We start from the raw sequence: 71,173 nt of genomic DNA, 5'->3' as shown, positions 1-71,173 counted from the left end.
AACTCGATCCCCCTGTCATCGTGCCTGAATTGAGAGAGTGCTTAGTTTATAGAGAAGAACGACGCGTTCGCGGACTTGCCCGTATTCCATCCGCCCATCTGTTTCTGTACGGACTGGTGACAGATCTGGTATTGTATCTTTCTTGACAATAGGAAGGGTGCTCGTCATTCTTTAGCTGTCGTTCTTTTCCTTTATCATTGTGAGCGAGGACGATAAGCAAAGTCTAATAGGGAAAAGATGGGCTTACCGGCCAGATATCAGCCTTCATGTCACCTGGCTGATGTCTTCTATGAAGCTCGAAAAAAACAGCCCAATGACTACTGTGTATCCTTTACCAGCACTACCGAGAAGGCGCGGCCTTGTCCTCTCGTATCCATCCTCTACCGTCGACTGTCCTTCCATGGAGGTGAGGAAATTTGGGCCTGCGAGTCACGACCAGACGACGGCTCGCTAAGCAATAGGGAATGGTTTCTATAGCTAGATGTTTATCGTTAGAGATGGCCTTGTGGTAATGATGAGCTACACACTTGATGACTACCAGTATACTGCGTGTCCGAGCGCTCAAGTGAAAGTTCCGGACTGACCTTGAACGCCGCAAGAACAATAGCGAAGTGCTTATCCAAAGTTGTCTATCGATGTAGTGATTTCATGAAGTAACAGTCGAGATAATCATGGGGGGATAGCCGGCGGTTTGATGAGGACGAACGAGAATCGGGAAATAGGAGGATGATAATGTTGCAGGGAACGAGGCTAGGAAAAGGCAGAGAGAAGGAAGGAGAACAGAGAGAGAGAGAGAAGCTCAGACACAGACACGAACACGCAGATGATAGTTAGATTGTGCAGTACAGCGGAGCTACATGATCATGTTTGTATCTATTGACTACGGATGACTTCGGCATATCGCAACAGATAAATCATCACAAATAGAACGTGCCGAAGCTCCGTATTTGTAACGACGTGTCGCGCGGAGTGTCCGGGGTGCAGCTGACGTGATTGACAGTCCGATCTGGGGCTTCCTTCGTTCCTTCCTTTCCTACTTGCACTACGCCCTCGCTTCACCTGTCCCTCTCGCATATACATGCCCATGGATATCTTTGGCTCTTGTGGATATCGACTGTCCAACGATTCAGACGAAAGACGTCGCATTGGTACCGGTGTCGATACCCGCTGGGAGGGCTGAGGGATTGACTATAGGCGAGTCTGGGAAACCTAAATCTCGCCTTGAATACACCATCATCGCTTACTATTCGTATGAGGAAGGTTGCTGAGACTTCCTTGACTCCGGATTGCGCCTCGACCATCCCTTCGATCTCGCGCACCGCCGACCCATCTATCCCTGCTAAAGTTGCTCTCTGGATACGCGCAAACGTGGAGACGATCTTGTCTATGGGTGAAGCTTGAAGCTTCAGGTGCTTTCTTGTTCAGTGCGTTAACTTAGCCAAACGCTGACTTGGCTTAGGCAAACAGGCTGGTGGCGGTTAATCCCTTGGCGAAAGTATAGGACAGAATTTCCGGGAGGTATTTACATTGTTATTTGGAAGTCGTTTCCTTCTCATAATTTGTCCCTGCAGAGATTCTTTCTCGGAGTCAATTGGCTGGGACAGACGTCGCTGATTTTCGACGATAACCTTCCGCATACATCTACTTTCAATGATCTTACGCAACTACCCATGGACGTCATCCTCACCTACTTTGGCTTCATGTGCAGCATCTTACGACCCCTACCTACGAAATACGCTTTGCGTACTCGTTGTACGTTGATCTCTTTGCGTTAGTGAGACCATTCCTGACTCACTACAGCTTAGATTGTATATACGCGTATTATGTTCAATGAATACACTTTTTTTTTTCAAGTCTTGGACGAGACCTCGAGCTGCGAATCATGATACGTGACACCAAAGCCTGTAACGTGACGGGGCGCAGTCTGTATTTGCTTTGTTTATTCCCCTACTGCACGGTGTCCTTGTGATGTGACTGCTCTCTGATTCCTCTGCGACCATATGAGAAAGACGTCGTTGCCGTTAACTTTCCCTTCCGACAGGGCTTCATGTCATCGTCTCTCGTTTTGAACTCTATCTCAGTACGGTCGAGGCGTGCAGATCTCACTATACTAACTTCGGCACCTTGCGCTTCAAGTATGTCGGACGTTCATCAACGATTTTCGATTCCTTTCCAAGCAGCGGAATGGCTCTAAAGCATGTTCAAACCAAGACTTCCTTCTTTTCTCCGGTTTCTGTACTGCGGCTAAGTATGTACACTCTTTCCTCCTCTTCTTTTCGGCTTACTTACACATCAATTCGGTATTTCTGAAGGCTCATCTTGATAAATACAAACATTGACCATCTTCATTCAACATGTGCGGTATACCCTCGACTTCTGATATTGATGTAGGAACTCTCGGCGTCAACGCTTTATCCTGAACGAATAATTGTGCTCTGAACGCCTTTATGCCGATGTTATTCCATGGAAGCTGATATTAGGAAACATGACGAACCGTCAAGAGGCCAAGCTCCCTAGACACTCAGATAGCCTTTACTAACAGTGGTACGTTCCTCATTGAACGCTGTCTCGACATTACTACGATCCCGTCTCAGGATTTTCAGTGAACACATCAAGAGTGATAAGGAGAAATCACAGGAATTCGGACGCGGAGGCCGGTGGGGAACTTCGCAGGAACGGTTAGTTGAGAGACGAAAAAGAAGACAGACATTTACGCACATATTTCATTTCGGAACAGAGGCCGCCTAGTTGTATGGCTTCTTTCTGTAGTTACAGATAAGGAATACGGAACAAGTTTGGGCAGAAAAGACGAAGCACCTAGCTCGTTTCGAAGCACTTGAAAGACCCTTGGAGCTCTTGGATGGCGATCTGCAATGCGTACGTCAACAATCAACTCATTGAAGACCGGTGTAAACGTACTATCCGATACACCTGATCGAGGACTGATCCTCCGCAACGGTTTCGTCCAGAATGGTCTGCGAGGACGATGCTGCTGGCAGTGGGGTGTGAGACGGCATATGACGAGGGTGTAGTTGAGCGCAAGGCGTGTGCTGGATACAAAAGACTAAATTATATGCTGAGTCTGCAGTACCCATCGCTGGAGAGATGAATTCGTTTATCTGGGTCCTTGACCTATCGAATGAATTAACGTTTGAAGACACCGTCGATATCCTAAATTTAATTGGTACTTCAATACCTTGATGGAGGACGAAGACACGTGGCGAGACTTTCTTCGGCTGGGTAATTAGAGTCAGATACCTGGTTGTAGCTGTCACCACCGTTCGGAGGTAGAGTAGTCTACTGGTTGAAAGCGCCATCGAGGATGAAATTAAATGCGCGAATGAGTGAAGTGACACTCTATGAATAAAATGACACACCCAGTATTCCACCTAGTGGGGTTCCATATACTCTTCGGGATTATCGCCTGCACATGGTTCGAAAAATGATGGTCTCCAGGATCGGTATATGTCCTCCAGGTGGGGATGATATTCCGATACATCGCCTTAACTGAGAGAGATAGGGAATATGGGGGAAATCGCGTCAGTATAAAGAATGAAGAAGAAGGCGAGGAGGCTTCTGGGAACACCGTTATTCTTCAATAAAGTAAGTAAAGCAGAAGATTTACGACATAAAATGCCCCCTCAAAGACAAGACTATAGTCAATAATGCACTCAACAACCGAAATGTTTGATATTGGAACTCAAAACATGATCATCACTTCCTACTACCCAAGCCCTGGCCTGAGCCCGAGCCAAGCCTGAGCCCGGCAGGGCTTGGGCTCAGGGCTCGGGCTTATGATTTCGAAAGCCAGGCCCACCTTAAGCCAAGCCCAAGCCCTAAAAGCCAGGCCAAGCCGGGCCCTGTACATCACTACTCATAGTTGTATTTGTGTCGGAACAGCAACGGGGTGAACTTTCCGAGAAGTTTTGAGGACGGTAAGATTGCGTCGTTCTAGAATGTCCACTAGACTTCTCTAGTTGTGATGGCCTTAGTTTGGAGCTCCTGTGGTGTTGTTCGCGCACTCCTAGTGGCTTAGCTGTTTCACGGCGATCACAGTCCATCAACGCTGATCGAGAAGCATATCCATTGTGACAAGTCATGTTCACGAAGACACTGATCTTGCGCGAGGCTAGTCTGTAGTTTCGACATCATGTACTGTGAGTGTGTCGAAGCTTCTGGAGGATTATACGGTCGGTGAGAGGATTGCTCTGTTGGTGAATTTTCACAACCGTGTTTCATCATTTTCGTAGTTCTCAATGCAGACATTTCTTGAAGTATATTACTATTCTACTTCCACCCGATCATCCAAGAAAAGCCCGTAGTACAAGATAAGGTAGTTATGGCTAGGCCGTGAATCAAGGAATACTTTGAGCGCAAGGACGCAAGAGCTTATCACGATCTCCAGGGATGTTACGATCAGTTAATCATAGCAGAATGTTTAAGTACAACCAGTTCAGAACCTACAAAATAAATATATGAGACAAATGGCAAAAAGAATAGTAAGAATCAAGTTAAGGATTTCAGTTGTATGGAAAGCGGCGACAGAATTCGAAGACAATGGCAGGAAATTAGGAAAAGAGGAATAACAGTGGGACTTGAAAACAAAGCAGAGAAAGCGATAGCAAATGATGGTCACAAATTGGGAGAAATTCACAGCGCAAGGACGCGCGAAGCAAGAATCGCAGTTGGTTATGGGTCCTGAGGACAAGAGACTAGTGAGCGGTAGGAAAATAGAGAGTGGAAGGAGAATTACGGTGACTGGCTTGGATCCAGGTCGCTTACTTGAATGGGCACCCTGGAGCATGTTCACCCCTCCATCCGCAGTGGCAGCATTGTGGAGCGTTGGGTCTGGGTTTGGCATGCATGAACATTGGCCAGTCGGACGATGGCGGCTGCGACGTTTTGTTCGCAACCTGACAACCGCATGGATGGTAATCCTTGCGGGAGGGTGTCGAGGAGAATGACGACGAAATGCACATTATGAATTGTGAAATAAGAGGATGAGAGAGTGGTACTGATTTAGATGCAAGGCAGGGATTGACTGAGGATCGGTTAGGAGAAAAATGTTTGCTTTATATCAGGTCCTAGTAGCGTATCTATATTTGGTACCGGTACTCAAAGAAATGGATTATATCACATCTAACGGAAGATATCGGGCATTGCTGAACCGAGATCTCTGACGGACCGATGACGCTACGAAAAGATGTAAGCAGAGGGAAATATTCAATTCTAGCTGGCAAAGTGCTTGAGCCGTTCCAAAAAAAGACATCGAGTTCGCGCGTCAAGGACGCACAAGCTTGACATAATCGTCCTATGGGCAGAAAGGCGCATGTCTTCGATCTGGGCGGCAAAGAGGATACTCCCAGAGGGTTGACTCAAACAAGACCAAGAGTTTCGGTAGGATTTACGGAATGTGAAGAAAAAAGAAACCGAATTAGAGGAGAAACGCCAAGAATATCTGTAGGCGGTTGGCTGTTATCTATATCACAATGTATCATATGTGCATTCGTGAAAGTCCTGGATGTTGGATATTATGAACGGCTAGTCCACCGTCCACAATGGACCCAGATGTCTTGCGAAGTCAAGACTAGAAAAAAGAAAGAAAAGCCAAAGTGACTTGATATTACAAATTGAAAGTCCGTTATTGGTCCAAGGGATCATTGCACGCGATTCTCCCTCTCAGAAAGATATCAGAAAGAGCACCACCGCCATGCTCTCATCGCTTTTGTGATGGTCCAATCTTGATCAACTCCAGTTTCTCCTGGGTTACATATAAGATCTTTGATGTTACGATTAAACTGAATTAGGCGCGAAAAACACTGGTATTCATTGTGAGCACGGGTCCAACATTACTCTCCTTAATGTTTATTTGCGATGACGGATTTCGGGTCTCTACGTCCGAAAAGACTTGGAAGTATAGAGGTAGTCATCCATCCCGACTTCGCCTCCGATAGGGGAATAAATGTCGCTGAGTCAAGGTTTCATTTGGGTCAACATTCCCGTTATGATTCAATAACGGTTCCAGCCCTTACTCTTTCTTCTGGAATCTTCCGACATTCAAACCATCACGACTCAATACCGGCCCGGGTCTACTTGCCCGTCTTCAGTCTCTTTCAGGACTTTCGAGTTTTTGGTATGATTCGTCAACGGTAATGAACCTCCGAAAATTAGTATAAGACATATGCTTGTGATAAGCATCTCGGGGTAGCAGCACGAACTTCAATTCAGTAGCTGCCAACCAATTGATGGCATAGAACACGAGCACAATGCTGAGCTCAACGACATTCAATTGAAGGCTGCGCATAGACATAATGTAAGGCGAGTGGGTGGAACACAGCTGTCATTTTATACGTCCCTAGCAACGACAAGGATTCTTCGTGTTGTTTGCCTTTGATTGACCCAGAAAGAATGTTTTTGTCCATTCAGGATCGCGGCCTTCCCCAAAAGAACTCATACTTAAACCGCGGAGCCCTACGGGCTGATGATGGATACAGAAAACAGCCGAGTGAGACTAAGTGACCGGCATTCGTACCTGAATTTCATGGCGGAGAATCATTCCCGGAAATGCTGACTGTCAGACCCGCATTAGATCCCTGAAGATCATTTAAATGCGTTGCCCTTAAACCCACTTCGTCTAACTCCGCGAGCCACGCACCGAGGGAATTGCGCAGGGAATTGAGTTGCTCACGGTATCAAATAGCCCCGGCTTGAGAATATTGAAGTAATAACTTATTTGTCCGCATTTAACTACTATGTTTTCCGCTTCTGCCGCTCACATGTGTCTGGATCCCATTCACACTTCTAGGTTTTAGAATACATCTTTGTATTCCTCAAACCCTAACCCAGTGTGATGAGATAGGGGATTTTCTCTTCGAGCCACTACCGCTGTTGCATTACCGGTTGACCGTTTCTGTTATAGACCCTATCAAACGCGCCCAATGAGTTCAGGGAGCCTCGTACGTGACCCGCTCAATCCTATGATTCAATCGCTGCATAATTCACATTATTACGGAAGCCATGGGGACTTATGCTTTCCGGTCGGATTTACTGCCCAAAGCAAGATTATCAAACTGTTCCGACGATTATGAATGTATAGATTCCACCGGTAAATATCGGAAGCCACCAAGACCATAGTATAGCAATTGCATTCCAAAATGTAATGAACGTTTGAAAGAATTCACAGCTTCGGTGGGTAACCCGTCCAACATGTTTATACCGTGTACTCCTGACGCACGCTGATTCACTGTGAGGTTTGAAAACAACGATGTTATTACAACACATAAGGACATGCACAAAAGAAGCCACTTGCGCGATGCAAACGGGTGTGCGCAGCTCAGTGAGCCCGGTCAACCGGGGGCAAGAAGAATTCTGCGTGGTAGCCTGCGTGACTGCGTGATTGACAAATCACAGGGACAATCAAAAGTTGATCAAAAGTCCATCAAACGCGACTCAACGCGTTCCCTTCTCTTCTGTCGCAGCCTTCATGGAACCGTCTTGATTGAGAGTATTTGTAAGGTTTAAAAATGACTACTTAAGTGTGCCACTATCCAAACACTTCGAAGGATATCTGTATCATAAAAGTATCATTTGAAAGGGATTGCCACAATTGAAGAGCGTCGAAAGCATTGCCGCAGAAGAAAACAATTTCCTGAGTATCCCAAAAACACGAAAAGGCCGCAAAGGGTGCTTTCTAAGCCATAAGTAATAAGGTACATGATGTGGAGTTGCCGCTTACTTTGTCAAGACTTGAGACACCATAATCTATGGTTGGTAATAGGTATCAATGGCACGGAGGAAAGAGGCCAATTAAATAAGTGGCCATTATACCTTACCGACGTATGAATAAAGACAGGTTCTACGAGGAAAATGTTGTACGTGCCGGTGATGCCTGCGTGGTGGCTGCGTGGCTGCGTGGCTAGTCAGCGTGGCCATGCGTGGTTAGCCTGCATGGTATGGTTGTGTGGCTGCGTGGCTGCGTGGTACGCCAGCGTGGTTACTTGCGTGGTCCAAGGTATATCTGCACATAAGGAAGGGTTGCTCTTGTAGGAATTAGATGACCAATTAGATGGTATTGAAGCAATCAAGGTGCAATTCATGTGAAGTCGACGTTGAATTGATGTTTACAGTGTCACGACATCTTTGGATTAATAATTTCAAGCTGGAAAAATGAGAGAGTACTTAATTTTCGATATTTAACCTTCTCATAATTATAGATACACTCATGGAAGATACAATGGCACCTAGGAATCCGAGATTTGAAGGTATAAAAACTCTAATTGGCAAAAACTGAGATTTGAAACATTTTCGAACAAAAGTCTATTTGTTGCAGAAATTTTACCAATGAATAAGAAATAGATACAAAGATACGTTTAGCAAAGCATTCTTATCATCGCGCAGTAATTATGTTCAGTCAAGGCAAGTTCAACTAATGACTTGCGTGGCGTGCGTGGCCACGCGCCACGCACGCGTGGTACCACACAGGTGACCACGCTGAATTTCTAGTGCCCGTCAACCGGCACTGTCAGAACAATGTCAATGTGATGACGATTATTCCTAGCAATGATTGAGAGACGTAAGAGGATACTCGAAACCGGCCTTTGTGATGAGAGACTAGGACGTCCAGGCCAGTGACGAGAGTCAGGAATGTGTGAAGTACGGCAAACGAGCTTATTTCCGAAGCCTGCGTTGAATATGTATCGACATAACATTTTTAAGTCTACCAAACGGGCGTTTTGATACACTTGGATGCATAGATTTAAGTATACACTCATTGGTTAGTGAGAGACAGTAGACAGAGCGACGAACCTGTAGTGTGCATCGCAGCTCTTCCAATGTGTCGCTGCCTGACTCCGAGACAATGATACCTGCGGCAGTGCGACCCTGTATCCCCGCCGAGAAACATTTTGACATTCTGATCCGCTCCTCGCACGAACGGTACGCACGTTCGTGAGGACCAGGCCAAAGTGCCGAGTCAAAGTATACCACAATGAGGGAGTTTGAACACGTCAATGAAGTTCCAACCAACATTTGGCACTAGTTTCATTCTAAGTTTTACTGGTGGGATAAGATTGTGTGGCAACAATCGTATTGAGAAACGCGGTCGACGGGGTGGTCAAGAAAAGGAAGTGTTATGTAGCTACGCTGAAGGATGGAATCTTTACTACTTTCCCTAGGGAGAAACATTTGTCCGACAGAGATGGTCTCGGCACCTTCACCTGTCGAATCGGCTATCAAGAAGAATCAGCGTGCACAGTGCTCGTTTACAGACGCAGTAACGATCAACCAACCCCTTGTACTCACTGTGGGGTCAGAGGAGATGGTCGCCAGCATCGAAGTGGCATTGGATCTTTAGGATCTACCGGCGACACCATCAACTTCTTCTAATAAACCATCAAAAGGGAAGGTTCTGACGGGTCCTTTTCGACACAGAAAGGTGATCATCATCACCATGACGTTCCCATGACAGTAAAAAAATCCGGTCTTCCCACCGTTTCTCTTCGTGTTGCTACCATGAGCGCTACCAGGTCCATTTTACGCTATCGATATCGTCTGCGCCGTAGCAAATTGATTACTCATGAGACATATCTGCCATTGCCCCCACACCTGAGAATTCTACTGTGAGTGATGGCAGCTCGCCTTCATATACAGTCTGGTCACGAGACTAAGCGAGAGGTAGTTTGACCTATTTCTTCTCCGATACGGTTCTGCCACCGGAATGGATATTTAGTTCAGGTAAGCGAAGCCATTCAGTTTCTGAGACGTTGGAGTTGAGCTCTTCTGTTACTCGAAAGAAAACTTACCATTTATGATTTGAAAATCCTTGCTTCACGAGGATGCAAAAGTTTAGTTACTATTGTATTCGTTATTACTTTATGTAAGGCCCATGATCGTCATTTTGAGAGTAAGAACAAAAAATTCTAACAGAGTGCAAACTGCTGTACGGAATCGAAGCTGCTCATTGAAGAAGGTCCGTGTCTCAGGTCTATGAGGGGCAGGGATGTGTGAAGTACGGTCAAACAGCTTATTTCCGAAGCATGCATTAAATATGTATCGACATAACGGCCCCACATTTTTGAGCCTACCAAACTGGACGTTTTAGAGCCACTTGGATGCATAGATTTATATATACACTCATTGGTTACTGAGAGACAATAGACAGAACGACGAATATGCCCGATCCTCCATTGATCTATGGCATCGTCCCTGTTCCCCGTGAAATAACTGCCTTTAGGTCGGAGGTTGAAGGTTCTTCTGGTCCACGGCGGGCCGAACACAGACGGCCGACCTAGCGATACCCCACTACAAGCGAGTCTAGGAAGACGAAACACACAGTCTCCCGCCCCGGTGTTCGACATGAGGACTTGGGTAGATTAAGAAAAGTGATGTATGACAGTATAAGACCGTTTTTCTTACCATCGGACTCTATCGGCGACCCGCTACGGTTCACTGTAGGCTGGGTTAGGACCGGGGACTTGGGCACAACCAGGCACGGTTATGGAACGGGTAAGAGGGAGGATTCGTTCCTTCGAAGGCGAGGATCTGCACGGTGTCGGGTTACCAGATCCTCCTTGTGTCGTCAATGGCACTGCCGAACCACTTGTTCTCTCCAACCCTCGGTCTTTATCACGCCATGAAAACCGTCCAAAGTTGATGCAGCCTCCGGGATCTAATCGACGTCAGCAGACAAAAAGCAGGCATATATGCAACAACTCACCGTGACCAGAGTCCCACCAAAGCTCTCCAGCCGTCTCCGAATCTTCGTCGCTCAGATCCCAGATCTATAACAGTCAGATACCTTGGTTAATACGAAGAATTACGATTTCTGGATGGGTAAGTTCAGGATTGAATTCGACCTGCTGTTTGTACAGATCGATTTGAACGAGAATGATGATATTAACAGAATACTTGGGTTGACATAAAGCACCATGACCCCGCGCTGGTTAGAGGCCTCACCTCACGGGAATAAACCAGGAACACCCCATATTTTGTGCAGGCAGGTGCTGTAGTGGCACCGCCTGCTTGGTGTGAATCGGTATTCCGTTTTTTTGCGGTAGTTCAGAGGGGTCAGAGGTTCGAATCCATACACGAACGAGTACCCAAATTTATCTGACGTCCTTCGGTCAAATCTAGAATACTCGTTCTATAATAGATCCCTACAGATTTTACAATCTCAGGGATGAAATTGAAATCTCTTCTTCATATTAGGAAGAAGTTCATGAGAACGAGCTGCTTTGATCCACAGCGGTACTATTCCTACTTGCATTTCAAGACACTTCGAGTTCCGAAGAAAAGACACAGACGCTAATAGGATTCTACTACCCTCAGTACACTGTCTCTTCTTTCCCTAACAAGGATCGAATGTACGGAAAAATGCGGAATCGAGCCACAGCATTGTCATTTTGCATGTGAATTTTCGGTATACACATACAGCTCGATACACGGTGGGGAATCGAACCGCGATGATCTTCGCCAAGAGGTGGGACTGAGCATCCGTTAATCTATGGTAGCTTAACAGACAATTGAATAAATGCACTGCATTTCCTACCGGAAGGGCCTAGAATAGGAAAACCCTCATTTACGAGACAAATAAACACTGCATCACGAATATCACTTAACCAACAGTAGATCATCGCTATGTTGGTAGAAAGACAAGGAATATCTGTCAAGATCATGGGTATAACGGCCGAACATGCGCTTTTTTGGCTGCTTACTATAAGTGAAGTCTCGGGCGGACGTGACAATGAAGCGATGGATACAAGGTATTCCCGAGTTGGGACGTGATAGGTCAGGACGGAGGGAGGGCCCGTTGACGACGCTCGGCGTCTAATTGAATATAAGTAAGAAGAAAAGTCGAGAGATACGCGATTTCTTACCAGTACAACATCTAGCCATAGATCTCTGCTACGAATACTTCTCAATCCCAAACCCAGGAGCGCAGAAGAATACAAATACACACCATGGATGAAGTTGTTGAAAGCCGGACTTAACGAGGACTATCAGTAAAACAAATTCAACGAGACGAAGGTACAACTAACGTGAATCGGAGTCCTGAGGATGATGCGCCAGGCATTGTAACGTTGAGATAAAGATCCGCCACATTTTGAAATCGGCGATGTTACCCTGGCTACCGAATTGGACCGGGTTTCTGGATCGATGTTAGGTGGACATGCGATAGCATTTCTACATCTGCTGAGAGCGGATTAATTACACCAGAACACAACGAAAAGAGCATTATCTTACCTCGGCGGGCGAGAAGAGGGCTAAAGTAGCACACAGAAAGGCAGACTGACATGGTAGGCATGCCGGAAAGGAAAAAAGAAGATGGAACAGACTAGACCAGGATAACATGACGACACTCTAGGAAAGAGCATGCGCGAGTCTGGATCTGAGGCCCCGATGAAGCGGAAAACAGAAAGACGGGAGGGAGACTGAGTTATTATGTCTGATGGGATGACGGGATGGAGCAAGTCCTGTACGCGTTGACGCGTTGGCGAAGAGCCATTGAGCAGTCACAGAGGAAGATAAATGCAACGACGCCGCTAGAAGCTCGACACCTAATGAACATCAGCAGCAAGCAAAGCTAGATAGGCAGCGGCTCACCAGCACCAACTGATCGTACTCAATCATGGCTTTCGTCGTCCTCCATACATATTTGGATCGAACCTGAACTGACCGTTCTGTGCTAACTCCCGTGAAGGAACACTACACGTCTACGTCATAGCCCCAGCGGGAAGGGATGATCCTGATTCCGAGTCTTGCGATAGCATGCCGGGGGATGATGAGGTAATAGGGCACCATCCGCGTCGGTCTTCGAGCGGTACTTTCGCACTAAAATCGGGTTAATAACGAGTAAAATCCACGGATAGGTACAATCTCACGAGCACAGGTGCACAACACTTGCGGACCAAAAGTCAACATCTGAGCTCTTCATGACGTCAAGGAAGAATAGCTGGTCGAGCGAGAGGGTGATTGGCTTAGAGCCCAGCTTGACTGTGTTGGTTTAGAGTGAGGGAGAAGAGAAGCCGCGTCCGGCAATCAATTCTCCGTACCGGCCCTTAAGGTCTCCGGCTCCGGAACCGCTATTGATCCCTGCGAGTCCAACCAAAACGTATGCTGATGACATGGAATACATACAAACAGGACCATCTCCCAGACTTGAACCGGGGTCTTTGGCAGCCTACCACTGAGCGACGATGGTGACAGTATTGTCACATTTCAACTTCTATGCAGCACAAATAATGAAATCTCCTGAAAGAGATAGCTATAAATAGCAGGTCCCGTTCAGCATGGCTTCAACAATGCATGGAGGTACGATTCCTTTAGGAAACTTCCCAAGGGATGAATAGCCTAAAAATAAAGTCAGCCTTTCCCTCACAGGAGGGGATATCGACAACTAAAAAGACATTTTGCGGAAGGCTTATTACCTGCCAATCGGGGGTCTCGAACTGTCCTACGTGTAGAATTAATTCTACAACTGAACGATGATGGAAGGTAAAAAGGCACTCTGCAGCAAGCCTATCCTACTCTATCGATTCCAGAGAGAAACTCAGCACCGTCTCGCTTAATATTGAACTGGTGAGAGAGACTTGCAAGCGCTTGCTATATCTCCCTTCGTATAGGGAACGTAAAGTTTAAGCACGCAGATCACTGCTCGCACAAGAACAACATTGACCAAGAAAAAGGATAAGATGTTATGTATTTGACCCCAAAAGAACATTTCAATCCTTGGGACTAAGTGCTACTACACGGAATCGAACCGTGATCTAGACAGGGTGGACCGGCCATTGATCTATAGCACCTGTTAAATTAGTCGAATGTTCACGTAGGTGGAACCCATGGTTGGGAACACGCCCTCAACACGAAAGAGAATCGGACTGTTTACAATCAGCTCATCGGGAGTTGACCATAGACCAGTATGCTTGAACGGGATGGTCTCGAGATGTCGTGGCTCTCTTTATCGGGCGAACCGATGCCTTAGATCTAGCCGTCCCGCTGATCTATGAGGGTGTATTAATTAGCTTATCGATATCTCTCAATCAAGCAATATCCTCTACAAAGAACTGAGAAAAAAACGGTTCTGTTAACAATGATGAGCTGACCCACGGAATCGAACCATGAGCAGCCTGCTTCATATGCCCTTGATCTATTTTGACGCGATAGCTCAGAATCCAGAGCAGAGGAGGAGAATGACGCATACGTTATCAATCCGAGTAGGGAGAGCTGCGTTTCCTTGTTTTCTGCCTGATAGAAAAGGTAGGACTGCGAGGATGCACGAAAAAACATTGATTCTTTCTCGGTAAGTAAGCCCAGTGGAATCGAACCGCTGCATTCCTTGACGGTTTCCGGATCGTCTATAATGCTTTGTAGCCAGAGTTCCGAATCTGTTATGGATATTGGGTATCCACTGATTCGGTGCATGAGTCAACACATGCCCGAACTCGGCCTTCTCGGTCCTAGTAGTGACTCGCTCGTACTTTCTCTTACTTTCTCTATTCTTCGTATTGATACTAGAATATTATAGAACATTGTAGAATAATAATGACTCGAACATTTCCTTAGTATATAAACTTGTAGATAACATTGTATTAGAAAAGCTTTGATCAATCTACTACTTCCAGTACCCTCACACTGCATGAACCCTCAGTTACGCCTAGCGCTTGCTGAACAACCCATTGGATACGCCTAGCGCTTTCCAATACCAACCCGAAGGTTACGCTTAGCGCTTGCCTTCACCCACGGCCCGTAATAGCTTCGCGCTTACAGGCCTTCTATATCGGTAATTGCTCCGCACTTACCGGCTACTTCCCTCAGTAATTGCTTCGCGCTTGCTGATCTCTTTATTTCGCAAACCGGACCACTCAGGTCTCCTCACGAACCCTCGCCGGAATCCATTATATTCCCTAACGACGTACATCACTTCTAATTAATCTTACCTGGCTCCGATCACTGCTCCTTGCCTCGTGCTAGCATATCCGGATTTCGGCAGATCCATAACAGAATCTTGTATTTCTAACCTTTGATAGGAAAGGAAACGCTGTAATAATTTGTGATAATCACGAGTAGATCCTCCTGTGATTGATCAGAGCTGACTACGGAATCAAACTGTGGACGTGTGCTGCTCCGCTGTGAGATGAACAAGAAGAGAGCGTACGTTTCGACTCGAATGGAGCCTTCATTCTCGCACTCTTCAAAACAGTGGTTCGGGGACGTAGACATCGGAATTCTCATCACCAGCAAATGGGCGTTCTATACATGTGCGTGCTGGACTTCAGGACAAAATTAACAGTGCGGACACGCCGGTTGGCATAGTAATGTCTGATTAAAATGCACCGAAAGGAAGAACAAAAGCTAGTACCATTAGGCGGAGTCGAACCGTCACATAGATGGGAAACTACGGCTAAGCCAGGGTGGTATTAGTGAAGATCGGTCGTGATTTTTGTCAGAACCGGAGAGAACATGTATTCGGGAGGAAGTATTGGCTATGGAAGTTTCTTGAGGTACCGTACAATCATAGGTGTCGATGAAGAAGGATCTAGTGTTATAAGTACAAGTACAAGCGATAACAAGGAATAGTCCCAGGACATAGCGTCAGGATCTACCAACGACGACATCTAACATCGGCAGCAAAGACGCCTTCCGTCGTGCCGTTCTCATCGTACTGAAACTTGGACTCGAGGATGGCATGGACATGACGACGAAGGTACCGCTTGTGTTGTTTATTAAGAACTGCAAATAAAATTTGTTTATGCGGAAAGAGGAGAAACTTTACGACGGACGACAGATCGTGTCATGATAGCTCCACTGAGAGCGCCGGGCTTCACCATTACTCAAGCTCATAATCCTGCTCGTCGTTCAAAATGTGGTGTTCTCGCTTATTGCCGTCGAAGCAAGACGTCCTGTAATGCCAGAACTTGAACGTTGAACCCCCGCAATCGTGCCTGAACTCTGAGTTCTTAGTTTGTAGAGAAGAGTAACATGTTCATGGACTTACCTGCATTCACTCCGTCCATATGTTTCTGCAAGGACCGGCGACAAATCTGGGATTATATCTTTCTTGAGATCCGAGCAGATATGAAGAGGTTCGTCATTCTTCGCTTGTGGTTTCTTTTCCTTGAAGACTGAGCGAGGGCGACAAGCGAAATTTTGCTTACCTGCCGGATCTCCGCCTCCATGTCAGCTAGCTGTCGTCTTCTATGAAACTCGAAAAAGCAGCCCATCGACTGCTACGCGTCCTTCGCAGGACTATCGAGAAGGCGCCTCCTTGTCTTCTCGGATTCATTCTCTACCATAGATTGTCCTTCCATGGAGGGTGACGAAAGTTGGACCTGCGAATCCCACGATGTCACGACCAGAAAACAGCGGGAAGTAGTTTCTATAGCTACATGTTTATGGATAGAGATGGCCTTATCATAATGGTGAGCTACGCATCTGACGACTACCAGTATCCTGCTCAGTCAGAGCGCTCAAGGCGAAGATCCGGACTGGCCTTGAACGGCTCAAGAACAATAGCAAAGCGCTCATCCGAAGTTGTCTATCGGTATGGAATAGCAGTCAAAATATGGGGGATAGCTGGCGGCTTGTTGATCATCGAGGGAATACAGCGGGGAACGGTCAGGAATTCGGAGGATGCCAAATCAACACAAACAGAACGTGCCAAAGCTCCGTAAGTCCTGACAGTGACGCGTCGCGGGCCCGTGCCCGGGGCACAGCCACCGTAATCGAGGGTCCGACCTGGGGTAACTTTCCTTTCTTCTTTTCCTTCCTTCACTACGCTTTCGCTTCACGGTTCCATCTCGCACATACCTATCTCTTGCTCCTGTGAATATCGTCTGTCCAACAACTCATACGAGACACGTAATCCTTCAAGTGCCTCGCAAATGGTACCGAGGTCGAGTCCGGCTGGGATGGCTTGACTACAGGCGAGTCAGGAAAACCTAAGCCTCCCCTGCCATTGTCTGATATGACGTTCGTACTGTAGTATAAGTATACCATCGTCGCCTACTACTCGTCTGATGAAGGTTGCTGAGACTTTTTTTTGACACGGAACCACGCCTCGACCATCATCTTCGATCTCGTGCACCGCAGACCCATCTAAGCTGCTGTCTGGATATGCGCAAACGTGGAGACGATCTTATCTACGGGTGAAGCTTCAGGTACTGTCTTGTTCAGTGCGTTAACTTAGCCAAATACTGACTTGGCTTTGGCAAACGGGCATGTAGAATTTTGCGAGTTACCCTTGCGAGCTTGTCTCTGCATTTGCGTGTGCGTTGATCTGCATGCGTTTCAATAAATTATAGTTGCGTTCCTCAAATTGTGTTTGCGTTTGCGAGTGTGACATGATCGAGTTCAACTTCAAGTTTTGGATGCTTAGCCTGATGTTCAAGAGATTTTTAGAACCGTCAGCTGTGCGTTGTGGACCGCATCTCGCAACTTGGCGTATCATCGACGGTAATGAACACGGCAAGAGGTACAGCCACAATCAGAAATTGATGGGCCACGTTTTTTAAAAATGTCTCCTCGGAAGGACGTCATGAAGCATTTGGGTGGCACAGAACATTCTGGTCATTTTTATTTTCTGTTTACGCACAAATCGCCTTTCGTATCTTGTTCGACTAGGGATACGTTTATAGAACATAAAGAGGTGAATTAACGGGGCGTATACCGAGAATAAAAGCCCTTCCCCATAAAACACGTCCCAAGTCCATTCCTCAGCCACCGTGGGTCCGTTGCCCCATCTATTAATTTCCTTTGATCTTCGGTGGTCTGAAAAATGCGGTGATTTGATTTCCACTTGTCTTTCGTGGAATGAAGTGACATGACCTTGAAAGATCTCTTCTGACTGGCTGTTCGCAGTATAACTGCTAGGTGCTTGTCGCAAGACAATCTCCCTTGCCCTCAGTCTCAATACCGGGCGGCGGTCGCAAATTTTATTCCTAAACAGGTATCTGGTGTATATTTATGAGAGACATCATTCAATGTTGGTCCTGAGGATGAACTGCTACATTCCCAGAAGCACGATGGTTCGAATCCACTGGTTGACAGTCCTGAATCAGTTTAAGTATTCTCGTATTTTATTTTTGGGAGTGGACTTTTGAACATTATCTAGGGTGTCGTTCCATCTTTGAAAATCGAGGTACGCGGAGGGTATTTCCTGCTGAAATGAATGCAGTACATTTCGTATTTCATGTTATTCTGGCAGTTCGTAATGTTGGTGTCCGGCAATGGTCGGTCCGGGCGCTTGAATTGACGATTTTGGGAATTTCAAATGCCGACAACCCTCTTCTTTTCGCCCAACACGCTCAGCATCAGTGATGTCGCCTCTCGCTCGTCAACCGCTCTGGCCCAAAACGCTTTCATCGGGGGAGGATAGCAACAATACTGAATCCACCATTCTACGAGCATCAGGGACTTAGGGGAATATGACTGAATGTCGTGCTAGTGAGTTTCTATCTGTCCATCTACTCTCTCTGTTGTTGATGCTAGCTATAAGCTGATTGTCAAGTACACTGAATGAACCCGTGCGATTTATCTGGAGACGACGGCCCTATAACCCTGCACTTCACCGTCGCGTGCCTTGGGCTTCCCGATCAGCAAGTATTCTCTCTCCCAGTCTTGATTTCCGACTATATGCGGCTAATATTCTGATAGTCACTAGTCACACCTCAACGTTCCACGTCTGGCGCAGTACCCTTAGGTCTCCAATCCTCGGTTCAATGCACCCTAATCGCGTAACAGTCCCTGGTTCTTACTAGATGCGTATGACAGGATGTCTTTTATGTCGAGCCCCGGCATATCCTATGTTTCCAGGCACAGAAGGGCCGAACGGCAGCCCTTATTGGATCCACTCGGGTTCGGAATTGGCCCTGGAGAGTTATGAATAGGTGTCGTGACGGTGAGTAATTGTCTATCTATCAGCTTTCTTCTTCCCGATTTCTATGTAGATGACAATCATCACACACACACACCAGCGTCCATGATCCCGTCGCTTCATCATTTCTGGGTAGGTGATCCGCGGCCTTTCCTCAGTCCTTCTCGTCTCACCGCATTGCGGCGGTGGTTGCCCTAAATGCGAGATGCTCGACCTTGTATCTATTCTTAAGGTGAACTTCCACTTTCCCTTAACCATTCAATGCGCCTGACGTCGCGTCAGAAAGCTTGCCCTCATTCCCGCCCTCGTCGAAGTATTGTCAAGCATCTTTCCCGAGTAAGGACGTCCAGAATATTGGTTACATGTCAGTTTCTCAGAGCTGACTACCCAGTGAGCGAACGTTTCTGGGATCCCATGTTATGCTGAGTAATTTCCATTCTTCTAGAGCCATACGGCAGGTATATTTCCGCCATTGAGGTGGTGAAACAATCGTGTTGGGCACTCTGATCCACCTATCGGTGTTCTTCCGCATACAGTCCATTCCAAAGACCTGTTATCGATTTACCATGCTAATTACTAACTCCCGGTCTTCATCAACATCCTTGGTTCCTCCTTGCTGTTCCGTACTTACAGAATAGGTTTTCTTTCTAGTTTGAATAAGAACTGTTCTCCTTCTCTCGATTGTACAACATAACTGCTCTCTGGTAATCAACTATCTCGACTTTTCGCGTGCATTTTATATCCCTTCAGCCACTGTAGATCAATGGAAGCCCAATTTGATGGAACGAACAGCTGTGCGTTGGGATGACCGTGGTTCTATTCCGCGTTGCGGCGATTAGTTGACTGTAAGAGATGATGACTCTCTTGTCGGTCAAGGAGAGGTTTTTTTCCATTGCAATGTCGTGAAGGTAGGGAGAGTATCTTCGACGCATAAATCCATACTTGGTGCCTGTGATTTCATGCGAACGATCATATGATGTTGACGCATCCGTACTCAGTAGCCAATCAAAACAAAATACCTGAGGACATTTTATAGAGAGCCTAACCAAGGTGCTCGCTATGTTAGAAATTGCCGTATCCGCAGTGTGCAGTGCATAATACATCGTACTAAATGCGCTTCGCAATTTCATTCTAGGTCTCTCTGCCATGGCACGCATACAGCCGTGTCCCTTGGCATTGATGTTGAGCTGTGCAAGATCTCATCAATGCTCAAACTTCCTGCGACATACTATAGGCCTCCTGCAAGAACCTTTTTTCGCCTGCCATCGTCGATCAGTAGTGGGATTCTACAAGCGGCGTGGTTCGAATCCCGGGGTTGGTAGATCGTCATTGCGTAAAGCACCTTACTTTTTTGTGCTAGGCAGAATTGTATTGTCACCCCTCCCGAAAGATGCTGATTGGACCTCTCCGTTTACCCTAACGGTTTCGCAAAGGTCTGGTTCGCCTAGAAGCACGGTCTTCTTCCATTGCTACCATCATTGGTTGTTGGACCTCCTACCAGTGGTATGGTTCGGGTCCGTCTATTGGTAATTATGGGCAATGTGTATGCCTTTTTTTAAGGTGCGAAACTCGTTTTTTCTGTATTGTTTGTGGGAGAGTGAAATAATAGTTCGGGGAATTCATAGCAAACAAATGGGAATTTGATATGTACATAAGACTTTTTTGCAACAATAAAAACTGCGTCTATCTGTTAATTTCTATAATTTCGTTTTGCTGGGAAGATATGTCAACCCCTTAGGTCAAGAGTAAAATCGAAGGGTACAGTGGTTCGAATCCACTCATTGGCCATGCGAGTGCTTTGTAACAGCATATTTTTCAATGCCGATTATGGTGAGTTTGAGGAACGAAGTCTGGGAAATGGGCTCGGTTTTTGGAAGAACGGAACCAGTCAGTATATCTTTTGGTTGAGCGACGAGGCTGGGGGCGGCCTTCGACCACGCAAGCAGAAGTCATTTAGAGGCACCGGTCCCGGCCCGTACATTGCCGATGTTAGTAATTTCAAATTTCAGCGTGCTTACTCTTCTTTTTCCAACCTCAACGGAACCTCCGCATGGTCACAGAAAGTCTGCATCTCTCCTTCCACGAGCTTTGAGAATCTCCGTAGATGACACAAATATGGACTGTGTTTGTGAAGCAGGTTCCTGTTTCGCGTGTCTTGGAAACCTGGATCTGGGCATCCGTCTCATTCGACATCTCCCTACGGATAAACACACACTCTTCCGTGCGAAGCACTTATTCTACCTCTTTTTCCTACACACCTAATAATGCATCAAGTCTGCTCTCGTTCCCTTGGAATTACCCTCCAGTTTCTTTCCAAAGCTTGCCAACTCGCCATCTTTCTGAACATATCAGTATCCGTTGGTTGTGCTCTTATCCTAATGATGTCCATACCGTGCTCTGGCGACTGTTGAAAGATACGGCATGCTATTGTAGTGCAACACATTCATCACTCAGTACGACCCCGGCGGAAACTGTGACCGTATCCATACGTCGAGGTACAGTTAAATCCCTCCCTTTAAATAGATCCCTCCTCACAACTGCGCGACGCATACTTGTCAGTCATCTATAACTGCGCTCCGTTCTCCCCAGAGAATCCAACTATGTTATGGATGAGTTTCTAACCTATGGATGACGTCCACAGTCGTGTTCATGATAGCAGATGGTACGTCTTTAAGACTATGCTACCAGACTTTCTCCCCATCGTAATATCACCAAGGTGAGAAAAATCTACTCGCATATGGCCATGTGTGGTATAAACATCATGTCTCATCCAGGTATGTCAATGTTTTTCACAAAAAGTCGTCAACACCATCATAACAATCTTCGCCTAATAGTGTGCCGGTTCAGCCTCCTGGTAACACGATGTGGTTATCAGGCCAGGTAAGTCACTGGCCGTTTCATCCCTCTGGTTTTCGTCTAATAAGTCTATTCTGTCCAAAAGACAGGAAACGTATTCTGCTTTATACGAAAAGGCTATTCACTGAAATACTGGCCATGCGACGGTTTTCCATTCCTTGGAATTCAGATTTGCCCTCTATACTGTGGCGATATCCGTAATTCAAGGTATAGTTGTTCTTCCCTCTTAGCAGATCCCTACTGAGAGTAACCGGGACTCGTTTTTGCAGTTTGTAATATTTGAAGGAACAAGGATGTAGCATGCTCCTTTCTCCTGTGGAAGAGTTTTGATAGTGGTGAGCTCGATAATAGGATGGACGAATGAGTTCTGGATCGCAGCCCACAGACGACGTCCCCATCCTCAACTATATAACAGACGGTCTTATTCAAGAGTATGCCGACTGGATCTTTTTCTCCATTGAAAAGCTTTGCGTGCTACATCTTTTCACTCGGCAAGCATGACAGCTTCGGACCTCGCGATGGCGTGGTCACATAATGGCCCTTCTCCTGCAGAGCACGGGAAAATCTGCTTGGTTTTAAATCTGCAAAGGTCGTGCGTGATAACGAAGAGAACGACATTCGAGTAAAGATCCATTCATTTCGGTGAGTTCAGGGTGTTGCCTATCCTGTTTAACACGTCGTTGAGGTTGATTAGACTGTGATTCTTTTCAAGGCCCAATTCATGATTGCCAATATCAAAATCCAGCAGGCTTGTTGTTATGGTTTATTCTTTTCTTTTCATTTCATTTCTTTTCTTCCATATTACTCATCTTGATTACTCGTTTGCGATCACGACGGACGCATTCCCACAGTACTATTTTTAGTTACCAAGCGTGTATTTAAGTAGAGCCTCAGCTGGTCTAAACCCCAGCTTCGGCTAAGGTTTAATCTACCTAACATCGAACTCCGTTCTTCGTGACTATCTGTCCCATCGACTTTCATCGCCTTTGACTTACTAGAGCATCGTCTACCGAAGTGCAAGTAGCAATCCTAGTACGATCTAAGTCGATAGAGTTAGTGGCTAACATTTAGCCGAAGCTCGTCTTCAGTTGCCCAACGACTTACCGTTGCCCAACATACTATATCTCATTATCATCTTTCTTCTCATAGATTGTGCACTGCACTTTTTCCTTCACGATCCCCTCGGACTGGTTATAGTAACCATCCTCCGAGTCTTCCTCACTTGCGTATACATTCCGGCTCCACTGTTTGCAGGACTCCTCCTGTTACTCTGGGTCGGGTTTCTACGCCATCATTAAAAACACGCGCCCCTTTATTCTCGCCCTCCAGCTCGCCTCTATATTAACGATCCTATTGTTGATATTGACGAGCACCTCAACTTCCGAAGATTGCGAAATCCTGTTGATGAACGGCTCCAACTACGAGACCGACCTCAGCCTGATCATCGCGATCCTCATCGTCCTTACCATCCTTGCTGTCTATCAGCTCGCATGGTCAATCGTCGACTTACGCCAAGGATAAACCCACGTACGGATGCCCTGGTCCGACTCCATTCTTGCCATCTTCGCGACTTTTATACTCTTTTTCTTGTCCATTATTTTGTACCGACTACGCCTTTGTTTCCAACAGAGACGAGTCCACGCGCAACTCCCATTTCATTACGTTCCCAGCACACCGGTGTATCCCCCACCGGTAATCGACATACCAGCGGCATCTCAGCAAACGATAGGAGATGTCGAGTCCAACGCCTCCAGGGGACCTGGAGAATCCCTCTACACATCGTCGCGACCCAGCTCGCGATCCTCAGAGTCGAGCACAGACTCCTACAGAAGCGCTTCCAGCGCAGCAGCCGATTCAATCGACATCACCGATACCCGGGGGGTACTCCTCGACCGAGGAGACTCGCCCTTACCAGGTCTCTTCGACCAGTCTCCAGTCCAAGGCGAGTCTGGTGCCGACAGAGTCCGAGGACAAGGCACCAGGTATCTGGTCGAGGGCGAAGAAGGCTCTGACCCCGAGCTCGAAGGGGGCGAGCACACAGAGTGGGAGGACGGTCGAATCGACGACCTCTTCAACGACCTCTACCCGAACACGGAGGAGGATGCTACCTATACCGGAGACAACTACAGTGGCAGGTCCGGGACCCGGTGGACAGACGCAGTATGGGGAAGTGAGAGCAGAAGGTACCGAGTCGCCCAGAAAGACGACTACGACAGCGATTCCGGAGAGCTTGGCCTCAGAGCCTCCGCAGCTTCCACCAGTTCAGCTGAGCCACAGCCTCTTCCAAGGTCCTGGCCAACCGATAGGGGAGAGCCCGTTGGCTGGCACCCCAGCACCAGCTGGGTTTACGCCAACAGGAGGGAAGAGGCTGCTGTGGCCCAAGTCGCGCCCAGAAACGAGCCCAACCCGATCCCTGAGAGGCCCGAGGCCCCCGAGGTCATCCCCACCGTCGCCCCGGACGAGCCGATGAGTGGGGAGCTTTGGAGCGAGTTCCCAGATCTCGACGCCGAAGAACTTGGAACAATTACCGCTGCCGAGCGCGTCGCTGGAGTCTCCGACTGGGAGCCGTCAGTACCCTCGAGAGCCTTCGCCGACCCCGTCCCACTATCCCAGCGTCCGTGGCCACTACTCTATCACACATACGTCGAGTCCCTCCGATTCACTCGAGCTGCCAGGCTCGCCCCAGAAATCGAGGCCGGAATGGAGCGAGGCAGAGCGCATGACGCACACATCCGACGTGCAGAAGAGGACGCCCTCCAGGGACCTGGAGGCTGGTGGGACTTACCCCTCGAGCCCAACGCCACTCCCGAGGAGGTCGACAACCAAATCCGTGCCGCCGCCGTTCGATACGCCGGAGCCGCCCGAAGGGCGGGCGCCGACCTCAAAGCCAGAAGAAGAGCCTGGAACTCCTACCAGGCAGAGATCAGCGACGAGGATTCCGACATCGGGAGGTGGCGAAGAAATCGGGAGCTTGACAGGCTCGCCAGAGAGAGGGAGGAGGCCAAGAATGCCGAGCTGACCCCCGAACAGCGCTCTCGAGATGGAGGTGATGACCGCGGTGCGGACCCTCCTGGTCCACCCTCATCATCCCCGGCCGACAATCTTTAATATACTACCCTGGCACGGGTTGTATGAAATTATGATGGAGGATATGGAGAAGGACTCCCAGTGGCTCTTGACCGAGGCAGGAGAAGACTACCTAGCAGCGAAAGCCATGGGAGACGTCTATCTCATGAAGAACATCTTGGAAGTGGAGACATGGCATCGGGCAGCCTTGGTATGGAACCTTGCCAACCCCGATCAGCTGAAGCAAGGATGTGCGGCCTATCGACGACCGCAGCCGATGCCCAACCCGCTCGAAACTGAAGAGTTTTGGGCGGGTGTGGGGCCCGACGACGACGAAATGGACGACCCTGGCGCAGGGCCCTCCAACAAGGGGAAGCAACCCGAATTCCCAACTCAACCCCCGCCTCAACCGCCACGACCACCTGCATACCCCGGCGGTTACCCCCTGCCGGGTGACAACTACCGCCTTCGGTCGCTCCCACGACCGCCAAACCCGCCGATGCCCCCTTCGGTTCCATCACCCCCGGACCCTATCCCGCCCTGGACGCTTGCAGCGGGAAAAGATAACAACCCCTGGAGTGACGTGAAACCCAAGCTAATCACGCAGCCAGAGTACTTTACTGGGGAGGCGACCGATATTAATCGGTTCCTCCATCACTGCGAGATGTACTTCCAGGTGTTCCCGCTACACTTCACGATGAATGCCCAGGGCCAGAACCCGTATTGAATTACCTTCGCGCAGGGGTACCTACGGGACAAGGCCAAAGAGTGGTGGGGCGACCAATACTATCGCTATCGGGACGAGCATGGACATTGGAGATTCCCCACGTGGGCGGAATTCTCCGATGACATCACCAGGGAATTCCGAGAAGTGGCGGAACTCGCGATCTGGAAAGCCGAGTGGAAGAAAGTCCAGCAGTCGGACTTCAAATCTGCAGTGGAGTTCTTCGCGAAGTTCGAACGTCTAGCTCACAAATGCGGAGAATTCCACGACGAGAAGCAGATGTTCGAAGCGGTGGAAGCAGCAATCCGACAGACGGTGCGAAAGACGGTTATGCATGGGGACAACGAGCGCCCCACAACCTACGCACAGTGGAAGGTGCGAGTCCTACGGATCAACGCCAATTATCGGTACGACATGGCCCAGGGACTCGCCAGTAAGTCCTCCCCGAACCAAGGAAGTTCGGGTCGAGGCAATCAATCGAAGGGACAGGGTTCGAGTGGTGATAAGAAGGACACCACGGGGACAACCTATGGGGGGGCCGGGCAGCCGATGGAGATTGACAAGTTACGATCCGACAAGCGGTGCTTCAAGTGTGGGAACACTGGGTGGACCCCGAAGCATAAATGCCCCGACGACAAGTCAAAGTGGCTTCCCGTCAAACTCCCACCTCGCAAAAAGCCCAACGTCGCTCGCCTCTGCCAATTGCTCGCTGAAGCCGAAAAAGAAGAACTAGGAAAGGACACGAAGATCGAGGAGGTCAAGGACGAAAAGGAGAAGTCGTCAAAAGACGAGCCGGCGTCGAAGTAAGCGATTCGACGGCGTCGGCAAAGGACTCAATTTCCTCTGGTGCGCACTCTTGTAATAATAGTCGGACTTATACTACGTATGTAGGTACCCCGTTTGAACAATATACAAACTTTTTTGCCGCGTTACCAGTCGAGGAAACTGAAAATGAAGAATCGCAAAACGTCTATGGCGTAGGAGGGGATTCCCGCCATCCTACGCAGTCAGCGATGGACAATGAACCCCTAGGGGCTGGTCCTCCTCTGACACCCCCGCCTGACCGAATGGGGAAAGATCTGGAGCACCCAGCGAGCGCCTCAGGTCAGGACAAGATGGACACCAGACATGGTGGTCGTCGTCCCGGCAGGGAGAATCAGCCGACGACTCCGACGGGAGGGCCTCCCTGTCAAAATGTAGGCAGGGCTGTTCCTCCCGCCAGTGGCGGCAAAGCAGCTGAGGCCGGGACTCGAGGGGACCACCTACATTTAGTAGTGGACTCATCCGCAAACGATGCCGACCCCCTCGACGAGCCAATATGTGTGCGGCTGCCTCGAGTTTCCGAGAGTACCACCGGCGTTAGGAATGAGGTTAAGTATGGAATCACCATGGAGGTTACAACGCCGCGCACAAGTGCCCTTGGCCAGGGCCGAACCCAGGGCAGCGAGCCCTCCTCCACCGACTCGTCGGAAGGTGACCAAGTGCCGCCGAGGGGCCCTCACGACCGGCCCGGCAACCAACTGCCGCCCACGAGTACAAGACCCCCGGTATCAGTAGAAGAAGTCGAAGACGAGGAAGCTCACCTTCGGTCCGACATCCCGACAGTAACGCCAAAAGGGACGTCTCGTGTGACCCCTCAACCCAAATCTACGCCCGAGGTCAAACGGGCAATCGTTGACACGTACTATGAACCGTTCGGGACACACTGGACCCGACGGGCATTACGACTCGCCCGAGATCAATCCACCGCCTTCGCTACCCTCAATCGGTGGGTACACCCACGTAGGAAGGGGGAGGTAACCCAGGAACTGTGGGAGGCGCTGAGGGAACAACCGGAAACGGCGTCGGAGGCCAGGGATTGTTGGGAGTGGATGGAGGATTTACAGAAACCCCCCATGTACATACGTGGAAGGAAGGGACAGAATGTCTCAATAAAAGTGCAATTGGAGACGCTAGACACGAGGGAGACCCATGCTGTAAGCACGCTAGTGGACAGCGGCGCTACGGGGAGTTCGATTGACCGTGGCTGGGCCCAGGCTCATGACCTCAATCTCAAGAAGGCGGCCCGACCCGTTCCGGTGTACAATGCCGACGGCACCCGAAACAAAGGAGGAGATATCACTGAGTATGCCGAGGTACGGCTACGCATTGGGGACCATGTGGAGCGGATCGAACTAGCCGTAGTGGATCTAGGATCCACCCCCCTTTTTCTTGGCCACGACTGGCTCCAAAGACACAATCCATTAATCGATTGGGACACCGGGGCAGTCACCTTAGCCCGCTGTACCTGTCGAAAGATTCCTTTTTCCCTCCCCGATACGGACCCTACCTCCCGGTGGGAGGAATATGAAGAGGGCGATACCATACTGGTAATTGACTTCGAAGAGGCATTCCATGTCCGGGCAATGGGCACTAAGGCCAACGAATTAGCCGCTCAAGCCAACGCCCGGAAAGAGACCAAGACTTTTGAAGAGATAGTGCCGAGCGAGTATAGAGACTTCAAGGACGTCTTTGCCAAGGAAAACTTTGACGAATTACCCCCGCGTAAACCCTGGGACCATGCAATCGAGCTGGTTCCCAATGCCAATGCAAACCTGGACTGTAAAGTCTACCCTCTTAATCCCGCAGAGCAGGAGGAGCTGGACAAGTTCTTGGACGAGAACTTGGCCACTGGATGCATTCAGACCTCAAAGTCTCCTATGGCCTCCCCATTCTTCTTCGTTAAGAAAAAGGACGGGAAACTGCGACCAGTCCAGGACTATCGCAAGCTTAATGAGATGACCGTCAAGAATCGGTATCCGCTACCTCTCATAGGGGAGCTGATGGACCGGTTGAAGAAGGCCAAGTACTTCACCAAGCTGGACGTGCGATGGGGATACAACAACGTCAGAATAAAACAAGGGGATGAGTGGAAAGCCGCCTTCCGAACCAATCGCGGCCTTTACGAGCCGCTGGTAATGTTCTTTGGGCTGACGAACTCCCCGGCGACCTTCCAATGGATGATGAACGATATTTTTAAGGATCTCATCACCGCTGGAGAAGTGTCGGTCTACCTCGACGACATACTTATTGCCTCTAAGGACAAGAAGGATCACAGACGTATTGTATGCGAAGTACTTCGGATACTCCGCGAAAATAACCTGTTTCTCAAGGCGGAGAAGTGCGAATTTGAGGTAGAAGAGATGGAGTACCTGGGAGTGATCATTAGCGAGGGACGAATTCGCATGGACCCCGTAAAAATCGCCGGCCTCCTCGATTGGCCAGTACCGTCCAAGAAGCAGGAGCTTCAATCGTTCTTGGGCTTTTGCAATTTTTACCGGCGGTTCATTCGCGATTATAGCAAGCACGTCAAACCACTTACTAGCTTGACCGGAAAGGTGGAATGGAAGTGGGGGGAGACCCAACAGAAGGCGTTCGAGAAGCTGAAAGAGTTATTCCGGGAGGATGTGGTGTTGACCATCCCGCTCGACGAAGGCCGCTTCCGCGTTGAGGCCGACTCCAGTGAAGGAGCGATCGGGGCCATACTATCCCAATGGCAGGAGGAGAAATGGCGACCAGTTGCCTTCCTCTCCAAATCCTTATCCGTAACTGAGCGGAACTACGAAATCTATGATAAGGAGCTCCTGGCCATAATGATTGCCCTAGAGGAGTGGTGCCAGTACCTAATGGGCGCTCGGGAGGATTTTGAGATCTGGACGGACCACTCAAACCTCCAGTATTTCCGAAAACTGCAGAAACTTAACTGACGACAGGCCCGGTGGGTGACGGAGTTGGCTGAATACCGGTTCACCCTCCATCATAAACCCGGAGCCCAAAATCGAAAGGCAGACTTGCTATCAAGAAGAGCGGATCACGATCAGGGGAAGAACGATAACAAGGACGTGACGATCCTGAAACCAGCACATTTCCGAGCGCTGGTGATGCCCACTGCGGAGGAGGTCCAAGAGAGGATCAAATTGGCCACCCATGACCCCCGCAAGTGGGATCGGGGCATCTCGGACTCCCTTAATCATGAAAAAGGGGTCTCCCGAGATCAGGAACTACTATGGTATGATGGACGCATTTACGTGCCCAGAGATAGGCAGTTACGGGGTGAGATCATAGCCCTACGACATGACCATGTCACCGCAGGACACCCGGGAGTAGAAAAGACGAAGGAGCTTGTCCTGAGAGACTACTGGTGGCCTCGAATGCGACCCGACGTAGAAGCCTATGTCTATGTGAAAGGCTGCGAAGTATGTCAACGGACTAAAGCGGATCGTCGCCCTAAGAAGGCGCCCCTTCACCCCAATGAAGTTCCAAACCGACCGTGGATCCATATCTCGGTTGACATGATCACCAAACTTCCGGACTCGAAAGGAAACAACTCCATCCTCGTCATCGTGGACCGGTTCTCTAAAACCATCATCCCCATCGCCTGTACGGAAGAATTATCTTCACTGGGTTTCGCTAAGATCTTACGCGACTACATCTACGTGCCATATGGCGTAATGCCAGAAAAGGTCATCTCGGATAGGGGGGCGATTTTCGTATCTAAGTTCATGAAGGAGTTTTACACCCTCGTTCAGGTTACCGGAAACCCTTCAACGGCCTATCACCCTCAAACGGACGGGCAAACAGAAAGGGTTAACCAAGAGATTGAAAAATACCTCAAGATGTTTGTTAACTACCGACAGGACGATTGGAGCAATTGGCTACCACTCGCCGCCTTCACTCACAATAACCGAAAGCACTCCGCCACCGGCTTTTCCCCTTACAAAGTAGTTTTTGGACGCAACGGACAAGTTATCAAAACTCCACAACGCCGAGATGTTGTGCCCACTGCGTCGAAACTAGTTCAAGGAATCCAGGAAGTACAGGAGAAGACAAAAGAATCTCTGGAGCGAGCGGCAGTGTCAATGAAGAAAGCTTATGACAAGCACAAGGAAAAATCGGCAGAGTACCAGATCGGCGACAAGGTGTGGTTAGACTCAACCCACCTTAACCTTCCCCGTCCGATGAAGAAACTAGGGGACCGGCAGGTAGGACCGTTTACCATTGTAGCCAAGAAAGGAGCATCGGCCTACGAGCTGAAGCTCCCCGAAAAGTGGCGAATCCACAACCGCTTCAACGAGTCCCTACTTACTCCGTACCACGTCCCAGCATTTCCAAACCAGCCACGACCCGAATGACCACCCCCAGAGCTGATCGATGATGAAGAAGAGTACGAGATCGAAGAAATCGTAGCAGAGAGAGACCGGATCGTAGGTCGTGGACGTACCCGCCGTACAATCACGGAATACCTGGTAAAGTGGAAAGGATACCCGGCAGAGGAGAACTCGTGGCTCAAACGCTCAGACATGGCCAATGCTGAGGAACTCGTGAACGAGTATGAGGCGCGCATTCAAAAACTAACGTGGTCGGTGGACAAAAACGGAAAGACAGTTGGAAGGGACGACAAAATACCCTTGAATCTCCCTATCGATCATCACGAACCGGACACCCCTTGTGTCACCGATATTATCACAGTTCCATCTTCCCAATGCTCAGCAGTAGCACATTCCGAGGAAATCGATCGGATCATCAACGAGCATTACAGCCCGTCCGAAGCCGAGGAATACTGGCAACGAGCGTTCAAGCCAGAATTAGAAAGGGGATTTATCGAAGCCAAATGGCCGAAAGTGACAACAGACGAAGCAGACGGGGTACCAGTGTTGGAAGAAGCAGAGGATGACACCGAGGAGGAGGTAAACCTTCAAAACCTCCAACGTATCCATGAAAATTGGAACATTAAGAATGAAGAAGAGGACGAGGAGGACGAAGATAATACCGACGCATCATCCTTTTATTCCGAATCACGACATTCAACATCCAACAGCGAGGAATGGGAGTCTGATAACTCATTCGGGACGAATGAGTCTTAAGGAGGGGGTAATGTTATGGTTTATTCTTTTCTTTTCATTTCATTTCTTTTCTTCCATATTACTCATCTTGATTACTCGTTTGCGATCACGACGGACGCATTCCCACAGTACTATTTTTAGTTACCAAGCGTGTATTTAAGTAGAGCCTCAGCTGGTCTAAACCCCAGCTTTGGCTAAGGTTTAATCTACCTAACATCGAACTCCATTCTTCATGACTATCTGTCCCATCGACTTTCATCGCCTTTGACTTACTAGAGCATCGTCTACCAAAGTGCAAGTAGCGATCCTAGTACGATCTAAGTCGATAGAGTTAGTGGCTAACACTTGTGGATCAGTTCTTCTGTCGTTCTTCTCCTCCTACCCTAATTATAACCATCAGAAGCCGACCATTTAAGCTATCATACGCCCACTGACAATGCCCATGTCGTTGCGGAAAGCAAAGCCCTCAGTGCAAGTTGGGACGTCGATCTTTGACACGGAGGTACAGGCGCGTTCACTAATTGCGATTGCTTATTCCTCTTAACAGTTTTTACCTTTTTCACGTATCTAGTTGGTAAAGACTGTCAATGTGTTATTTTACGCTAGCGGTGAGCAAGAAAGTCGCTTTGCTATCGTTGCATACTAAGAATCCGCAGCATAGACGCGTACGATAGGACGTCCCCTCCTCATATGCGGATAAATGTTCTCATCACGAGTGTAGGACTCTCCTCTCCTCTCATGCGGTCATGTGTAGTAAAGAACACCTTTTCTCATCAAGGTATCTCAAGGATGCCGAATGATCCGCACGAATTTTGACGCTATATCATCTTCCTCCAATAGGCTTCCGGTAAGTAATGTGATGGGGTTTCAGGCCAAATACGGGTCAATTCTGAGATGTCGGTCTAATCACAATGTTTGGGTTGGGTATTTAGTTTCAGCAAGGTGTCAAATTTTGGTTGCCGGCGTCTGTAAGCTCACAAGAGAGAATCAGATGTGTCGACCTCTTGGATGAGCGGTAAAACCTGTGAAGGTGCACCGGATGGTTCGAATCCGTCTTCAAGCAATCTGAAACTGCTTTAGCAAAACGTTTTTGGAACCCTTCGCCAACTTTGCATCCTTACGAAAGAAGTTGTTATCAGGCGTATTTTTGCATGCCGGACATCATAAAGTTCAACTTGACAGTGGACACCCGAATCCTGCTTTCCTGATAGATGACATTCATCGAGTTCTGATGTCTTGGGGTTTTGCCTTCTATGAGAGGATCAATTCTGGGAAATGGACTGGACATTACAGCACTTCCGGAAAATAATGGGAATGGCAGAAAATGGCATCATCAGTTACATCGACCGATTAGTCTGATATATTTACTCAGTTTGGTCATAACCCTTCGACACATTTGGTGACGTCTCTTCTTCTTAGACGGCTCAGGGCTAATGGTTCAACGATGTATATACCCAAAAGAGTATTTACAAGGTGGTTTCACACAGCAAACATGACAACGTCATTTCTGTCGATTCTCATTATTTTCCGGAAGCGCTGTAAGATTAGTGCTCCTCTGTTGCTCCTCTAGTAAGCGTAGTTTAGGGCCGGTCTGGAATCCAAATGTGTTGATTGCCGGTATTTGTAATTTCAAATTTCAGGCTTTCTCTTCTCTCTTTCACTCGTTGCCCGACCTCAACACGGTCAACTTTGTTGGCTGCGTCCTCGGTGATTTTTATTCACTTATATTGTTTATATCCGTACCATATCCTGTAACTCAACCGCTTCAAAGTCGCCTATCGATGATCGATGAAATGGACGCATAGTATCTCTCCTCCTGCAGATCACAGATCAATCAACCTGGTATGGACGAAGGCCCCGAGAGCACAGATGAACATGGTTGGGTAAAGATATTTTCATTCTGGTGAGCTCAGGTTGTTTCCTATCCAGCTTACAGCGGTTTTCATAATTATGTGGAATTCCCGTTTTGAAAATCTATGTGGTCCTATTTGCACCGCATGTCGGCCCGGTACGCGCAGCGCTCCGCCTTTTGACACGATTTCACTGGTTTACATTCAAAAAGCACATTTATGTACCTTATACTGCACTTATACTTTGTTGGATTAGGATGTATCAATGAAAGACCTTTTCCCATGTAGTAAGGTCAAAGTACGCTGCTAATACCAAAGGATTGCCAGCACAGGACAGACGTCGAGTCTGACAAAGTCAAGAGACCGAAGCTTACTGATACCACCTGGATATGGAGATGCTAGGTCCAACAATATTAATTGATGAGTATAGCAGCATGTAGTGCTTGAGGATGCCACTTTCGTATATGGAGTAAGCACAGAATGACAAAGGCTGGATTCTTGAAGGTTTTGCCTCACTTGGAGTCCTGCTTGAAGAGTGCAACGTCGCTATATGCCATGTCATAGGAGCAGGCTGCAGAATGCAGTTGATAAACATCTTGAGGTCTTCAGAAATACAATATAGACATCGTAAAATAGACAATACTGTCGTGCCGTCGTCGCACGGCGCGACAGTGGTGGGAAGAGAAAGGGCCGGGGCCTTGCGATCCAAATACGACCACATAATTTTTCAAAATCGGAATTCCACATAATTATGAAAACCGCTGTAACTCGTTACTGAGGGTGATTAGGTGGCGATTCCTGGATGACATCTTCGTATCGTCATCCCTCTTCTTCGCCCAGATGCTCGTCAACGCCAGGTCCAACGCGTCGTCAGCTTTTCCGAAGGACCTGCACAGCTAGTCCCGTTCCGTCATCCGATCAGGCCAGGGCAGGTTAGTATCCGTCTCGTCCGTCTTATCGCGCTGCAGACTGCGTATGTTAATTACCGCGCTCTAGGTGGTGGTTAACATGCCATCACGCTTCCTTTTGATATCCCTCCAGGACAATTCTCAAGTCCAGTTTCTGAGGTCGACGGAAGTCCAAGCTCACAGACGCATCGCATACACCCCAAATTCGCCATGCCCATTAAGGGCCAAGTCCTTGATTGCCAATTTCAAAACTCAGCAGGCTCATTTGACCATCCCGCCTCAACGTTACACTCCTAGCAGGACACTCCGCACCAATCCCCCGCACGAGGCATGACAAGACGCCCCGGCGAGCGAGCGCCCACCCGCCGAAGCCCCTCGTCGCCAAAACCCGACCAGATACATGCTCTACTCCCGCAGAGCATTCTCGGAGTTCCAATCGTGAACATTCTATCATACGTCCTCCAATTGTCGCTTAGACAACCGGGCAAGTTGCATGAGTCGTCGAGGTCATTACGGGCAGATTCTTGTGGATTCCCGAGTGTTATGACTTGGTGCTGTCCTGACGGGTGAGTGTATATCTGTCGAATTTTCTTATTCTAAAAGCTGAAGTTTAATTAGACGCTGATCCTCCTTCCTGATAGCACATAACTCCCGTCCCATGCACCAGAATATTGAACTTCCTCGGCTTCCTCGTCGCCATCGTTCCAATGCAAAATTTTATTCTCACCCACGCTCTTCATTGAAAAGTGAACTGTGACTGTCTCTTCCATTTTATTCATCACGCTCCTTCAGACATGGTCCGCTATTGCGTATGGGATTCTCCCGATGTTTATCTTTCATTCCATTACGGCAAGGACAGCAACCGTTGCATGACGTTCCTCAATTCGTAAGGTAGATCAGCTCCGCTTCCTTCTCCGATGCTAAATATTTGCATCAGAAGCTGATAATACGCACTAATAGCATGTGTCCGTCGACAATTATCCTGTCACTGCGGATCGCCTCGCTTAGAAACTACGATGCCAATATTGGGCATCGGCACGCTATAGTACAGTCGCCTTCAATTCCCATGGTTGCTTCCTTATCTGAATCCTTTGAACAGTATATGATAAGGGAATATTCCACAGTAAGCGTACTATTTCGTCTTCTCCATTATCCATGTCACCTTCAACTCTAACTAGGCGTTTACGTTGACACACGGAGCGCATCCCTGGCTGTTCCTTGGACCTGTTTCTGTCTGTTGAAGACAGTTTTCGCTTCTTTTCGAAGGATGTATCACTTGGATGAGCGAAAATGTTTCTGTTTCGCCGTTCAGTTTATCAACAATTGATGATATTGACCGACAGTCTTCATTCTGCTGCCGATGTAGTGAGGCGACTCCTCGGTAGGAAATACTCATGATTCAGTAACATATATTAAAGTCTCCCTATTCTAGTCTCTTTGAGAGGCGTTATCTCGATCGTCAACGGCTCATATTGAGGTGAGCATCATCCTCGTGCAGCAGTGTGCTTTTTGTTCCTGTTGCTATCCGCCTCACTTTACTTACAGAGCGTGATTGCTTTCCGAGCGGAGCGTATCAAGGATCACTTGGCTGTCAACCTTCGATTGTAATTTATTATTCCCTGGTAAGCTCATTTCTATACAAATATTCATCATGCTGAGCCGCTATCATAGATAAACGAGAGATCTGGCCCTAATACTCTTATGAATATGCCTGTCGATTCGAATCCCTCTCATCGGTAATCATATTTAATGCCACTTTGCACATTTATTTCCAGTCCGTGTGCGCAACTCGTTCTATCTTGTCTGCGAAGAAAGGTTTTGAGTTACAACCTGTCGGTAAGTCAGAAATGAAAATGACCATAGCCATGTGTTATATAATCTCTTCCGTTCTCGCCACCGGTAACTGCATACAACAGCTCTTGGAATCGCTTCGCGTCATCGCAATCCATATTGGAAACGAGGATGTCTAGTAATCTCTGGGAAAAGATTCGATGGCACTGTTCTCCAGTGTGTATGAGATCTACGGTCACTAGGGTATCTTATCGAGGCGGGTGAGCGGTGACCATCATTTTCGGTAGCGAAATAGCTGCGAGTGCTTCCGAACCTCTTGGCGGCTACATTGTGTTGTTTCAGGCCGATAGGCTGGCGTGATGATTACCGGTATCTTTTTTTGTCATTTACCATTCGACAGCGCACGGCCAGTATCGTTGTACTTTCGTCGTACTGGAACGTTTCGTTAAGTCCTGTCACCAGTGTTGCGCATTGTCTTTCGAAGGGCACCTTATCTTTGTTGCCGACTTTCCTGGTTCCTGATCAAGGCACCGACGACCCTCTTTCGCTCCGAATCCCGATGCCAGGTACTCGCCGTCCTATCTTTTTGTTTTCTGATCAACATGCGGTGCCTGCTCCATTCTCTATTACTATTCTCTGACATTGCCCTACGAGGCCGACACTCCTTCCATACGGCCTTGTTCTCACTCCCGGTGGAGTATTGGGCTGGTATCTTCTACTCCCGTCCCTACGGCAATCCTCGGCTTATCGTGCAAGGCGCCTATTTGTATGCCACTTGATGCAATTCCCTCGCTTATCAGGGAAATGCATTGATCGTTCCCAACGTTGAACTGCATCGGCGCGTCCCCAGTTCAGGCCAATGACAGTTCAGTTCATACTCCTCACGGATTTATCTCTTCTACGACTTTCGTGGTAAATGGTACGGTGCTAGTTGCCCACATCAGTTAGGGTTCTTATTTTGATTTATTGGAAGTCCTCGGTCCACCGTGTTGGTTGCCAGCTCCCCGTAATAAGAATGCCGGTATCATCCTTGAATATTTGCTTTCCTGCAGTTCACCTTCTTACAGGAAAGGCGGATGCCACCTAAAGAACTTCTTCAGCTGCCTCGTAATGCGTCCAATAGCTATACTCTGTACGCGGCTTAATACCCTCCTTGTACACAAGTGTTCATGTCGCTGACCAACTACCGCAGAGCTCAGACGTCCCTATTGAATCACAAGGGAATATATCTCATCGCGGAGCCTTCTGTATGTTTTTTGAATCTATATACACAGAGGGACAGATTCTTTGACAATGTAAGTTAGCTATCGGTATTGACAGAGCGTGTTTTCTTTCCAGGTTGAGTGCATCGCAACCTCAATGGGTTTCTGTGGCGAACGGGTAGTCACCAAATAATAGCCCTCGTATTGTAAGTGGGCTACCGTCATTGTATACGAGCGTGCGGTTCGTTGATTTGCGCCAGTGTCAATCAGAGATTCAGCCTCCAAGTAAGAGGCAACGCGAGGGGGTTATTCACCTGCTAAATCTGCCTTCCAATGTTCCGAAGTTAGCGTTCATTCGACGGCAAACAGGGTCGAGATCAGCCCGGGGAAGGAATATAGTAGGACCCTAGGAATAGAAACGTACGTGATACGCCTGGCCGATAGGCTCTCTCACGCATCTGATAGAGAAATTAGACTTTCAAGTTCAAAGTCCGCGGCTCTGATTAGCCACATACGCGTCATGCACGTGCAGTCAACGTGAGTCAATCACTCCTTTCACTGGCGCTACATCCCGGGTCGCCTAGTACCCAAGGTATCAAGTCGATCCCGCTAGGTTTCCGACCGTGCCTGAATTTTCTCGTGCTCTCTCTGATTCTGAGCCATCTGGAATGGTGAGTTTGTCAGATAGTAACTTGTCTGCATTGGGAAATAATTTAGCATTACAAGTATTACATGCACCGACCTAACTATTAGGCATGCTCGAGCCCAAGATCAATCATCTTTCTGTACCAACCTATTATTAGGAACGAAAAGAACCATACATACTTCGGCACTTCAGTTGTGTCTCGCATAGGAACGACTTGCATCCATCTCCTTATCTCTCTCATCCTCGTCTCGCTGCGAACGAGTATTACTCACCGAATAACGACGCTGATAATGCCTCTCTCTTTCCATCTGTGCGCCATCATGCCAAGATCGCGAAGGGTGGCTTTGAACCTGACCTCTAGCCTGGTCCTGTCCTTCTACTGCGAAGGACGTGGCCGATAAAGAGGGGATATTAGGGTAAGGATTCGCAGTTGGAGAGTCATAGCGAGAGGAAGAAGACTGAGTTGCGACAGGGTTCGTGTGGCTGCGATAGTGCCTGAGCATGTTTGACTTGACGTTGAACTCTTTGCCGCATCCGGGAAGTGAGCATCGATACGCTTCGTGGGTAGCCTTTAATATAGTATATCTATGGAAAGCTGATAAACTCACGCGTAGCACCCGTGTGTGTGTTGATATGAATATTCAAGCTACTGGGCCGACGGAATCGCTTTTTGCAAAAGGTGCAGATATGCTTCTTGCTTTCATCTTCGTCTGAGTCCGATGACTGGAGGTGAAGAAGCGATGGTAGGGCCTCAGGGTGTGAACGGGTGGCCTGGGGCGAGGGCTTGCGTAGTGGCTGGGGAGGTACATATGGGTGAGACGGAATGAGTGTCGGGGGCGCACTGCCCTTCACACGAATTTCGGGCGAGACGCGCAGCATGTGGTCTGCAAAATAGACGCCGTTAACTCGGTGTGACAAATTACAGGACGATAGAACTGGCCTGGGAACAGTTCATGAATACTGGGGAGAGAAACATTTGCGTTATCAGCCATTGCAAGTGGGTATGGTGGTAAGCATGGGTATCATCTGGTTATGTACTAGTTTGTTCTCTCCGAGAATCAGCAGTCATTGCAAGCAAGGGACGATGAGCCGATGGAAGGCATGTTCTTACTTCCTGTAAGGAAGGGATCCTTCATCTGTCTGTTTTCATCAGTTCGAACACTGTGTGACCATCACAAACTCACCCTTTCGCAGTGTCGTATTCACCATTGCACCTCCCACGGCTAAGCCACAATCACAGCTTTCAGAGTCTCCTGATTACCCTTCTCTGCCAGGGTAATACTTACGCGGCAAGTCACCCGTGAGAAGAACCTTGCAGATCTCCCGGTTATGATTTCCTGATACGCTGGTTGATATTCCGTCATATGATTCTGCATTCCGAAAGTCTACTGACGTCCAAGTTCTTTCATAATAGGTGGCGCATCACGTCGGACGACTTCGCTACGAAGAGGCTCTGTATCCATTCTCACCCAGCCAAGTTTTTCTTCCACCATTCGATGCGTTATCTGCGTTATCTGTGGGGGCTTCCGTAATGTAATGCCTCACCGTATGTATAAATTGGTAGGGAAGTCACGTCCGAGGGAACTTGAGGGAACACCTGTAAAACGGCGCACCGTGCCCATCCCTTGGTTATTTATAGGGTATCATCACGTCCTCCAGGAGTCTATGCTGGAAATTGAATTGTACATTCCCAGAGACTAATCTTCCAGCTGACTCGCTAATTATACCTCCAAGGCCAGCGGATTTGCCAGTGAAGCGCCGGCAATTCACAGATTCAGTAGGTATCCGTTTCATCTTTAGCGAATGTGAAGCTTGGAGTTGGGCACCCGCCAAATTCGCCGTTTCCGGGGGATTCAGTTAAACATCACGAAAATCCATGAGGTTCTCACTGTGCAGCTACGTACCCTGTATTCAGTTCCGCCATCTGCCAAAAGTCGTGACAGCAACAATGGAGTCCATGTGAGATTCAACAATGAACAATATACCAGAGCTTAGAGAATTATATGAGTATCATCATTGAAGCTCAGTGCGTTGCTAGCCAGGGGGGAACAAATTGATATGACGGAGCGGAACAGAGGGCAAGTCAAGTTACGTAGCCTGTTTTTCTTTTGATCCTGAACGCTGATGATCTCTTCAGGTCGTAACCAATGGCTGTTGCGCTTACGGGATAATCGAACTGAATGAACATTACACTGTAAGCCGTAGGCCATTCCATGGAAAGTGATAGCTGCCATCTGGCTAGGCACTTGTATCTTCATCAACTGCGAAGTCTACCACTACTTCAAGTTATAGTCTTCAAATGTCATTGGACAGGTGCTCTTTGAGCCCTTTCCATCGTTTCCTAATCCTCCCCTTTCCTTATTTCTGCTTGGTTTTGTAGCGAGAAATGGATTACTGATACCGGGATCAAAGGCACGAATTCGGCGGTATACACGTTGAGCGATGTCCCCGAGTTTTTCATTTTTGTTTCTCACTCACTCTCCTGGCCCTCTTTCTCAAGAAACGTTATCCAGCTAGGTCAAATGCAGGCCCGACTTACAAATTCACGGCCATGGGTCGAATGGCTTCACAATGACCCGGCATAAGCGAGATTCTTCAATCCGCATGTTGGTGTGACAGCGTTGACACGCAGATCTAATGTCGCAGCAAAGGACGCAGTTTGGTAAGTTCCTGAATGCACTCTAGGCGAAGAATTCTGGCAACATCCCCTTCGGCCATCATTCATTTGCCGGCTTGTTCATATCAAGACGTCTCCGTCCTGAAATATGTAGTGGCGTAAGCAGAAGAGAAGGACTATTTTTGTGTCCGCTGACGCCTGCAGGGAAGGTTAGCACACACGATTAAAGAATCTTAGGGCGGAAATTCTAGCATGTTCACGAAGATACCTAATAGAATATTTACTACGTTTAGGTACATTCAGGTACCCTCCAATATTTATTTAGCCCCATCTTCCAGCATTAACATCCCAGCGAAACGGATCGCGACTCATTTTCCATGTCGCGCTATGACAGATGTCAGTTGTTCCTCTGCAACAGCTCCCGCTATCCTCCAACGAAGTCAAGATTATTATCACCATCTGTGTCCCAGCAGAAGGACTGGATTCTTCTCGTACTTGTCAATACCAGATTGTGATGCGGCGGTACCATAACCGTGACAGTAGACGGAATTAAATAGCAAAATCATTGGCGGGCCTATGTCATTCTTGTAGTTGCAAAAATGTTCCAGAAATCTGGCTCTGGTATTCAGTTGTTCTTATCGATGGTCACTTCAATCAAGCTCAATGATGGCCGTAGTAACGATTGCCACCCATGCTGTTGGAATCATCTTACGAAAGAGACCAGGCTTTATTTTGTGGGTTACACGGTTCGGAGTATTCGCCATTCTGAATACGGAAAATCTCACCGCCGATACACGCATCGGTAACCAAGGTATGACCGATATGACCACCATACTATATGTCTGTGCCTCCGTACCATGTGCTGACTGCGCGGCGGGATGAACGGCCAACATTCTTACCAGGATCGATTGAATACGCGCCCTACCCAGGCTCGACTTCAGGTAGCTATATTTCGACTTAGAAGAAACGAGATGAAAGTGACGTACGCATTTCCACATTGTAGTCATATGCATAGAGGTCCATTAATAGATATACATGCGGAAGGTTCTTTTTCAAATCATACATTGACAGATGTTTACTAGCCCGTCAGGTTCGAAGATGATATGCCCGTCTAAACAGCATATGTCGTCCAGATGAACGACTGACACTTTCTTTCCGCGTACGTCATTTAATTATCGCAATTTAAAGATGACCCTCCGCGGAGGTACGCTTACATCTGGTCAGAATAGGCTGCCCTATGAGGTCTCTTTCCTCTTGACTTCTAGCCACTCCCCGAGACGTTGTAAGATTGACTGCTCTGAAACAAAAGTCCATATTTAGACTAAACTTCCGCACAAGGACAAATTTTGGAAGCGTTACAGTTTGTTTAGTCCATAAAGGATGAGCAAGCCGGCTTCCACCGCCGATATCTCATACAGGTATTAATCCAGATGTAACCGCTTTCATCCTTGGACTGTTCATGTCCTAACTAACTAGGGAAAGAAGGATCATTAGACAGGTTCCATCCGTATCAGGTACGTAGCTGCCATGATGGTACATTTCGCACTCACGGTTCATCTCTTATCCCCACAAGACTAGCCTAGGCCTTACCTTCGCGTACGTAGAGTCCCAGTCTGGTAGCCCAAACGAAGCGCATGATTTACCTACTATTAGACCTTCCTGGTTGGTGTGGTAAAGTGCTCTCAGGATGTGTCCTACCGCGAAGCATATTATTTGTGAGTCTCTTTTGACGAGTTGACTTTTTCACATTTTGGCCAAATTTTGGTAATCTCCGAACCCGCTATGCCAAGTCTTACTACGATGAGCCTGCCAAATACTCTAGTTAGTACCCCCGAATTCCATCACACAGCTTCGTTGTTCCCAGCCATGATTTGGGTGGAGTTCACACCATACATGGCATAGAATCGGTCGCTACGGTGGATGCAAAACTCTCCACCTGACATTCGTTCTTCCATCACTGTCAATATCACTTGCCGTGATGCTATCATATGGCGAATGATGGCTTGTGTGGGAACTTTGGATGCGACTCTGACCATGCATCTCTGTAAGTATCTCTCCGGCTCATTTACCCAGGCTCTAGGTCTAGCGTTCTGGTCGTTATGTTGGGAAGACACCTCAAAGCCCGTGGCCGTTAATACGTCTTCACGATTATCAGGATTGTGAGTCCTGTTTCTATTGCTGTGAACCTATGTGAGAAGATGATTCTAGGACAGGTTCCACCTTGCATTCCTACGAGTCTGCTTTCGCCTCGTAGATTATTAGCGTCACGGAAATGATCGGCAAGCACTGGCAGAGATCGGTAGCGGGAAATTGATAGGGCTGACCCCGCAATCCTCTTCGTTTTCTGAGATCGCCCAAAGATTATATGTGAGTAAAGCGGGACTGCCACTAATCATGGTTTGTGCTTACTTCGTCATATATACACACTCGCTTCCTGATTCATCCATAGATATGCTTCTACGACTTCTCCCGCTGCTTATGTATCTGCTCGATCGCTAAGGTCCTTTACTTTTGTCCACTTGGCCAGCCAAGTCAATTTCACAAAATGGGAGAAATACCGAAATGATTCCGACGAATACTGCTAGAATTCCCTCCACCATATTGTGGTCCAAATGGTCCATACGTACATTGTATGTGATCATTACTATATTTTCCTCACAATCTCATGCCTGCTGAGCAGAGGAAGGCCGAAAACTGACGGGGTATTCTAGCCTTCCTGGCAGTCATGCTCTTCAAGTCGAAGAAGCGCCGCCCATACACCCAACATCCATTCGGAACCTTTATTTAAGACATCAATATTATTGAGTGGTAAGTGGATACGCTGCCTAACAGATAACCTAGCACTTCATCCTTGGCCTCCAGACTATCTGCTCTCTATAGAATCGGCTAGGAATCCAATAGGAGTTGGTCGCCGTCCGGTTATCAAGTAGGATCCCAGAATGATGATAATCGGCTGACGTAAGTTCCTCCGAACCGCCATGTCCGTCAAGCCGCGGCTCGTGAACTCGACGCATACGACAGACACGCAATCAAGGATGACTCCTGTACTAACAGAATTCTAGTACAAAGTACGTTGGCTTTTTCATTCGTTGCGTCCAATTCCCGTGAATGTTATCTGTATCCACTGATTTTTTTAGATCACGTTTTCTGCGGAGCGCCTTTTGAACGCTTTTGAATCAATGACCCTGTACAAATGTTAATTAATCAGGAACATTGTCTGCTTACCCTGAAAGGTCAGGCAACCCGGAATCAAGAACGCAGATACTAACCTACCCTGCCCCAGAACACTTTGAACATTCGCCTGTATCCGCGGTGAACTTCTCGGCGAGTCGAAGACGCCGTTATTCATCGTTGGCAATCATCTGAGCCCAATCTGGTAACATACATTTGCTGCATGATTGCCCTCGCATCACTCACTTGAATTTCAGAAGGCAGAGAAATTCAGAACAGATACATATCCGCCTAGTGCAAAGGCTCAATATTAACACAATGAGCAACACCCCTTCAGGAAGTCGACGCAATGTCACCTTAAGTCCCACTTTCTTTCCACTGTCCTGCCCAGCATAGTCGTGATCGCCCTTCCTCGGAGGTACTCATTTCTTCATCTTAAACAGGTACTCTCAGAGTGGCATAAGGAACAGCCGCAACGTCATTGGCAAACGGAGCAATAATGCGAAGCCGGACGGTGACTTATTTGGCCCTGACATACGTGGTTTATTTGCTAAACTGACTCGGACTAGCAGGTACACGTCCGAAGATCGTATGTCCCTCTTCTTGTTCCGATGCTGACCCTGAAGACCTCTTTAAATTTTTTATCCCGAATTCCCAAGGCACGAATACCATTAGGATGGTAGAATCGGTCCGAAATGGATGAGCCACCCTGAGTTACGTTAATTTTCTGCTTATGTGGAATTGCTTAGCGGGACGGCGGAACCAATACTTCAGGGTGAATATCATTTTTTCTATCAGGTCCCGGGACTGATTTGGTTTTACTTCCCCCCCCCCTACCAGCGATCGAATAGCCTTGTAGCCATGGCGTCGTTCATTAATTCTTCATATGGTCGATACAATGAATGACCCCTAGTAAGAACTCAGCGGTGATACAAACACGTTAAACTAATAATGTGCGGGGTCGAGCTCAAGACGGTGTAATGCCTTGTGGGCTACGGAACGAATTCCCATCGTGATGGTTACAGATATTCTGTTCTTGTGTTTTCCACAATGTTACAGTGGTATTTTGGAATCATGCATACGTACAGTGAGCATCTAAAATTGAGAGCACATTTATCTTACAGGCGATCAGATTTCTTATGATGCAACACCATCTACTATCCGTTTTGAGGAGCCGTCGGCGCTTCAATGCTACGAGAAGGACAAATATATTGATGGGATGACCCATTACTAGTACTTGAAAACCTCTCTTCATTCGAAAACACGAAAGAGCCTGTCAGCCACTGCTAGTAAGCGGAATTGATCCGCGACCATCTCAGCGGAAGTATACAGAACTCGAGACGGTTTTGAAACGGAGCTGATCCCCCATTGATCTACAGAAGCTGCTCGTTGTACGGGATGGTGAGCGATGATGGCGGTCTTGCAGTTCCTTTACACGCGCCTAGGGGAAAAAAACCGGAAGGTATGTCGGGTAGCACCTCCTCGCGTCAAAGGAGGGAAGGTGGTGTTGCTTTTAATCAACACACGGGAATTGACGATTGACTCGGGAGGAGGATTGTCTTGAGAGCTGCGCCGCGGTTCTCTGAGTACGTATGTACAGTCGTATTGTTGATCTCATGAGTTTTTAGTATAGAACGGAAGAACAGAGACCTTTTACAAAGAGGTTAATTAAACAGGACAGATTCCGTCAAAGAAGGAACGGTTATCTCTTCTCAACGTCCCAAAAAGGGTATTCTCAGCCGTCACCTCATGGAACCGAACTGTGATCGTCCCGAAAGTGATTGCAATACCAGAAATCATTCGACAGGGTTGATTTGTCATTGATCTAAACGAGCATTCGTCTACATCTAGTCAGTCGACATAGCTGCGGTCACTAGAAGGTGATATTGTTCTGTGAGAAACATAAATACACAGAGCCTCCTGTGAAAGATTTCGGCATGAAGATCTACGAGGATTCAAAGCGAGAAGGTACGAGAGATCACATTAAATAAACTGCAGGGAGAGCGAATTCCGGGATCATCGAGAGGTGTAGTTGAGAGCTAGAACATTGTCCTCGGCGGAAACGCATTCTTTGCAGGAACGAGCAGACCTTTGGTATAGTTGAGCATCGTGGCGCTTAAATAAGGAGGAAAAATACTCGCCATACAAGGTCGTCACGTCTTTCGCTAAACACGGCTAATCATTAGGAGAGAACTTCAAACGAAACGAAGGCGACTGTATCACGATATAAGACTAGAGTCAGAGCTTCTGATCGAGTGACCTCTGCTCCGCTTAGGGAGGTATAAATATAGGAGCTCAGCAAAAAGGCGTTGGCCTACCTCATAACATGGCCTAGGCCGCGTTCCCAAGAAATCCTAGAACACTTCTTCCTCTTGATGAACAATTCTATCGTGGTGGGGATACGATGCGTTATCCAGGACTGACGTTTGGCATCCAGCTGTCACACACGTGCGTCCGTGCATTTTCAGTTGCTGCCAAACTAGCAAACATCAGTGGACACGCCGCAAGGAGTGAAGGATGTTCTGGTTTACGGTTTCGCATCGAGGTGGCCTTTCCGTGCTATGCCTGCAAGTAGCGGTTTGTACCTTGTGCGTGTTATCACGTTCGATAAAAAGAGCACAGCGCGCCCAGACCAACTTCGCATGCCGGAAAGAGAAGATAACGACATGCCCGATAACATCGGAGACACCATGAACGATATCAGGAGAAGTCTGAGGGAAATCTAGTCCCATGGGATGGTGAAGTGAGATCGAAGGTACCCTCAGCTTGCGCAAAACCTGTACCCAGTAACAGATTATCCACTGTCCAGCGGAGAAAACACGTGCCTATCTGCGAGGTCAAGGCCACGAGAAACTACCTGGGCGCATTGGCGGACATCAAAGAGGTGGCGGTCGTCTGGGCTTGATCAAGATGGAGAGACTAAGGCGGACGTCAATCTTGTGCGTACCAGGTCTCCAGAAATCACAGCCGTTCAGTTCTCTCCCACGCAATAATCGGCATCGAATCAAAAAGCTCGGTCGATGAAGGCAAGACCGTTAACGTTGAATGTTGAGGGTCGTACACGTATAAGGATCAATCGTCAGTTGTTGGCACCGAAGTAAATTGGGCTGACGCGAAACAGGGCCCTGAGGGTACTGCGCCAGGCGTTGAAACGTTAATTAATCGAAGGGCGGAGCCGGCCACCAGCCAAATTGTAACATCGGCAATCAAGAATCGGCCTTTAATGACCTCGGCGCTTCAACATGCAATGTGGCGTTGGTTTGTAGTGGTGGAAACTACAAACAAGGATCCGGAGAATGTTGCTGACAATGGGGCGACTCTGACGTAGCGTGCGTGGAACTGAAGGGCAGTCTTCATTTCAGCGAAGGAGTTAAACATCGAGTGCTTGCTATAACGCCAGGTGAGACCGAAAGAACAATAACTGGAAAGGCGGCGAATGAGCTATCTGACACGGGAGCGATGCCATCGTGAACAGCTTCCAGTGTGGTATTTAATATACGCAGTCTGCGGAGCGACATTTTAATATAAGGCTGATAAGGCAGACGAGATGGAGACTATGTACCCAGCTTGACCTGATCGGACAACAGGATGACACAAGCCAAGTACGTGTCTCCGAAGATGACGATGCGCTGGACCCTGACGAGCGTCTGGTCGAAAATGGAGAGGATTAGAGATGCCGGTGAAAGATTGCTATCTGAAATTAATCTCAACAAGGAGTTAAGGTAGATAGGTGGCTGTCTGAGCTCACCAGAATGAACTCGATTTTACCCAACCATGCTACTCTGCACCCTCGCTTCCTTCGTGGATCCGAAAACTGGTATATTCGCTCCGTGCTCAGAAACAGGAGTACGCTACGCGCCGACTTTAGCGACATTGAGGAGGATGGCGATCCCGCTTCTGAATCGCTATCTAATCAGCCTCAGTAATGGGATAGGGAACAAGCTGAGCTCACCTGAATGAACGTATCTTTACCCAACCAGGTTCATCTCCGCCCTTGCCCTCGTGGGTACCAGGTTGATTGATTTGTGCTCTAAAGGAGAGACGTTATGCGACCGTGTCATCGATCATATATAGGCGACTTTGAAGCTGTCGAGCAAGAGGATACGGTGCCTATACAGGACACCGAAGTAAACCGTGGTCGGTCATGGGGGTGAGAGAGAGAAGAGAAAGCTGAAATTTGAAATTCCAAATATCGGCAATCAACAAGTCCGGACCGGCCCTACACGGCGCTTTCTCCCAAGTCGCCAGGATGTCGAACAAAAAGAGCATCGAAACTACTGTCCAATCCATTTCCCGAGCTTGAACCGGGGTTCAATAGGCGAATTCGCCTACCACTAATCTACGATGGCACATATCTACCTCGTCATGCAACCTACAAATCCGTGATCACCACTTCAGAGAATGTAAGAATCTTGTTACTCATCCTAGTCGACAGGATGGCACGCAGGGCTCACGTATCTGCTATCCAGTTAACTCACAGAGGTCCGGCGTGCAAAAAAACATTAGTTCGCCATTGATGGACTCATTTATAATTTGTCAACCAACGGATTCGAACCATTGACAGTGTATTCCTTCCAGCAAGTTACCTCGCCATGACTTCTTTCCTCAATACTCAATATCAATATCCCTGTTCCGGTGACCCAGATATAAAGGTCAACGCTCCTTACCCAAGGTGAGTACGTGATGCGGAAAAATCAGTTCAGAAGGCACACCAAGGCCTGCAAGTTGAATGCATGCAAACGCAGTTGAAAGCACACACACAAATACAAGCGTAGAATTCTCCTTGTCCGCTCACTCGAATCGATAGTGGAACTATGCGCCAAGGTAGATAGCGTTTCATTCCAAATCGTGAGTCCACGAATGCCACCTGAATCTTATTCTTTATTCAGCCGGATGGATAAAATCGGACATATTGCCATAATCATTCATTGTGGCAACTCGCACTTTGCGTAGCATCACACCGGAAAGCAGTCCACCTCCACTACCTAGTTACTCACGAATGAATGTATTCAAGGAAGAAATGAACAAGAAAGCGAATGAACGGCGTGACACCTGTAAACCAAAGATAAAAAATATCTATTTCCTTCAAGAATGAATGATTACACAAGGCAATTTCCAGCAGACGAATTTGAACTATCCCCCTTGTAGAAACGTTCCCACCGCTAATCAACGAGGGGAGCGATGGAAGAATACCACGCTCCTACGCTAGCCTGACCTGTGCAACAGTCAGGATAGGCAAAGTTTATTTGATGTCGCATAGTAGTCCATTTCATGGGAAACCATTTCGGCCATAACACAGGTAAAGCATGAAATATAAATGGGCTCCTTCACAATCCGCAGATTTCCGGGATTAAAGTCAAATCTTCGGTTGGGGACCTCTGCAGCAACATGACCACGAATAAAGGTGGAAGGATAATCTCATGCTTTTACGAGTATGACCGCATGAGCTTAGAGCTTGTCTCACCCGGCGAAATAATAACCGAAAGAAGGGTCTAATCCCATAGTCATAAATGAGAACATCTGTTACATGTCCTCGGTGATACGTTCCACCTGGAAAGCAAATGAGATGTGCCGCGTACGACGATGGGAACCAAAGATGATTGTACCTCCACGTATCAATGTCCAAGTTCGGTGTCGAAAGGATAGTGCCCGATTTATTCAGACTCAACGATCAAGTGTCACTACACGGAATCGAACTGTGATCTTCCCAAGATTAGACCTGCCATTGATCTATAGCAGCTTTTCAATCAGTCAAAACCGCGTACCTGAAACCAATGATTTGGAGCACGTCTTCACTACGAAAGAGGATGGAACCATTTATAATCTGAACACGGACGTGGAATTGACTACAGACCAATACGCTCGAATGGGTTGGTGTCGAGATGCCACGGTTTTCTTTATCGGGAACAAAAATTTCTGCTGACAATGATGCTGATTCTTCCTCGCTGCACAAGTTATCAATAAACACCTCCTTTACTTCTTTACTGTTAGATTACGGTAGGTGCCCAGCTATACTGACGCAAACCGAATCAATTATTCAAATATTTAAAAACGAGCAAGTAACAAACCTCGCCAAAAGTTATTCACTAAGAACTCCAACAGCACCACCCCTCGGAGTCGAACCGAGGCCTTAGATCCAGCCGTCCAGCTGATCTACGACGGTGTATTAATTATTTGATCAGTATCTCTACAAGCAACATCCTCTAAAAAACCCCGCAAAAAAAAGGAACCATAGCAGCAGTTATGAGCTGACCCATGGAATCGAACCATGCGCAGCCTGCATTATACGCCATTGATCTACTTTGACATGAGAGCAGAGCGGAGGATATCGAATGACTCATACATGATCAATGTGAGTAGGGAGAGCGTTTCCTTCTTATCTGCAAGATGGTACGACAGAAAATATACGGCTGCGAGGATGACCCATGGCATGCACGAAAAAACATGGTCGATTTTACGGTGAATAAGCCCAGTGGACTCGAACCACCGCGTCCCTAGACGGTTTCCCGATCGTCTATGATACTGTGTAGTCGGAGTTATTAAGGCCGTATTTCTAACTTTGCATGGGATATAAGTACAAGTGCGAGGGGTAACAAAAAATAGTCCCCGGACATAGTACGCGGAGGACCTATCAGCGACGACATCGGACATCGGGAGCAAGGACGCCTTTCGTTGGTCCGTCATCGTTGTCAGCGACGACGTATTTCCCGTGTTGGGCACTAAGAACCGCAACGAATTTGCTACTACTCACAGAATCTCTGTAAGTTTGGGGAAAGAAGAGAGATTTTATGACGGACCACAGATATATCGTCGGGCCGCACTGCTACTTGAACTCGAGGTTGAGGCTGATCGCCGTCCTAGCTACAAGCGGAACTCGACCCCCTGTCATCGTGTCTAAATTCAGAGGGTGCTTAGTGTGTAGAGAAGAACGACACATTCGCGGACTTGCTTGTAATGCATCCGTCCATCTGTTTTTGTAAAGCTCCGGGATTGTATCTGTCTTGAGATCCGGTTGAGTAGGAAGGGCACTCGTCATTATTTGGCTGTGGTTTGTTTCCTTGAACACTGTGAGCGAGGGCGATAACTGATAGTAATAGAAAAAGGATGGGCTTACCTGCTAGATCTCCGTCTCCATGTCAACTGGCTGACGTCTTCTATGAAGCTCGAAAAAGCAGCCCATCGACGGCTGCGCATCCTTCTCCAGTGCTACTGAGAAGGCGCCCTCTTGTCCTTTCGTATTCATCCTCTACCGTTGATTGTCCTTCCATGGAGGTGACGAAGTTTAGGCCTGCGAGTCGCGACCAGATAACGGCTTGCTAAGCAGTAGGAAGTAATTTCTATGGCTATATGGTTATCGCTAAAGATGGCCTTGTGATAATGACGAGCTACGCACTTGACGGCTACCAGTATCTGCTCCGTCTGAGCGTTCAAGTAACAGCTCCGGACCGACCGGCCAAGAACGGCTCAAGAACAATAGCAAAGTGCTTATCTGAAAGTTGTCTGTTGATGCAGTGATTTCATGCCAAGGAAGGTTGGGGAAAGCGTTATTCAGCGCAGCAGCAAGTAACAGTCTAAATATGCATTGGGGGACAGCCAGAGGTTTGATGCTTGTTGAAGGAATACAATGGGGAACGAATGGCGTACGAGGAGATCCAGGAACAGAACGTGCCGAAGCTCCGATGACGCGTCGCGGGCCGGTGCGCGGGGTGTCTGGGGTACAGTTAACGTGATTGACAGTCTGGGGCTTCCTTCCTTTCCTACGTCAGGCACTACCCTCTCGCGTTACGGCTCCATCTCGCGTATAGACGCCCCTTGCTCCTGTCAATATCGTCTGTCGAGCATTTTCCAACGGATGCTCAATGCTTCAAGTTTCTCGCAGTGGTACCGGTGTCCATGCTAGCTGGGTTTGGCGGAGGAATTGACTACGGGCGAGTCTGGGAAACCTAAGTATCCCCTGCCATTATCTGATAAAACTTTCGTGCTGTAGTATCAGTACACCATCGTCGCCTACTCCTTGTCTGATGAAGGTCGCTGAAACGGCCTTAACTCCGAACCGCGCCTTGATCATCTCCTCGACCTCGCGCATCATCGACCTATCGACCCCTCCGACAGTGTTTCTCTGGATACGCACAGATTCGGAGACGATCTTGTCCACGTATATTGGGTAAAGAACGTGGAAAATGGCGGCAGAAAGCTCAAGGTACGTGTTCAGCGCATTAACTTCGCCAAACACTGACTTGGCTGATTCAAGCGGGCTGTTGGCGGAGCTCGTATAATATCTTAGCGAAATGACAGGGTGGAATTTCCAGGAGATATTGAGAATGGTGAGCCGTGGTTGTTTTCGAAGCTGTTTCCTTCTCATGATTTGTCCTTGCAGAGTTTCTTGTTCAGATTCCATGGGCCGGGACAGACGTAGCCGATTTCGATGATACTCTTCCGCATACATGTACCCATGGACATCGCCCTCACTTTCCGTGCCTTGATGCGCAACGTGTTATGGTCGGTCTTGTAGTCTCTTTCTAAGTAAGTTACCCTGCAGGGTTCATACAATCTTACATCTCATACATTCTCAATGCAGGATAAGGCACGAGAGCAGAGCATTGTATGCAATGTCTAGCGTCTCTCGACGAACCATTCTGCGTAATCATGCCTACCATCTACCAGTTTACTTTGCGTACTCGATGTACGTCGATCTCTTGCGTTGATGACACCATTCCTAACTCACAACAGCTTAGATTGTATATATGTGCATTAAATTCAATAACTACACTCTTCTGAAGTCCTCTACGAGATTTTAAGCCAAGAACTGTGATACGTAACACCGAAGCCTGTACTGTGATACCGCGCAGTCCGCATTTGCTTATTCGGCTCCTTGACGGTGTTCTTGTGATGTGACTGTGCTCTACTTCTACGAAAGACACCTGTTGTCACCGTTAAGTTTCCCTTCCGAAGGGGCACTATCTCGTCTTTTCTCCTTTTTGATACTATCTCACTGCATTGGAGGCATGTAGACTTCCTCACCGTGCGTTTCAAGAATTTCGGACCTTGATCAGCAACTTTCGATTCCTTTCTAGGCGCCAGAAACGCTCTAAAGCAAGACTTCCTTATTACCTCCGATATCTGCACTGCGCCACAAGAATATATATCGATTGGGTACGTTCACTTTTTCCTTCTCTTTTTCTTGGCTTACTTATCAATCAATTCGCCATTTCTGAAGGCTCAAAAGATTTGACGAGCTCATCTTGATCGATATGAACACCCGTCGACCATCTTCCTTCGAGATGTGTGGTATACCCACTATACCTCGAATTCTAGCACGTCTCGGCGCGAATGCTTTGTCACGAACGAATAATTTGTGTTCTGAATGTCTCTATGCTAAAGTTATTCCACGCAAACTGAAACCCGGAAACGTGGTGAGCTCGACTGCCGTCTCTGCCATCAAGAAAGAGGCCAAGCCCCCAAGACTTTCAGCTCATCGAAAATATCAGTAGTGCGTTCCTCATTCAGCGCAATCTTGACATCACCAAGATCATGTTCAGCACCAAGTCCCATCTCAATTTTGAGATGAACATCTTTTTGCGAAGGTGTAGGTGGGCGGGTTGGAACTAGACGATTTTCAAGGCTCCCTCTATGGCTTCGTCATCCTACTACATATACTCACCCAGTCACAGAACCTCACGCGATCGTCCCGTTCAGATTTTCCTACCGCAGCACGTTAGCTCAGTAGTGTGAACGGGAGGCGCCTGTACACGTGGCATGGTTCGACTCCATACCGCTGAATGGGAAAGATATAAAGTACCTTCACTTTTTTCTTACTTAATCACTGCATTGAGGATTCGCAGTCGCAGGAACTTCTGGGACTGAGTAAATTATATTCGGTATCAAATCAAGTCCTTCGGCGGAGAGCGGAGCAGGTGTAAGCCAGGTCCACGTTCCAGATGTTTACCTGCCCTGACGAGTGCGGGCTTACTAGGTGACACGTATCATGATCCGAGCACTGCGACGCATTGTTTACTTCGTCAACCCCAGCCACTCATCTTGACCAGTTTCTGGAACGATATACAGTGGGTGTGTGATAGCAGTGATGTTCACCTCCGCCTAAAATACTGAATCTGCGGCGCGTATTTTTAATGTAGGGCTGATAAGAGGCACGAAACAAATAGTAACATACCGGGCGTGATGGAATGACGGTTGGAGAAGACGTGTGAGACCTGAAGGGCGTCAGAGTGCAATTACTATCGAGGCAACTTCAGCCCCGAATTAAGCCAGATAGGTAACACTCTGAGCTCACCGAAATGAATGGGAGCTTTACTCAAACACGCTTCTCTTCGTCTTGTGGATCCAAAACCAGGGTGATTGCTCCGTGCTCTACAGGAAGAGTACACGTCCGCATCGTCAAGGCGGCTTTGAAGCGTCGAGCTGGTCAAGTCAGAGGCTGTCACGTTGGTACGGAAAGCGTGAGTAAAGAAATCTCAACAAAAATGGAGCGAATGAAACTAACGGGAGAGGTCTGCACTGCTAAGAAGACAATCATCAGTATATAATGGCGGAACAGGAATTATATGGCTTATCACATAGACGGTGGGAATCGCAAGACAACTACAGTCGCATCTCACGGAAAGAAAGAAAAGATGTGACAAGATCAAGAGAATCTCGTGAGGCGATTTGGGAAGGAAATGCGAACGAGGGCGAGTCTGAAGCAACTTTATGAGGTTGGGATCCCGAAGAGAGTTTCGAGACTCATCTCAGCTGAAGTGGAGCCATAATACATGGTTTCCAGATGTGTCGAAATCTTGAAATGCAAAATAACGAAAACGAGACGACGACCCATCTACCGGGTTCGAAAGCAAAAAGTGGGTGATTCATTTTATCGAAAGGTGAAGATGTGCAATATTAGACCGAGAGACCGAGCTCAAGTCTCATGAGTGGAAATTCTTCAGTTGACGTTAGATGTTTTTGGTCATCCGAGGGTGAGATAGCGGTGTTAGCACGCATAAACACGTATACGACAGCTACTCCTACTTAGGGAATTCATAGACGAGCCATACATCACCTCCTAGCTTGCAGTACTGAAAAGACTATAGCAAAACGAGATCCGCTACACCAAGAATCAGGAGTATTAGATAGATTTCTGCAACAGTGGAAGTGATGCAGTAGGCTTCCCCGAAACAAAAGATACCCAGGAGAGGGAGCGCACGACACAACGATTTGTATCGAAACGAGTTAACGTGTTAGTCTTGATTCGGTGTTACTGGGGTATCTGGGGCAGAGGACCGCTGGAAAGACTGAGGCGCTGACCTGCGCTACAGTCGCGTCATCTATATATCGCCTGTTCGTAGCTGTGGACCTCACTGAAAGGGAGTTAGTAGCCCTGATATAGACCGTGACTCAGCGCAAAGGGCGTGTTGTAGCGGAAGAAGAAAACCCACGAAATTTTGAAGTCACAGGTTCCGACTCCGGCAACGTGTTTTGGGGACTTCGAGCGCATGAATAGGGCTCCGAGATCGCCGAAATAGCCATAAACCAGCCGCCACTGTGTCTTAAAGTCCGTAAACTAGAACAGCGCTCGCTTGTCAAGGTGAGCGCTGTTGGTCGGTGCTTTCCGGTGATGTCAAACTTTGGGAACGGTCCATGCCAGCTAGTGTTGCCGCGGCTCTGCTTATCTCTGCTTAACACCGAAGTCGGTTTTGAGCCGCCGAGGATAGAAGGGTAGGAGGAACAAGAACACAATTTCTGATGATACTAATAAGTCTCGTGAGTGAATACGAGGATTGAAATGTCTGTCATTTTGAACGTTGGTGCAGTCGGAATAAACGGCTCAAACCCGACTTTGGTGTTAAGCAGAGATAAGCCGAGCCGCGGCAACACTAGTGCAAGCGCCTAAGTGTAAATCAGCTCCACGGCAAGTCCTGATAGAGGAACATACAGTCATATATGATAGCCGCGAACGATACACTATTATATCATGTTTATTTATGATTATCCCTGAGTTCTGCGTTACATGTGGGCATGTATTGATCTCCTACTCAGATTTTGCGCATTCAGAGTTGTACCGATCTGGGGAGTCCTTTCAAGACTGAATTGTCCCGTACGGATGGAGTTACCTTCTCTATTGACGGTGTTGGTGGTGATGTCGGTCTTACCGGGGCCACGTCTCAATAAGGAACGGCCGGGTCCACATGGCAAACCATGCACTGTTTCTTTCATCTGTTTCACAACACAAGGGTTGCTTAGCGTCAGAGTTAGTATAAATTGAAAACAGTTTTCACTTATTCCCCACAGCTCTCTTTCTTGAGGATCCCAGCGATCGTATTCCTCCCAGACCACTAAATACTATACCGGAACGCCCAATCGACATAATTCTGCCATTCCGACCATATTCGCAATGTCTAAAGCTTTTGTCTGGGAGAAGATTTCGAAAGACCTCAAAGCCTCTGATTTCAAACGAGAGGTCCGCGCCATTGTCCGCTCGGCTTACAAGCCCTGGAACGACATCAAACATGTCCCAACGTCCCCTGTAGATAAAATGGTTGTAAATCTCTTGCAGCAGGTCTTGTGGAAACGCTTTATATACATTGTGTGTATGCTGATAATCCATCAGGAGTTGGACGAGACCCCCAGGGGCGACCCGCAGTACTCTGAACGATGCTTCAAATGTCTTCGGGCGCTTAGCAAGGAAAGGGACATATTTCCTGAATGCTTTACTATGAACAAAGGAGTCGTCAGAAAAAGTGGTGATCCCATTGATGGAGGAGGAGCCGCAGTGAGCAACGCTAGTGACCACTACCACAATTCCAACAGACTAACTATCCCTCACTACTGTAGGATATATACCGTGGAACTTTGAATGGAAAGGTCGTATGCCTGAAGGTTCTTCGCATCTTTCAAGTAACAGAGGCTGAGAAAAAGAGATTATTAAAGGTACAGTTAAGGTCACATCTCAACAACGTCAGCGTTGTCTCACCAGCGGCCAATTCAGGAACTCTGTCGTGAAGCGGTCATGTGGAAGCAGTTGAAACACAAAAATATTCTTCCCTTCATCGGGGTTGATATAACCAGCTTTCCGAACAAGTTCTGTCTCATATCTCCTTGGATGAACAACGGCAATCTTATCAAGTTCTTGGAGTCACATAAGACCCACAACCGCTTGAAATGCGTACGCTATTTATTTTCTTACTCCTGGAATTGGACATTCATGCATAGTTGATATTAGATCCGAGAGATCGTCAATGCGGTGGTCTATTTACACAACTTTGCTCCACCCATTGTTCATGGTGATATACGTGGGGTACGCGATATTTTGTTCCGATGAGAGACTGATTTTTACGCCGACATTCAGAACAATGTCCTAGTCGCAGACGATCAACGCTGCCTTCTAGGGGACTTTGGATCCTCATTGTTCATTGCCACCCAGATTCCTTCGAGGAACACCTTGAACCAGAATTCCACCCGGTGGCTGTCTCCAGAGTGTCAGTTGCCTCCCGAGTCTCCGGCGTACGAGATACAACCCTCTCCGGCAAGAGATATCTATGCTCTTGGATGCACAATTATTGAGGTATTTCTGACTTCTATGATGACACTAGCTTGTTAATAACACATGAGCAACAGATATTCACATTGAAACCGCCTTTCTCTACAATTCGTCACGACGGTTCCGTTTCAAACCTAGTGATTAATAAAGGACGTCATCCACGACCAGATGAAATTTCTTCAAACAATCTATGGAAGCTTGTGGAGGACTGTATGAACTTCTATGTTAACAAGCGTCCCACTGCAAGGGATGTAGATGCTCGTCTTCGTAATATGTAGCTAATGGGTTTTCTGGTAGTTATTTGACGCCTTTATAGCAGTGGATAGTTTGTCAACGTAAATTCAATACTCTTTTTTAGACTCACCCGCTCGCAATATGAAGGAAAGAACAAACGAATGGATAAATTGGAAGAAAAGTATTAAAAAACCTGAGAAAAAAAGCGATACTCGTAGCCTATGAGAGCTGATCCATGGAATCGAACCACGCGCAGCATACATTATACGCCATTGATCTACTTAGACGTGAGAGCAATGCGGAGGATATCGAATGATGCGTACATTATCAATGTGAGTAGGGAGAGCGTTTACTTCTTATCTGCAAGATGTTACGACAGAAAATGTACTGCTGTGAGGATGACCCGCGACATGCACGCAAAAACATTGCCGGTTTTCCTGAATAAGCCCGGTGGACTCGAACCGCCGCGTCCCTAGACGGTTTCCCGATCGTCTACGATGCCATGTAGTCGGAGGTATTAACGCTGTACTTCTAACTTTGCATGGGATATAAGTACAAGTCCGAGCGGTAACAAAAAATAGTCCCCGGACATAGTACGCGGAGGTCCTAACAACCACGACATCGAACATCGGCAGCAAAGACGCCTTCCGTTGTGCAGTCGACATTGTACTGGAACTTGGACTCGAGGATGGCATGGACATAACGACGAAGCTCCTGCTTGTGCCCTGTATTGATAACCGTAAGGAACTTGTTACTATTTAGAAGGGCTGTGTTAGTTTTACGCGGAAAGAGGAGAGAGTTTACGACGAACCACAGATCGTGTTATGATAGCTCCACTGAGAGTGCTGGGTTCCCACCATTACTCAACGTGTCGTTCAAAATGTGGTGTTCTCGCTTATCGTCGTACTAGTAAGACGTCCTGTAATGTCGGAACAAGAGCGTTGAGCCCCCACCGTTGTATCTGAATTCCGAGTTCTTAGTTTGTAGAGAAGAGTAACGCGTTCGCGGACTTACCCGTATTCCATCCGTCCATCTGTTTCTGCACAGATCTGGGACGGTCTCTTTCTTGAGGTCCCAGTGAATTCGACATTCTCGGGCTGGGGTTCTTTTTCCTTGGCGATTCATGAACACTGTGATTGAGGGTGATAAGAAAACTCTAATAGAAAAAGGATGTGCTTACCTGCCGGATCTCTGCTTTTATGTTAGCTGGCTGTCGTCTTCTACGAAGCTCGAAAAAGCGTCCATTGAGTGCTGTGCATCGTTCTCCAGTAATACCGAGAAGGCTCGCCCTTGTCCTCTCGGATTCATCCTCTACCGTCGACCCTCCTTCTTCCATGAAGGTGACGAGATTTGGGCTTGCAAGTCGCGACTGGACGACGGCTTCCTGGGCAGTAGGAGGTGATTTCTATGGCTACATGTTTATCGTTAGAGATGGCCTTATGATAATGATGAGCTACGCACCTGAAGGCCTGACGACTATCAGTATCCTGCCCGTCCGAGCGCTCAAGTCAAAGCTCCGGACTGGCCCTGAACGGCTCAAGAACAATAGCAAGCAGCGCTTATCCGAAATTGTCTATCGATGCAGTGATTTCATGCCAAGGAAGGTTGGGGAAAGCGTTATCCAACACAGTAGCAAGCAACAATCGAAATATGCATCGGGGGATAGCCGGTGGTTTGATGGTTGTTGAAGGAATACAGCGGGAAACGAATAGCGTAAGAGAGTCATGAAATCGGAAGGACGCCAAATCATCACAAACAGAACGTGCCGAAGCTCCGTATTTGTAATGACGCGTCGCAGGCCCGTGCAGGAGGTGTCCGGGGTATAGCTAATGTGATTGACAGTCCGACCTAGGGCTTCCTTCCTTCCTTCCTTTCCTACCTGCACTATGCTCTCTCTTCACGGGTCCATCTCGCGTATACAAGCCCATGCATATCTCTTGCTCTTGTGGATATCGTCTGTCGAACATTTTCCAACAACTCAGACCGTAGACGAGGCGCGTAATGCTTCAAGTGCCTCTCGATTGTCCCAGTATCGATGCGGGCTGGGATGGCTGAGGAACTTACTATAGGCGAGTCTGGGAAACCTGAGATTCGCCTATCATTTACTGACATAACTTTGGTACTGCAGTATAACTAGAACGCCGTCGCTGACTAGGACTCCTCGTCTGATGAAGGTCGCTGATACGTCCTTGGCTCCGAACCGTGCCTAGACCATCTCCTCGGTTTCGCAACCCAACTATCCCTTCCTTAGCTTCTCTGCGGATATGCGCAAACGTGGAGACGATATTATCTACGTGTTCTTGAACGAAATATGTGCAAAATGGTGGCGGAAAAGCTCGAGGTACTTGTTCAGTGCATTAACTTAGCCAGTCACTGACTTGCCTGAAGGACGCGGGCTGGTGGAAGGGCTCATTAGCGACGTATAATCTCTTGGCGAGAGGATAGGATGGGATTTCCAAGGGGTATTTCGGATGGTAAGCCGTTGTTATTTTCGACGTCGTTTCCTTTTCATGATTTGCCCCGCCAGCATTTCTTTCTCAGATTCAATGGGCCAGGACAGACGCGCTGGTTCTGGGTAATACTCCTCCGCATACATCTACCCAGGGACGTCGCACTCATTTACCTTGACTTGATGTGCAACGTGTTACGGCTCGTCTTGTAGCCTCTCTATCAAGTCAGTTCCCCTGCTCCGCTCATACAGTCCCACATCTCATACCTTCATGCAGGATAAGGCATGAGTGGCAGACCGTTGTAAGTACACAATGCATGGGATCCCTCGATAGGACCATTCTGCACGATCGTACCTACCATTTTCGCTTTGCATACTCATTGTACGTCGATCTCTATCCATCAGTGACGTCGTTCCCGACTCATTACAGCTTAGATTGTATATATGCGTATTATATTCAATGACTACGCTTTTCTCGAGTTTTCTACGAGACCTTGAGCCAAAAAATGTGATACATAACACCGAAGCATGTAATGTAACACCGCACAGTCCACGTCGACGGTGTTCTTCTGATGTGGCTGCTCTCTGCTTCTTCTGCGAAGGACACCCATCATTACCGTTAATTTTCCCTTCCGAAGGGGATCCCTGTCGTCTTCTCTCCTTTTTAACTCTTTCTCACTACAGTCGACGCGTGACGATCTCGCCACATCAACTTCCGCACCCTGCGTTTCAAGTATGTCGGTCCTTCATCAACAACTTTCGATTCTTTTCCAGGCGTCAGGATCACTCTAAAGCAAGTTGAAACGAAGACTTCCTTATTGCCTCCGATTTCTGCACGAATACATATCGACTAGGTACGTACATGCGTTTCCTGCTCTTTTCTTGGCTTACTTATCGATCACCTAGCTATTCCAGAAGGCTCACTTTGATAAATAGGTTTGAGATTTGCGGTATACCATCGACTTCTAACAAGTCAAGGCGTCAAGGCTTTGTCACGAAGGTATAACTTTGATCCGAACGTCTCTATGCTGAAGCTATTCCCCGGAAACTGAAACCCAGAAATGTGGTGAGCTCGACTGCCGTCAAGAATGAGGCTAAACTCCCGAGACATTCACTGAGCTTATCGAAGATAGCAGTGGTACATTCATCGGTGGACGCTGTTGCGACATTATTAAGATCGATCTTTGCCTACATAGCTGACGTCCATATTCTGCTTCGGACATCCCCCGGGCCGTCGAGGAGAAACCAAAATCTGACGCCCTCAAAGAACCCCGAGCCTGCTTCACGTTCTGTTCTTGCTGGGTATACAACATACCGTAGCACGTTCGCTCAGTAGTGCGAACGGGGGTGCTGTACACGTGGCATGGTTCGACTCCGTACCACTGAAATAGAAAGGTTTGACGTCCGTTCACTTTTTTCTTACTTGATCGTCAACTGACTACCTACCTTACGCTTCGTCTCACGGTCATGTTCATCTTTTTTATGGCTACCCTGCAGTTGGTTTTGTTCTCGGTGTATATACAATCTCATCCATTTATGCATGGCCGGAAGCATGCTTCTCTAGTGTCAGGTTGTGCATTGGGGACAAGGAGATTCTTGCTATTCTCAGTATATTGATCCTTTTTCTCTACAGTATTACTACGTTAGCAACAGCTGAACAGGCCTTTTTTCTTTAAATACCTCGCTTTCCAGTCTATCTCTTACGAGACCTGTATCCTTCCACGACTCCCCAAGCCGCACACCCTGCGAAATAACAAGGGCATACCTGCTCAGCCGACACATTCGAATACAATGCATACCACATTTTCGACCAACGCAATTAAAATTCTCTTGGATATAGTTCGGGCTCCGACACCGGGTCCTGGGGTTGTCAATAAGGCTCTGTACGACATCAAGAATGCACCGCAGATAGTTGATTACAGCGATCAGTAATATGGCAACATTAAACCTTCCCATTGTGTCGTAATCGAAAGATGGTGGTCGTTTGATCTGATCCTACCCTTCAGCGCCACGAGCACGTGGTGATACGCACCCGATGGATCTTTACCAATGATGGACATCCTATGCTCAACGATGACGTTGATCCTTTCGAAGGATGGGAGTAAGCCAGAACATTGGGCTTCCAGTGTCGCCTCACTACTCCCCTCTTGCTCTAACTTTGGAGTCCTGACTGCGGAGGGCTGTATAACATCACCGCATTAAGGCTATGCTGTCGCGGGAACCTCTGAGACTGAGTGAATTGTATTCAGGGTCAATGAAGTCCTTCCGCAGATAGCGGAGCGGCTGCAAGCCAGGTTCACATTTCTCTTGCTTAACTACCCTGACGAGTCATGATATATTGATTTACTAGGTTGTTGAGGATATTCCTTTGTCTGTTACATTGTTTTCAAGGTCACATCTCTCAGCGTCACATAGAGACTCGCACGAGGGCTTTAAAAAGAACATCAGGGCATGGTAACGGCTACAATTTTCCGTACGACCCCGAAAGAGAAATATTGTAATAGCGTCCTGTAAATAAATCATGTGCTCTCTTTGTGTCGATGGGAGTCGTTAATATGTAGATAATGACTCATGATTCAGGAGAATTAAATTCCTGTTAGTGCGTGTACACTATCTTTGGGCATCTATCTTTCAACAGCACGGCTGATGGTGACACGTATCATGGTCCGAGCACTCCCACGCATTGTTCGCTTCGTCCTGTACAGCACGAACAAAACCTGTCGGTGTCCCTCATAACTGGGTTCCTGCGCTACGTTGGCTATGGACATACGTTGGTGTGATTGCTCTCAGTTTGAACCTGGATGGCCTTTGAAGGAGTGGTGAGCTTGCAGAGATTGTCGTACCCCTCGATACAGTACGGGTACGGAGGAAGAGGTGCGCATACAAATACATATCAGGGCGGCAAGTATTAATCGATTTCACATATATGTGAAGTATACTGGTCCTCCCCCCAAAGTCATACTCTCTTCCCTCACAGAGACTGGCAAAGAAGAGACGACCATTCCAGTGTTGAAGCAACGGTCCAACACCAGTACAGACGCCATGCCATCTGCCCTGGCCAACACCCTCTGCTCAGACGTCGGTATCAACGGTGTCTTTGACAAGATGACAGTGGTATTTGCCGATTCATGGCGTCCGCTCGTGACGTTCCCCGACTTCCAGCCAGTTGTTAATCGCTACTTGGGACAAAATCACGACTTGGGTGGAGCCTATGCGTATTTGCGTACCCATTGGTGGGGGTTCTTGGATGGCAAGGAAGAAGTATATGACCGGAAGATGCGACAGGATGTGCTCCGGGATGGCAGGATCATCCGGAAGAATGTGCCTCCTCGACGCGTATGGGATCTCCATGCTAATCGGGTGGTGCCGTACTGGGTCTTCAAGCGTGGGGATGTGGAGGTCCTCATGTGGGGGATATCACACGCATGGATGGATGAGAAGGATCGAGAGGACGTGTGGACGCCTATCAACGGATACGAGTGGCCGGTGCCCATGCCGAAAGATGCCGACCTTAATCACATTCGGATCGAGATGTTGAATCTCGGAGCCGAGTATGCATGGCTAGATGTTCTCTGTCTGAGGCAGAAGTATGCTGTTAGAGAGGCTCACCGTGAGGAGGATATGCGCAAGGAACATCTCCGCGTGGAAGAGTGGAAGCTGGACGTGCCCACCATCGGATACGTCTATGATAGCGGTGCACCTGTGGTATGTTACCTCTGCGGACTGGGTCGGCCGCTGAGTTTGACATCTGGATACTTCGAGAGTGATCGGTGTTGGTTCAAACGCGCCTGGACGCTTCAGGAGATCAACCCCGGGTGTAGGGTGATCATTGGTGGCGACACCGGAAATGACATCATCCGAATGGAGTTCCAGGTACTACTGAGATCACTGGTGGTGGACTCAGTAGAGGACACCCTCGCAGAGATGCAGAGACGGCTGTCAACAAATTCTATGGACAAAGTTGCAGGCTTAGTATACCGTCTCAACACGCGGTATATCCCAATATATGATTCAGGGCAATCGGAAGAGAGCGCATGGGAAGACCTTGTGCAGGCCATGGAGTATTCGACTCGGATAAGGTTGTTCTACTGCTACCCTGAGCCTGGCGACGGAAACGCGTATTGGTATCCATCATGGACGCAAGTAAGGAACGCGGAATTCATATCATTCGAAGATGATAAATGGTCAGCGGAGGTTTTCCGGACAGAGCGAGAGGATGGTCAGGAGCCGGGTACTGACTGGCATGAGGGACCCTTTATCAATTCAGCCACTGTGCGGGGCTTGGCCGACTCTTCAAACAATGAAAAACGTCGAGAAGGAGAACTGGTTGTCAAAGATGATGAGGGGGCACCCCACAAATTCAAGATTGCGGCTGATCACCACTACTCAATACCTGATGATGACTCATACACGCTCCTAGGAACAGGCGATGCCTGGTATACTTGGAGTTATTTTTGGGTGGTCGGAAAGCGAAGACCGGATGGAATGTTTGAGAAATTGTCGGTGCTTGAGGTGGCGGACAAGGATGACGTATATAAGCTTTGGAAACTCGGAATTATTCAAGGTCCTACTAAAACATTCCTTTGCTGATTTACTGGGTTTGGCTGGATAAAAGTATAATGGCAGCGAGACAGGTAGTACGTTCTTTAGACTCACCAAACTACCTCGAACTACCTCGTCGCGTCAAGTTTTTTTTTTCTTTCATCTCTTGCCTATACGTTTACCTTGTTGTCATACTATTGTACCGTGTTTCAGTTACGCTACATGATTCTCTGATATACTTGATGGCATTTCGCTTTGTTCCTGAGTCTGTAGTTATGAAAAACATTTTCGTTACTGTTTTTGTGTCCCTAGGTCTATACCACTGTCTTTAATGCGAAGCATGAAGCATTACTGAGAAGGGAGACATATCTTCCGCTTCATTTTCGAACTAAGTCACTCACAACAACACAGAGCGGTTAAATGATGGAAAAAACATAAGTTACAACGTTGAGATAACATGGTGTGCATCTCTTCGGAAGAGTGGTCGTTATTTTGGCCGTGATGAGGAACAGACAGATTAAGAGGAAGAAATTGAAAATTGGCGTGACTATGAGTTGTAGCTGTCCATTAGTGCATATCCATTTGGCAATAGCTCACATAACGCATACGTAGGCGAATGTAATCGCACTGGCTCTAAAGGTGGAAGGACAATATTAGTACCTCGTAGAGTATGAGTACGAAACCACGAAGGAACAAAAATACACACCTGTTTTCCCACCTGGAGGAAACTATTGATTATTGATCCTCTCCTGCACGTGGACCAAAAACTGGCACCCTCATGAAAAGACCATCTATTTCGTTCACGCGGGAACGATATCACAAAATATCCTCCCAGATAAAGGAAAGAGGGATCGTCCTGGTTATCTTCTCAGCGGAACATAGACCGGGGAAAGGAGAAAGTGCTTACTTGTGGAAAGGAGATACTTGAAATGAGGAGGACAGAATAACTTCGGCAGAAATTGTGGTGGGACATTCGTGATGAATGAATAGCGTGAGCAAAGCGGCGTAGACATAATCCGGAGTGAGAGAAGAACTTACAAGAATTTGGACACGGAGGGCGGTGGGGAGCTTCACAGGAATGTTCGGAAACGAAAATTGGACAAAACATTATGCATGTGTCCCGGCTGGATCACTTCAGCGTTCAGTTGTATGGCTTCTTCCTTCGTCCGTAATCGGTGAGAAAAATGAAACGAATTTGGTGGGGAAGGGGACATACACGGCTGTCTTGGTGAATGGCCTGCATATCAACCATCAGCCCATGATCGAAAGCATACGTCTCGTAGACGTACGATCCAGGCGTTATAAAGTCAAGTGGCTGATCCGAAGCTTGTTCCAGCTAGAAGGTTTCATTAGGAAACGATGATGCTGTTCGTGCTGATACAGTAGGAGGAACTCTGTCATAAGATGGAGAAAATGCATCCGGGATCGATATTGCGGTGGGCTAACGTCACCGTGAACTGTTGATATTCGGCTCGTTATTCTTCATAATTCGATGAACAAAGGGAGATGCGTACTCGAATGAAGGAGGGGTAATTGGAATAAAGCGCACTCGTTACTAAGCCTAAGGCGACGGTCTTGACTTTGAATGCACGAGGGTAACAATGGGCGGACAGAATGATGAGTGGAAAACCAACGCTGAATTATTATTCATGCGAAATGAAGACTACGAGAAAAGACGCGTGAAAATTGTACATAAGGGGAACTACACCTAACAGCCATCTCGTAGAAGTCCAAAGTCAACGACTCTGGAGAGGTACACCAGAGGAGATTAAAACTTTCGATGCTGTAGTCTCTGGCGCTATAAAGATAAAAAACAGCGATAGAAAAGAATAAAGGCGTGTTTGTCGCGTCTGTTTCCACTCCCGCGCCATTGAAATACGTGTCGATGGACGGGAAATCGAGAGGACCGATACCAGTTCAACAGAAAGAGGTACGAACTTCACGACCGTACATCCTTGGCGTGTCGAGTATCGTGGAAGAGGGAGGAGATCGAACGGATTCCCCGAAATTGTATTGCACATAAATTGAGGGGACTCATCATCGTTGCTGAGAGAAGATATCAGTTAGCTAGTGCTGGAAGTAGACGTAAGAATTGTGCGCTCATTCTTAGGGCTGTTGACCAAGGGAGACCATCCAGCTCTGCTGTCTGTGGGGAAATACCCGAGGGAGAGAGAGAATGCCTATGGAGGTACGAGGGCAAGACAAGAATTCAGAGAGAACTTTAGGCTAGTCTCATGGATGTACAAAGTCAAGAGACCCAGCGTAGTATCGAGAGCTTCTCGCCGCGGTCCTTGATGCTGCTGGACGTTATGGTGATGGCCTGGAAAGGAGGGATACGGGGATGCCCGAAGAAAGAGAGTAACCGGTTTGCGTAACGTCGTTCGAACCATCTCTGAATATGGCAGATTTACAATCTTCGGGACGGTTAGTGGATTTTGGATACAGCGACGGAAGAGCATAAGAAAGAGACTGATAGGCAAGTCGTGACTCGTCACGAATCAACGTTACTTCAGGCACGTCAGGAAGACAAATCATAACAAAGAGAACGTGCCGAAGCTCCGTAAGTCCTGACGCGTCGCAGGCCCGTGCGTGGGATGTTTGGGGTACAGGTGACGTGATTCACGGCCCGACCTTGGCTTCCTTCTTCCTTTCCTACCTTCACTACACTTCCACCTCACAGGTCCATCTCGTGTACCCAACCGCTCGGCGCTCACTTTTTTTCTTATGGATACCTTCGATTCATGATCTAACGATGACTCAGACGCGCTTCAGTACCCTACAACGGTATCAGAGGGTCCAGCGCAAGCCAGCTAGGATGGCTGAAATCTTCACTATAGGTGAGCCCGAGAAATTTAACCTTTATCCGTTGTTTACTCATGTGGTTCTGATAATCTAGCAATTCCTCGCATAACCCCATACGACAAAGGCTGTAGTTTACCCCGCCAGGACGTCCTTGACTCCGAACCGCGCCCGGAACTGGCACAAGACCGACCCATCCAGCGTCGCGATACGCGCAAACGTGGAGAGGACTTGATGGCGTAAACAGTGTACAGGCTGTGCAACATTGGAGCGGAATAACTCGGCGTACTTGTTCAGTGCGTTGTAATTTCGAAGCTGTCTCCTTCTCATGCTTATGCGCTGCGGAGATTTTCTTCCTCTAATTGGGCAAGATAGTCCTGCTGCCTAGAGTATGTCACCGGTCCTCAGCCACGCTCGTTGCATGCATTTTTCAGCGCTCTTACGCAAATACCCATGGCCGTCTCCCTCACTTGCCTAGGCTTGATGCGGGAAATGGTACCGCCCATCGTTTTCTCAAAGAATGTCTACGTCTTTTTCCAGGTCTGCTCACCTGTTCTGTTCATACATTCTTACATCTTACATCTTCGACGCAGAGAAAGGCCCGACAGCGGATTATTCAATCTGTACGATGCCATTATCTATGCCCGGCATCACCTTATGGACCGTGTCATCTAGTCCTGCCTACCTACCTACCCGCTACCGTTACTTCTGGTTCTGGACAACTCAATTCCGCATACATCCACTTCTAACGTTCTTACGCGGGTACACATGCGCCGCGCCTACCCTTTCCTTAGCTTGGCTCATAACAGGTCATGGTTCGTTCCTCGTAAGGGCTTTCCTGGGTCAGTTCCCCATTCCGTTCATGGACCTCTACATCTCATATCTTCAATACAGAATAAGGCACGACAGCGAATTCGTCGTGTCCGATGCCTTTATCTACCCCCAGCCTCCCCCGATGCGCTGTCCTGCATAGTCCTACCTATCTGGCTGCCTGGCTGTCGACGATGCTATTCTGCATATATCTATTTTTGACGTTCTTGCGCGGATACACATACGCCTCCCCTACGCGTGCTTTCGCTTGGCGCACAACACATCGTAGTTCGTTTGTTCCTCGTAAGGGCTTTATTGGGTGAGTTCCCCCTTCCGTTGGTAGAACTTTACATCTCATGTCCTCGATACAGAGTAAGGCACAACGGCGGATTCATTCAGCTTTTGCATTGTGTACTTGATGGTGCGTTGACATCTTTTACCTTAATAACGACACTTCTGACTCAGTATAGTTTAGATTATATTTCTGCTTATTCTGATCAATGACAACGCCGTTCTGAAGTCTTCTGAGTGATCGTGAGCTCAAGAATTGAGATGCGTGACTCCGAAGGTCTTGTAGTGCGATGTCCCGCAGCTTTTCCGCTACTTGACCGCTCTCTGCGACCATAAGGACAATAGGCCTGGCATAACCGCTAACTGCCTATTCCTTGACGGCACCATTCCCGTGCAGTCTGACTAGTGTCGAGGCACGCGAATCTTGCTGTCCTCATGTCCGCACCATGTTCTTCGACTATGCTGGGCCTTCGTCGATGACTCTGGATTCCTTTCGACCTTAACGCTACCCTACTTTTATCATTACGACTGCTTTCTGGACGAGATTGACTGGTACGTGTACTTTCCCCTTCTTTTCGGTGATTTTTCTTATGATATTTATAGATTTCTCACATGGATCTGAACATTTAACATACGGACCCCATCAATCAACTCCATGTTGTTACCAGCCTTTCCTTCTAGATACGTGACTTTTGAGCGAGCAATTGTGCTATGAACGTCTTACGCCGATGATGTTCCGCCGAAACCTGGTGGGCAGGCTTGACGACCGCCAAGTATCTTCTCTGCTGTAAATACAGTGGCAGTACGAGCGTGCAAGTGTCTAGAACAATCATTGGAAACTCGCGTATGGAAGATCGCCTTTGATAACAGCGGTACGTTCATTTTTTGACGCTGTCTTGACATTACTGAATGTGCAGCAGATTATCGACGTGCAACGCTTTAACCAACAAGTTCAGGTCTCGGTTCAGCACCCCAGCCAGTCGGCAGCGAATGGCGGGCGGGCTCGGAACCAACCAGTCTGTTTCGCTGGCAGGTTTTCGTTCGCGTGGCGAGGACTGCACAACTGGTTCTCAGGGTAGATGTTTTCTTATGCGTGCTTCACAACTGAATTAGATCTACCTTAGCTTTCCTATACGAGTGGACGAATCTGGAGTTGCTTATCAAGGCTCGTAACCATATTTGCATAGGAGCGACAGCGTGTAAGTATTGGGAACGGTAAGCCTTCGTCGGTCCATGTTTATGTTTCTGGCGAATGTCCATCTAATTGTCAGGTCTTCGTGCTTCGAGGTCCAGAGACATGCAGAAACATCCACGGCCCGTTCATTTTAAAACCAAACATCCAGCGTTTTGGACCATTTTCCTCTTTCTTGAACTTTGATATGTACTTCCTGGATGACGCGTGACGAACGGAGCTTCAAGCTTTATCAGGGGTCGCTTAGTGGATCTCACGGCTGGTCGATGCCCTTCATCTGCATCTATTTGGATATAATTCGTCATCACTTCGATATTTTCAGGTCCTTCACACCCTCGTTCTTCTTCTGAGTGGTAGGTATTCCTTTTTTTTGTAGATTTGTTTATGGGTTTCTGATATTTAGCTAGTGATCTCTCTCCGGTCCCTACGACGCCAAGGTCTTCCATAGTACCCGTCTAAAGACTGCATCATAGTGGAGGCTAACAAGGCACGAGGAAGGATCTTGACGCCATCAGCACGGGCTCTCTTCCGTTCGCAAGGTATCGTTTCGTAAAGGGAACAAGGCGATTCCTTCTCACCCTCTTAATCCCGTCAATCGCTTACTCCTCGTATGATGAAGGTTGCTGAGACGTCCTTGACTCCAAACCACCCCTCGATCATATCGTCTATCTCGCACACCACCAACCCATCTATCCCTACAAAAACTGCTCTCTGGATAGGCGCCAAACATGGAGACGATCTTATCTACGCGTTCTCGGGCAAAGGACGTGCGAAATGGCGGCGGAAAAGCTCGAGGTACGTGGTCAGCGCATTAACTTAGCCAAAGACTGATTTGACTGAAGCAAGCAGGCAGATGGCTGAGCTCGTATAATCCCTTGACGAAAGGATAGGATGGAATATACAGGAAGTATTGAGAATGGTAAGCCATTCTTATTTTCGAAACTATTTTCCTCTCATGGATGGAGAAGCAATCCACTGTGGCGAGTCATGTTCAAAATGACCCTGTTCATGCTCGAGGCCAGTCTGTCGTTTCGACATCATGTGCGGTGGGTGTGTCGTAGCTTCGGGGGGACTATACCGTCGTGAGATGAGGGTTCTGTTGGCAGATTTTCACGACTTGGATAGCCGTGTTTCCGCGTTTTCGTAGTTCTCGATGCTGACATTTCTTGAAGCATACCACTATGCTGCTTCCAATTGGTCATTTCAAGAAGAGCTCGTAGTATAGGATAAAGGGTAGTAATGGCTAGGCTGTGCATCAAGGAATACTTTGAACGTAAGGACGCAAGAGCGAATGACGAGAATGAGGAAATAGGGCTCCATCTTATCTCCAGGGAAGTAGTTGTACAATTTGTTAGTCGTAGCGGAATGTTTAAGTACGACCAGTTCAGGACTACAGAATAAATATACGAGTCAAATGGCAAAAAGAAGAATAAGAATCAAGATAAGGACTTCAGATGTATGGAAAGTGGCGATAGCAATAGAAGACAATGATAGGAAATTATGCGACGAGGAATAGCAGTGGGACTTGAAAGCAAAGCAGCGAAAGCGATGGAAAACGATGGTCATAAATTGGGAGAAAGTTCGCAGCGCAAGGGCGCGCGAAGCAAGAATGACATTTGGTTATGGGACCTGAGGACAAGGGGCTAGTAAGCGGTAAGAAACTAAGGAGTGGAAGGAGAGTTACGATGACTTAGATCCAGGCCGTTGAATTGAATGGGCACCGTGGTGCGTGTTCACCCCTCCA

The 71,173-nt window shown here is 47.8% G+C and overlaps 7 protein-coding genes across 7 annotated transcripts; 2 read left to right on the top strand and 5 right to left on the bottom strand.

Moving 5' to 3' along the window:
- Window positions 1–15,407: 15,407 nt before the first annotated feature.
- Window positions 15,408–17,338, bottom strand: EV420DRAFT_1731385 (uncharacterized protein; the record flags this gene model as incomplete). Its single annotated transcript, XM_060479925.1, has 6 exons — window positions 15,408–15,938; window positions 15,992–16,110; window positions 16,152–16,191; window positions 16,228–16,378; window positions 16,804–16,913; window positions 17,235–17,338. The coding sequence occupies 6 exons, from the start codon at window positions 17,336–17,338 to the stop codon at window positions 15,824–15,826; spliced, it is 639 nt and encodes a 212-aa protein (XP_060323488.1). The 3' UTR covers window positions 15,408–15,823.
- A 20,480-nt stretch (window positions 17,339–37,818) lies between these two features.
- Window positions 37,819–39,199, bottom strand: EV420DRAFT_1138235 (uncharacterized protein). The gene is made up of 4 exons (XM_060466013.1): window positions 38,978–39,199; window positions 38,734–38,933; window positions 38,402–38,677; window positions 37,819–38,349 (listed from the first exon to the last, which is right to left on the bottom strand). Exons 2-4 carry the CDS (start codon window positions 38,783–38,785, stop codon window positions 37,982–37,984), a joined length of 696 nt encoding a protein of 231 aa, XP_060323487.1. The 5' UTR covers window positions 38,786–38,933; window positions 38,978–39,199; the 3' UTR covers window positions 37,819–37,981.
- A 1,811-nt stretch (window positions 39,200–41,010) lies between these two features.
- On the bottom strand, window positions 41,011–41,331 carry EV420DRAFT_1582374 (uncharacterized protein). The gene has a single exon (XM_060474702.1). It carries the CDS (start codon window positions 41,301–41,303, stop codon window positions 41,061–41,063), a length of 243 nt encoding a protein of 80 aa, XP_060323486.1. The 5' UTR covers window positions 41,304–41,331; the 3' UTR covers window positions 41,011–41,060.
- An 8,342-nt stretch (window positions 41,332–49,673) lies between these two features.
- On the bottom strand, window positions 49,674–50,579 carry EV420DRAFT_1138043 (uncharacterized protein). Its single transcript, XM_060466012.1, has 3 exons — window positions 50,379–50,579; window positions 49,925–50,324; window positions 49,674–49,878 (listed from the first exon to the last, which is right to left on the bottom strand). Exons 2-3 carry the CDS (start codon window positions 50,263–50,265, stop codon window positions 49,785–49,787), a joined length of 435 nt encoding a protein of 144 aa, XP_060323485.1. The 5' UTR covers window positions 50,266–50,324; window positions 50,379–50,579; the 3' UTR covers window positions 49,674–49,784.
- Window positions 50,580–56,164: 5,585 nt separating this feature from the next.
- EV420DRAFT_1279291 (kinase-like domain-containing protein) lies at window positions 56,165–57,390 on the top strand (the record flags this gene model as incomplete). Its single annotated transcript, XM_060468133.1, has 6 exons — window positions 56,165–56,344; window positions 56,407–56,502; window positions 56,561–56,737; window positions 56,795–56,869; window positions 56,921–57,136; window positions 57,190–57,390. 6 exons carry the CDS (start codon window positions 56,165–56,167, stop codon window positions 57,388–57,390), a joined length of 945 nt encoding a protein of 314 aa, XP_060323484.1.
- Window positions 57,391–61,314: 3,924 nt separating this feature from the next.
- EV420DRAFT_1582328 (uncharacterized protein) lies at window positions 61,315–61,891 on the bottom strand. Its single transcript, XM_060474701.1, has one exon. It carries the CDS (start codon window positions 61,749–61,751, stop codon window positions 61,434–61,436), a length of 318 nt encoding a protein of 105 aa, XP_060323483.1. The 5' UTR covers window positions 61,752–61,891; the 3' UTR covers window positions 61,315–61,433.
- A 1,009-nt stretch (window positions 61,892–62,900) lies between these two features.
- Window positions 62,901–64,385, top strand: EV420DRAFT_1279300 (uncharacterized protein; the record flags this gene model as incomplete). Its single annotated transcript, XM_060468134.1, has 1 exon — window positions 62,901–64,385. The coding sequence occupies one exon, from the start codon at window positions 62,901–62,903 to the stop codon at window positions 64,383–64,385; it is 1,485 nt and encodes a 494-aa protein (XP_060323482.1).
- Between the last annotated feature and the right edge of the window lie 6,788 nt (window positions 64,386–71,173).

This window comes from Desarmillaria tabescens (assembly GCF_030435595.1).
Source record: "Desarmillaria tabescens strain CCBAS 213 chromosome Unknown EV420scaffold_79, whole genome shotgun sequence".
NCBI lineage: Eukaryota > Fungi > Basidiomycota > Agaricomycetes > Agaricales > Physalacriaceae > Desarmillaria > Desarmillaria tabescens.
Note: the sequence above shows the minus strand (reverse complement) of the source record. Positions and strands in the feature narration are given on the sequence as shown.

Bases quoted from the DNA above. Each gene is read 5' to 3' on its own strand.
- EV420DRAFT_1138235 (XM_060466013.1), bottom strand. From the start codon at position 38,785: ATGGCTGATAACGCAAATGTTTCTCTCCCCAGTATTCATGAACTGTTC. The intron at 38,678-38,733 runs GCCAGTTCTATC...TCTATTTTGCAG, and splicing joins TATTCATGAACTGTTCCCAG to ACCACATGCTGCGCGTCTCG. The intron at 38,350-38,401 runs GTGAGTTTATCA...CTACCCACGAAG, and splicing joins CACACACACGGGTGCTACGC to CGTATCGATGCTCACTTCCC.
- EV420DRAFT_1582374 (XM_060474702.1), bottom strand. From the start codon at position 41,303: ATGTTGGCCGTTCATCCCGCCGCGCAGTCAGCACATGGTACGGAGGCA.
- EV420DRAFT_1138043 (XM_060466012.1), bottom strand. From the start codon at position 50,265: ATGACGGACCAACGAAAGGCGTCCTTGCTCCCGATGTCCGATGTCGTC. The intron at 49,879-49,924 runs GTATGAGTCATT...ATGTCAAAGTAG, and splicing joins TCCCTACTCACATTGATCAT to ATCAATGGCGTATAATGCAG.
- EV420DRAFT_1582328 (XM_060474701.1), bottom strand. From the start codon at position 61,751: ATGGGAAGGTTTAATGTTGCCATATTACTGATCGCTGTAATCAACTAT.